This window comes from Vulpes lagopus, chromosome 23, assembly GCF_018345385.1.
Source record: "Vulpes lagopus strain Blue_001 chromosome 23, ASM1834538v1, whole genome shotgun sequence".
NCBI lineage: Eukaryota > Metazoa > Chordata > Mammalia > Carnivora > Canidae > Vulpes > Vulpes lagopus.
Genome location: NC_054846.1, coordinates 46370620 through 46440654, shown reverse-complemented (window position 1 = coordinate 46440654; position 70035 = coordinate 46370620). Strand labels below are relative to the sequence as shown.

The following is a 70035-nucleotide window of genomic DNA, read 5'->3' as shown; positions in this document are numbered from 1 at the left end:
AGCAGGGCAGGACACTGGCTCTGAACACTGCAAAGAAGCCATGGCTTATGGTCTCTCTGGAAGTCAACAAGAAAAGCCCAGAATTTATAAAGGTTAAGAAAGTTAGCCTTTGCTTCATACACCGCATCCCTGGGCAGCTCAAGATGGGTTCCAGAGTTACTATTCTTAAACCTATCCTTACCAACTCATCTTTAAAACACGCGCGCGCACGCACACACACATACACCCTGTTGTGCATGGTAGGCCTAGCCCAATCCAGCAAAGGATGGATCCGGTATGTAAAGTGAGTCCCGTGCCCTGGGATTAGAAGTCTGGAACAGGAATCCTTTATTACACGTATAGACAACCCTCAACTAATCCTGGCTTCCCCTCCGCACCTTTTAGTTGGTGCGGCCTCTCCTAACGTTACTTCCTATACCAGCTTTTCCTGTTTAGACCAATTTCCAATCTTCCACTAGAAGGAGATCAAGTCATGGAGCAACTGAGTTAAAATCTCATTTCCCATGGAACACTGAAGGTAGAGGGGTTTCAAGAGAACACTATGGCAGAAAAGCCAGCTCTAATTGGCAAAAATGAGGTAGTTCAATAGGCTATGCACTCCAAATAGTTGTTCTCCCTGGTGATAAAACAAAAAAGTATTCCTGCTGTGCAGACCTGGAGCTGCTGCTGACTTATCCCTGAGATTGCTCATGTACCTGAGAACACAGTGCAGGAACGAGGGCCTTAAGATTAAAATACACAAAAATACAAAAACCAGAATATTTATATTACGAAAAAAAAAAGTTAAAATGCACAAGATACGTCATTCGCACACAGCTAGTGCAGTTGGCATCCTGGAGAAAGTGGGGCCCAAGGTGCGGTTGTCCAAGGGAGCAAATAAATAAAATCCTATCAGCCCAGAATGGGGTGGGATTAAGCTTAGGAGCAGGAGGTCTGTAGCTCCAACACAACAATCCCTGTGGCTACTGTCACAACCCATTGCTTGGGACAGTCCTCAGCACCCTATCCCAAGAGTGGGTTATGGGACAAGATGTAGAAAAACCCTGCCTTACCCCTTAGAGATTCCCTCCCCATAGAATATAGTGGTCGTGGGTTGGGCCCATCAATCTGGTCTCATGCTTCATCTCTACACTCTGGCATGGGAAAAATTATTATTACATGTCCTTCTTTGAAAGGAAAACAACTTCCCTATCCACGCTACTTTCAAAAGCTGGAGATCTGAGGGTGGAGACTCAGGTAAAGCACACAGGGAGGGATTTTCTTCAGAACTCTCCACGAGCATTTGGATAGAGCACAGTTGTAATTCATTTGCCTCACCCCTTCCCCCCTACCCTGCCAAGAGGGAAGAGGGGGTGATGCTGTGGGACCCTGGCCTGAGATATATGGCAGAGCCAGCTGCCCCCTACCCACCTTGTCCCCACTTTCTCCACTCTGCCGATTGATGCCTGCTCCTCCAAACTTCCTGATCACAAAAAGAATTACCCCCACCCAGTGTAGCTCAATTCTGGGCCTCTGGGAGTAGGGCAGGGCTATGGATCTCTTCTTCTTCTTCCTCCCGAAAGTAGGCTGGCTTTCCATGTGAGCTGGGGGCCTGCTGGGCCTTCAGTGGACACGAGGCTACCATATGGCTGATGCTCTGGCAGAAATGGCACTTCTTGGGCTGGGGTGGCAGCTTGCATTCCTTGGCATGGTGGTCTAGACCTCCACAGTTGTAGCACCTGTCTCCCTTTGATCTGCGCTTCTGCATGTTCTTCCCTTTGGGTCGCCTCTCACTCCCAATACAAAATACTCCACCAGGTCCGGTGACCGGATAGATTCTAAGCCTTTAGCAGACTTCTTAAAGGTGAACTCCACCGCCTCACCCTCCTTCAGGCTCCGGAAGCCCTCCATGTGCAGCTTGCTCTGGTGCACAAAGACATCCACCGGGGGGTCAAGCGCGACCCCGGCGCGGGCGGTCATGGACAGGAAGCCGAACCCCATGCGCACGTTGAACCACTTACAGATGCCGGCACCGTGCAGCAGCTGCGGCTCCTCTGCCGCCCCTGCGGCGTCCTCCGGCGCCTCCTCCGGCGCCTTGGCGCAGAATAGTGGCCACTTTCAAAAGTTAATGGAGATTATAAGTTCACAAATCCAAAAAAAACCCTCAACAAACTCCTAGTACAAAAAAAGAAAGAAAGAAAGAAAGAAAGAAAGAAAGAAAGAAAGAAAGAAAGAAAGAAAGAAGAAAGAAAGAAAGAAAGAAAGAAAGAAAGAAAGAAAGAAAGAAAGAAATAGAAAAGGAAAAGAAAGAAAACCGTATCAAGGCACATCATAACCAAATTGGAAAGCAAAAAAAAAAAAAAAAAAATCTAATAATGAAAAGAAAAACCTTAGAAGCAACCTCAGAAAATAGACATGCTATGGCCAGAGAAACAAAGATAGGAATGTTAGGGGTGACATTAGATTTCTTATCTGAAACAATATAAGTAAGAGTAGGGTAGGAAAACATCAAAGTACTCAAAGTAAGAAAATTTCAATGCAGAAATTCTATATCTGGCAAAAATATCTTTAAAACCCTAAGGCAGAATAAAAACTTTTTCAGATTGCAGAGTTTAAAGAATGTATCACCAGCAAACTCTCACTACAAGAAAATTTAAAGGAAAGGCAAACAGGCGGAGAGAAAATTAATACCACTTGGAAATGTGAATTGACACAAAGAAATAAAGAAATTATAAATGGTAATTTCATGGCCAAATAAATATTATTCTTTTTCTTACTATTTAAATTTATTTAAGATAAAACAGACTACAAGTGCCTGGGTAGCTCAATGGGTTGAGCATCTGACTCTTGATTGCAGCTCAGGTCGTGATCTCAGGGTTGTGAGATTGAGCCCCGTGTCAGGCTCTGTGCTTGGCACAGAGTCTACTTGTCTGTCTCACTCTCCCTCCTCCTCTGGCCCTCTCTGCCCCTCCCTGTGCTTGCACACACACACACACACACACACTCTCACTCTCTCTCTCTCTCTCTCTCGCTCAAATACATAAATAAAATCTAATAAAATAAAATAAAATAAGACACACTAAACTAGTAGCAATATGTAATGGGATTTGTAACCTATTTCAAAATAAGATGCATGGTGAACAATAGCATAAAATCTGAGAGGAGAGGAATATAAGTATATTATCCTAAGGTTTTTATACTGTAAGTGAAACAGTACAATATCAGTTGAAAGTAGACTATGATAAGTCATAGACATACACGGTAAAGCCTCATGCAACCACTTAATTAAAACCAAGAGCTATAGCTAAAAGCTAAAAAGCCAACAAAGGAGATAGAAATGGAATCATTAAAAAAAATTGGTAAATCAAGTGCAGGAAAAGGAAGCAAAGGATAGAGGAGACAAAAAATAAATAGCAAGAGTTAGACTACAACTAACCTGTATCAATAATCTCATTAAATACAAATAATCTTAGCATACCAATTAAAAGCTAGTGATAGACTGGATTAAAAAACAAATTTCAATATACATCTTCTACAAGAAATACACTTTATAGGAAGACAAAAATAGGTCAACAGTAAAGGAAGTGGAAACATATACTGTACTAATGCTCATCAAAAGAAAGCTGGAGTGCTGAGCAATATCAGACCAAGATTTCAAAACAAAGAATATTACCAAAGCTAAAGGGGGTCAATTAACTAACAGGACATAACAGTCCTAAATTTTTATGGCCCTATAAATAGGGCTTCAAATTACACAAAGCAAACAGAACTATAAGGGGAAGTGAACAAATCCAGGATTATAGTTTGAGCTTTCGATATTCGCATCTCAATAACTGATAGATCAAGTAGGCAGGAAATCAGCAAGATTATCGAAGACTTGAGTGAAATCCACAATTTACCTCAACTGACATTTATAGGATACTCTACAACAAAAGCAAAATACACGCTTGTTCAAATGCCTGCAGAACACTTACCAGGATATACCAAATTTTCTGCCACAAAACAAGTCTTAATAAACTCAAAAGGATTCAAGTTAGACAAAATATATTCTCTGACACTGGAATGAAATTAGAAATGAGTAAGAGAAAGACCTCTCAAAAATATCAAAATATTTGGAAACTAAACCGACCAATTCTAAATAACTCATAGGGCAAACATGAAATCAAAACGGAAATCAGAAAATATTTTGATCTGAATATTGTTGAAAACAATCACATAGCACAGCAAAATTTGTGGGATGCTGTTAGAGCAGTATCGAAGAGAAAACTGCACTACACATCTGCATTAGATGCAATGCATATAGATGATAAAGGACTTGTATCCAGAACATGTAACAATGAAAATGCAAATAATCCTATAAAAAATTGGAAAGTGTTTTGACAATTGAGAAAAGAAGATATATATGGATGACATGACAAACACATGAACAGGATGTTTAATGACATTAAAATGCAATGTAAAACCACAATGACATGCCACCAGACACCTACTAGAATGGTTAAAATTAAAATGACTGACCTTACAAAGTGTGGGTGAGAATGTTGATGAACTGGGTCTCTCATATACTGCTGGCAAGAATGTAAAATGAGTTTTTGGAAGGTAAATAAACATCTCCCATATGATCCCGCCATTCCCCTACTAGGTTTTACTTGGGAGAAAAGGAAATGTACGTCCACTCAAAGACTTTTACATGAATGTTCATGGTAGCTTTATTTGTAATCGCCAAAATCTAGAAACAACCCAAATTTTTACCATGGGGTAAATAGATGAATGAATTGTGGTATATCCACGTAATGATATGCCACTCAGCAAGAAAAAGGAATGAGTTATCAATACACACAACAACATAGATGAGTCTCAAAATAATTGAGTTAAATAAGCCAAATACAAAATAGTACATAGTGTATGATTCCATCTCTATAAAACTCTAGAAAATGGAAATTAATCTATAGTGAAAAGAAAGCAGATCAATGGTTTCTTGGGGATTGAAAGTGGGGGCAGGTGAGAGGAAGGAATAGCTAAAGGACATGGAACTTGGTAAATGTTGGATATGATTTAATGGACACAGATGTATGTCAAAACTTAGGAAATTAGGCAATTTAAATATGTTCAGTTTATCATATGTCACTTCTATCTCAATAAAGCTGTTTTATTTTTTATTTTTTTTAAAGAATTTATTTATTTATTCATGAGAGACAGGAGAGAGAGAGGCAGAGACACGGGCAGAGGGAGAAGCAGGCTCCACGCAGGGGCCTGATGTGGGACTCAATTCCAGGACTCCGGGATCACGACCTGGGCTGAAGGAAGGTGCTCAACCGCTGAGCCACTCAGGTGTCCCAATAAAGCTGTTTTTTTTTTTTTTTCCAATAAAGCTGTTTTTAAAAAATTAAAATATGAAGTCACATAACGAGCCTTAGTGGTGGTTCGCTGATCATTTTCCACGCGCTTGGAGTTTTGTTACCAGGGAGAAGAAAACAAAGTCTTGGGCAGAGGCTGGAGCAGGGATCATCGTATAAAGATGAGAACTGCAGTGCGTTTGAGGAATTTGGGGGCTGATCGAAGAAAAAGAAATGGCCACCATGTCATTGCGCACACAACGCGCTTTCTGTGGGCGCTAATGGGCAGGTCTGCGTGTGGGTAAGTCCTGGACAGCAGGAGGCCTCCCAGAGACTAGATGTGATGGTGTGAGATGTAAAAGGTGGGGGTCAGCAGAACTGGGGGCCTCTGAGTCAGCAGCTCCAAAGGGCAGCAGCAGCTTGGGGGCGGCTTGCAGATGTTGGGGATGGTTTTATGGGGTATGCAAACCCTACGGGCTCTGACAGGCAACAGAATGTACTTAGCAAGGTTACTTACCCAAGACACCTGGATGGGTAAAAATTTGAGATTGACACTGGTGGCCTTTTGAGCCTATGGGTCCCACTTGCTATAAAGAAGTAAACATAGGGCCCATACGCAGGGACCATCTCTGATTCATTTAGATAACAAGAACCCGGGGCAGCCCGGGGGCGGGGGGGGGGGTGGGGTGGGGCGGGGAGGCCAGCGGTTTAGTCCCGCCTTCAGCCCAGAACATGATCCTGGAGACCCGGGTTCAAGTCCCACGTCGGGCTCCCTGCATGGAGCCTGCTTCTCCCTCTGCCTGTGTCTCTGCCTCTCTCTGTGTGTCTCTCATGAATAAATAAATAAAGTCTTTAAAAAAAAAAAAAACAAGAACCCTCCTTGGAACTCACTAGGAAAAAAATCTACAAGCCACCCCCGAACTTAGAATCAGCCCTCACATCTCCCCATTTGGGGGCTATATGAATACGGAGTCAGGAATTAGACTACCCACAAAGAACATTCTCCTTTCTTTCCACTTTCAGGGAAATGTATTTTCTTCTTTCGCTCCTGGCTATGGCTCTCTTCAATGGGCCTAATACTGAAATCTCTGGGAGACCAGCACATGTTTCACTACTGCTCACTACTGCTCACTATTGTTACCTGGCCTGAAATACAAAAGATGTAAACAACTCACATGGCATATGTACAGAAACTCACCGTATTTGGTGATGGAAGAGAGAAAAATGCATTATATATATTTTTTGTCTCTTAGAGAAGGACAAAAAAAAAAGCAACCAAATTAGTATCTTAATAAATGATCCTACCATGCACATAGCAGGAAAGGTGGTGATATCTGTAATATGTAAAGAAAATCACTTCCTACTGATAAAAAAGAAGCCATCGGCCAACAGAAAATAGTGTTTGTAAATGACCAGATATCATCTGAAAAGAATCTCACCTTGAGTAGACGTGAACAGATTCATATATATATATATATATATATATATATATATATATTTTTTTTTTTTTTTACAGATTCATATTTTGATCAGAAAATTGTGTTTGCCCAGTGGAGAATGGCTGGGCAGGCTTGAGGGTGTGTCGGAAGAAGTCAGGAAGTGATTGGGAAAATCTTAAATAAAAATTGGGCAGAAAAAAAAAGAAAATTGGGCAGAACAGAAAGGAGATAAATGATACACTTGAAAGTTATTTAAGGACATAAAAATCATAGGACCTGCTGTTAGGATGGATAAAGGAAATCAGGAAAATGTGTCAAGGATAAATTCCTTGGGTTTTTCCATAGCAGTTTTGTTGAAGTATAGTTTACATAACATAAAATTCACTCATTTAAAATGCACAATTCCGTGACATTTAGTAAATGTAGAGTCATACAATTGTCACCCAATCCAATTTTAGGACTGGATTTCCGTGGCCTCTAAAAGATCCCTCGTGTGCATCTGCCATCACTCCCCATTCTCCTGCAACCGCTCCTCTATTTTGTGTTTGTACTTACGATGGTTTGACTTTTTAATGATTTTTTTTACTGTATGATGATGTGACAGCGGTACACATTCAGCAAAAACTGTTCTTCGAACTTTGATTTGGACGTTTCCCAGGGGCTGGCTAGGGACATGCGATCCCACGCTCCATGATGCTGGGAGGCCACGGGTGATGAGGGCAAATGTGGGGGACACTCACAGCTATTCTTTTTTTTTTTTTTAAAGATTTATTTATTTATTTATTTATTTATTTATTTATTTATTTATGATAGACATAGAGAGAGAGAGAGAGAGAGAGGCAGAGACTTATTTATTTATTTATTTATGATAGACATAGAGAGAGAGAGAGAGAGGCAGAGACACAGGCATTGGGAGAAACAGTCTCCATGCAGGGAGCCCGACGTGGGACTCGATCCCAGGACTCCAGGACCACGCCCTGGGCCGAAGGCAGGTGTGCAACCGCTGAGCCACCCCGGGATCCCTACTTACAGCTATTCTGCACCCGTTCCAAGCTTTCTGTTTACATTTTCAGGACAGTATTCGAAAATCTCATGAGCTATCCAACCCCTTGTTATAAGGTGGGCTCTGTGTTAGACGATTTAGGCCCGCTGAAGCTAAGGCCAGGGCTCTGTGAGGACCCTGCTCCAGGCACGTGGCTTTCTTCTACTGAAGTCAACTGGCCACGTACCTCCTCTTACAGAGGAGGGTTGCACCTAGGCCACGTACCTCCTCTTACAGAGGGTTGCACCCAGGGCCGACCTGGATAATCCACCTCTCAAGATCACTAACTTAATCACATCTGCAGAGTCTCTTTTGCTATATAAAGTAACAGTCGCCAGTTCCAGGGATTAGGACCTGGACATCTTTGGGAGCCATTATTCAAGCGTTGCAAGCCTCTAGGGAAAGCTACAAACCTATTATTTATTCTAACACTCAAAGGATCCAGTACTCATTTGTCTACAGCAATCTTTCTACCTACTCCTACTTACGTCTTTGTTCCCGTTCCTAGTACCTTTTTCTTCTTCTCTTCAAATCTTAGCTGTTTGAATGGATCATTCATCAAGGTCAAGATTTTAGTTTTCATAGGTACCTACACTAATCCCTCCAGGCAAAAGAGACACATATGCCCCTCTTTCTCTCTTAGGATATTATTCTATTGTCCTGTATCCAATCTCCTGTGGAGTGAGGGTACATTTATTTATGCTTTTTCCTCACTGTAGCTGGCAAAATGCCTTACATATGGAAGTTTCTCAACTGCTTGTAAATATCTATAAATATCTATAAATATCTACTCATTAACTGCTCTAATTGCCCCCTTAATAGGCCACGTCCCCGTAATCTCATTACAGTTCTCTCCACCAGGTCTAAGGGCCCATTCAACCAGTCTGGACTTACACAAACATGCCTTTCAATTATTATTATTAGTATTTAGATTGATTTATTGATTTATTTATTTAGTGCATTTATTTTTTTTTATTTTTTTTTTTAATGGAAAAATAAAATCTCATACAGGCATACTGTATTAACAAACAAAAGGACAGTGTTAAACATGCTACACGGATAAACCTCAAAAACATGATGCCATGTAAAAGCAGCCAGATGCAAGAGGTTACAAATTGTAGGACTACATTTATACGAACTGTCCAGTAAAGGCAAATTATGGAAGAAAACAGAACAATGGTGGTTGGGGGCTGGGGCTCAGAATGAGGATTAATTATAAATCTGAGATCTTACTGGGGGAATGAATGTGTTCTAAAATGGATTCATAGTGATGAATACTAACAATCACTGAATGGCTTATTTGAAATGAGTGAATTGTACAATGTGTGCAATAAAGCTGTTTAAAAAAAATGTTTAGATTTTTAGGACCTATACAGGTTAAGAGCCAGCCCCCTTAGACTATTGGGTTATTTTAAAACACAGTACAGACACTAGTGGGAGTGGGGGGTGGGCAGGGAGAGAGGAAGAGAGAGTATCCCAAACAGACTCCACACTGAGCACAGAGCCCGACTCAGGGCTGGATCTCATGACCCTGAGATCCTGACCTGAACCAGACTCAAGAGGATGCTTAACCAACAGAGCCATCCAGGCACCCCACCTTTCAAGTTTTATAATTTATGATAGATGACTGCCTGACATGAGAAATGAAACTAAAAAAAAAAGATCATAAAAAATATAATCATATACATATTATATATGATTATATATATATATATGATTTTATTTATTCACTCGTGAGAGACACAGAGAGGTAGACAACAAGCAGGCTCCATGCAGGGAGCCTGACACGGGACTCGATCCCCAGACTCCAGGATCACGCCCTGGGCTGAAGGCAGGTGCTCAAGCGCTTGGGCCACCTGGGCGTCCCAGAACATATTTTTGAGCTGTAATATAATTTGCCCCTCACTGAGCCACATTCATCGCCATAATCGTACTGTCTGGTAATGAAGCACAAAACGAAGTAGTTCTTGTCCTTTTCCACCTGGGCGAAAGTCAGAGCTCCGTGTTCCAGGAGCCGTGGGCTAACAGGTGCTGAAACCATGACAGATTGAATAGTGGCCTCGAAGTGAGGTGGCCTGACTCCAGAAACTTGTACAGCTTGTCATGACGCCTGATCATTGTGTTTGAATGCAAGACGCACAAAGTCAAGTGATGCAAAGCCTGAAAAGAAAATAGAAAGCAGAAGCCACCATGGGGTGCAAAAGGGAGACGATGGTGTTGAGGGTGCAGTCTGGGCAAAAGAGAGTTGGAGTTGAGGGTGCGATCTGGGCAAAAGAAGAGCACACGGATGTTGGATGAGAAAGGGATATGAGCGGAAAGGTGTCAGAAGTGGAGAAATAAGAAATAAGTGTGGGCATCTCTCAAGAGCCCATCCTTCCGTCCCTGCTCCTGCGTCCCTACTCCTGCCAGATTCTTCCTCCAGGGGGACCCTGCCTCCTGTGGCCAGGAGGGGGGTTTAATGGAGTGGTCTGAGAGCTCAGCTCATGTTTCCATAAAAAAGAACATGGGGTTCTTAGAACAGCCTGAGCTGGGGTGAGCGAAGGGAGCAAGCTGAGTGGCACAGCCTGCAGCTTTCATGCCTCGGGCTCCGCCAGCCTAGGGCCTGTTCTTTGACCATTTGCAGGACAAGCCCCAGGGGCCTACTCAGGCCCCCAGTGAGATCCCAAACTCAAAGTCATAAGGGCCAGAATTAGTCAATTGAGTTGAGTCCCTTACCTATAGAGGAGGGAGGAGTGTCATCAGTGAAGTGAAGAAATCAAATGTGCAGAGAACCTGAAAACTAGGATGAGGTTTAGTCCAACCTGTTTTCCAGAGAGACAGCAAATGTAGTAATTTGTTCTCCCGGGAGTAATACACGAGAATGTCCCCCCTTCCTGTACCTTTACCACCACTATATGACCATTTTAAGTCTTATTTCTGCTGGTTGGACAGGTAAAAAATGATATCACACTGTTTTGATTCATATTATATATGTATATTTTTTGAGATTTTATTTATTTATTTATGAGAGACACAGAGAGAGCGAGAGGCAGAGACACAGGCAGAGGGAGAAGCAGGCTCCATGCCGGGAGCCCAACGTGGGACTCGATCCCCAGACCCCAGGGTCACGCCCTGGGCCAAAGGTGGCGATAAACCACTGAGCCACCCGGGCTGCCCTCATATTATCTTTAGTAGAAAGAGGGGAAAAATCTCCAAATGTTTATTGACTATTTATTTCTTCTTTTGTTAATTTTCTGTGTCCCTGACTTATTTTTCTGTAGGTGTATTCATCTGTATCTTATTAAACAGACAGCTCTCTTTATATATTAAAGACACCAGCCCTTTGTCAGCCATATATACTGCAAACGCTTTTCTCTAATTTTGTGTAACACAGTGCCCTGGTCTAATGGTAATGAAAATAGTAATGATAGCTGCCGTTTAATTCTCAGAACAATCTTGTGAGGTGGGGTTTTTATTCAGGAGCATTCCACCATTATTTTTTCTGTAAAGTTATGGGCGAGTTTGCTTTCTCCTAGAAAATAAAGATAAAGAAAACAAACAAAAAAGTGGAACCTTTTCTGTCATAACTACCCAAGGACTACTAAAAGGAAAAATTGTGTTACATTTTAAAATTTCCTGTTAAGTTCCCCTTCCATAATTTTTATGTTCTTGTGAGGGAAAAAAGTAACACCTGTTTAATCTTATTTGACTTTATGACATTGCTTTCAATAAGCAAATGTTAAATGTGTTAAGACTTGAATTGTGTACTATTGTTGTAATTTTTCAAGTTAAAAGTGTCCCTAAAGGCCACTTCCTATATCTGATTTTTCCCAGTAAATGAGGCAAAGCAATTCTAAGACCTTCCACAAACATCTAGCCTTCTAAAATGGAGAGGTGAATCCTTCTGCCTATACAAACAAGCTAGCTATTAGAGGGTGGTCGGGATATGCTACTCTTAGGATTTCAGAGTGTCTTCAAACTGAAATCTCAATGTTCTCAGTAATGAAAAACCTGAGATCAGATGCTTATGTAAGGAAAGTGCTAGTCACCCAGTAAATCCAAAAAAGCAAATGGATAATGCTGGCCATATTTTGCCTTTTTGACATTTCCTTGGGAATCTACAAGAACCTCCCCTATCCCCTTCTCCAATAAGACCATTTAAGTGTGTGTTAAGCAACTACAGAATACTAAATAAAAAGTTTGGCCAAAACCAACCATGAAGGTGCAAAAAATAAATAAATAAATAAATAAATAATAAATAAATAAAGATGAATGGCCGAAAGCTTGGGCTATGGAATCAGACCTCCTTGTCTGTTCCTGGGGGACCGCCTACTACCTGCATGACTTTGTACCTTACCTAAAGTCTTTGTACTTTAGTTTCCTCTTCACTGAAGTGGGATAATAATAATTTACCTCATGGACGTTGTTCTGAGAATAAAACCACAATACGTACATTTTGGACCGGTGCCTGGGCACAGTATAAGAGCTCAGTTGTTACTATTAATTTTGTTATCACCTGTTATTCATCCCTGTGGTAATGATCATATGTGACCTTGGAAAAGTCTAATATATCAATAAACATAAAGGTCTAGACATTTAAAACAGCTGCCTTGGCCGCAACCTGCCGGCTCTCCGGTCGCTGGAGGGAAAGGGTGGCTTTCGTACGTGTGGCACTAGTAGCACGGCTACTTTGTGCTTTTGGAAACATGAGTCCCCCCTAGCGGTGCAGCTGTATTTACTCGCAGGTGTGTCCCGCGGCCCGGGGGCTTCAGGGTAACAGGCTGTGTAGCCAGTCCTGGGACAGCGTGTATGAGACAGGTGCCTTTCGGTGAGACTGGCCTGTGTTGCCCGCCTGCTGTCCTCAGAAGCTCGGCTTGTGGAGGCAGCAACTTTCCGTCTCTCACTGGAACTAGCTGTAGGATGCTCTGTACCTAGAAAGGTCATCTAATCTAGGGGTGTTCAAACCTCGAACACATCGGCAAGCCTAACACTGGTACAAATCCCACGTGCCGTAGTCCTGTCTCTGATCTACAGAACTCACGGCTCCCGGACTAGGGCCCAAGGATTTGTATTTAATAATAGTTCCTAAAAAAAAATAAAAAAATAATAATAGTTCCTAAAGCTAGTAGATTTTTAGGGTAAGTCTTGGCTAACAGAATACAATCTCAAAATACAGCGCATTTAAAAATTTATTTATTTATTTATTTTAAAAGATTTTATTTATTTATCCATGAGAGACACACACAGAGAGAGAGAGAGGCAGAGACACAGGCAGAGGGAGAAGCAGGCTCCCTGCGGGGATCCCGACGTGGGACTTGATCCCGGATCCCCAGGATCACACCCTGAGCTGAAGGCGGACACCCAACTGCTGAGCCACCCAGGTGTCCCCCAAAATATGCATATTTATTTCTCTGTCATCTAATAGTCCCAAATTAAGCAGTCCAGATGGTCAAGATACATCTTCTTCACACAAGTGTTCAGGCACATGCCTTCTCTCCCTTTTGCTGCTTAGCCCGTTTGTAGAACACCATGAGTGACTACAGTTGAGTCACACTCATGTCCATTTTGGGATCTAGCTGTTGGGAAGAAAAAAAATGACGGAGGAGGCCAGTCCACTGTCACAAGACCTGGATGTTGTGAAGTGGGACACGTCCCTTCAGCTCAGAAAGCCTGGGAAAAAAGGCTTCGCAGGGAAGCCCCAGGCCTCACTGGACCTCTCTGACTTGAGACCGAGGAGCGTGGTTTGGGGTGGGCAACCCGAAAGTACCATTGCAATGGCTGTGCTGCATACCTGAGTCTAAGAAGCCAGGTGTACTCCAGCGTGTACATTGTGTAGATAAGGAAATTGACTCCTAGGGATGTGGCATGACTCGGGCTGGGGGGCACAATGGGTCAGGAAAGATGTGAGAACTTACCTGTGATGTCACGGAGGCTATCCTTATTTCAGCACCTCCCTGGGCCCTTGGAGCCAGGAACCTGTTTTACTTTAGAATTGTGGGTTAAAGGGAATTTAGTGCATTTTATGTTGGAAAAGCCAAGGGAATGGTTAGAATCAAGAAGGGCACTGCTCCTTGTGCTAAATAACCCTCTTACTATGCTTTGCTCAAGCCTGTCTATACTGCATGCTCTATCCAACTCTATCCAACTCTCTCTCCCATGGTCCTCATGATTGTGTCTGTCTCCTTTGTCCCCTCCTATCATCCCCTGTAATATCTCTGCCACCACAGGGAGATGATGTCTGCTCTCAGGTGTCTTTCTAGCAAGTGCAGGAGACACATGGGCTCTTCGTAGCCAGGCGGCCTTGTGTCATTGCGCTGACTGGGGTGATGCAATGAGAAAGGGAAGACTTCCTAGTGTATCAGGACCAGCCCGGCAACGGAGCGACGACAAGAACTGGGCTCTGGAGTTGGACTCCACTGTAGGAAGGACGTCACTAAAATCTGCACTAAGTTTGGACCAAGAGGAGAGCCTGGGACTGCTCTGCTAGCGAGAGGGCCTGACCCGAGTTTGGGGATTGGGCGGTGGCAGCAGCCTCGCTACCTGGAGCCACCCCTGGAGTGGAACCCACAGCCAGTACCTCCCCTCCGGGGCCCTGGGTTCTCTCCCTACGGGGAAGAAAACGGTGAGCCCAGGCATTTCCCTCTGTCACCCCCGCCTGGCTGCTGAGGGAAAAAATTGAGTGCTTGCTACACCCCTGCCTGGGCCAGGCCACGGCGAATATTCGAGCAGCCGCTGATGGAAACGCAGCCCGAAGACCCAGAGGATCTGCCCCAGTGCCGCGTGTCGGTTCATTGTCAGAGCTCTGCAGTTCTAATATGAGGATTCCGCACAAAATGTGAAAAATAGGGGATCCCCGGGTGGCTCAGTGGTTTAGCACTTGCCTTTGGCCCAGGGCATGATCCTGGGGTCCCGGGATCGCGTCCTGAGTTGAGCAAGGAGCCTGCTTCTCCCTCTGCCTGGGTCTCTGCCCCTCTCTCTGTGTGTCTCTCATGAATAAATAAATAAAATCTTTAAAAAATAAAAAATCTGAGAAACATTAGGCAAATTGATATATAAGGAGGAGTGACGCACAGTAAGAAAAGTGCTACAGCGATGTGATGTGTTCACGTGCCTGTATTTGAAATCAGAACCTTAAATAAGCATGGTCTCAGGAGGGGTGCGGGGAGGGGACAGGGAGTGAGGCGTGCCTGGCAGGACAGTCGCACGGACCTCGTGCAGGGAGCTGGGCCCCAACGCGCAGAAGTGAACCGCTGGGAGCAGAAAGGTCCAGGCACCTCCTAGACGAGCCTCAAGAACCCCCTGCACACTCAGCACAGGCTCACCACGTCTCCTGCTGCTTGGCGGCCACCCGGGGTGCCCACGCTGGGCCCAGCGAGCACGGTGATGACAGCCTTGCTCTGGCACCTGCTGTGCCTGTGACACCTGTGATGCTTGTGACGCCTGTGGCGCTGAGGATGAGGAGTGGAGGTCGCTCCCAGTCACTTGGATGGCAGCCCCGGTCGTGTGCACGGTGCTCACACTTATTTGAAAAGAAGCAGCGACAGTAACATCCCTGTGCTCGCCCTGCAGTTCTCTAGTGTCACAGCCAGAGCCACTGAGCGTCAAGTACCAACACCGGTTTGGGGCCTTTTCTCCTTGATTTTGTCCCGGGGGGTGGATGCCGCTTCTTGTGTCTACAGCTGAGCGATGATGGCACCTGGTTTGGCTCAGAGAAGCGGGGGGACCTGTGCTGGGGGAGCGGGTCTACACTTCCATGCAATTCTCCACAATTCCGGATTCTTTCGTTCCTCCGGTTTGTACAGGCGACCTAGAGGTCAGTGTAGGGCTGCGAGGGCAGGTGTGGAGGGCGGGTGGGCTGGCGACGGGCCTTCCTCAGCAGGACTTGGGGCTCGGGCTCGAGGCCGGGAGTCAGGACACGGGCCACTCGCTGCCTGGCCCGTCGGGGACCCGCTTGTGTGCGTGGCCAGGTCCTGCACTGGGGTTCCAGGGGCATCCGGGGGCACCGGGGGCACCGGGGGGCATGGTCGCTGGGGGACATGGGCGCCAGGGGGTCACTACTAGGGCGGCTCGCTGCCCAGCCTGCCGGGGACCCGCCTGTGTGCACGGCCAGGTCCTGCACCGGGCGCCACGGTGTGGGCACCGAGGGTCACCTGCAGAGGCTGAGCTGGCCGCGGGAGCTCCAGGTGCGGCTGTGCCAACCCCCACCCGCAGCCGGAGCCATGGGGCCTCGAGTCGCTAAGTCCCAGCTCAGCTCGCGTGACCACCGGCTCCCGGAGCTCGTCTGCGGCCACCGTGTCGTTGCGAGGGCCGCTGCCGCTACCTGGGCCGTGCCCCCGGGCAGCCACCGTGTCACCTCCCGAGAGCCCATGATGGGGAAGACGGGACGTCGTCGGTCCCCCCGAGGCTGGTACGTCTACATAAGAGTCACGTTCGTTAGTCACCCACGAGTCTGCACCCCGGCCACCGCTTGCCAAGTCACATCGCCCCTCTGCCCCTGAGAGTCCTTCCTTGACTATGTCGGTGAGGCACTCGCGGCCCCTGCAACACTGAGCCAGGCCGAGGGGCAGCAGGGCCCGGGTGTCCAGCCCAGGTCCCAGGGAGCCTCGTCTCCAGGAGGAAGCTCGAGAAGGAGAAGATGGACATAAGGACGTCTTGTCCTTTCCTTACGGCACCGGTCCCAGGGCTGTCCCTCCACGTGAGCTCGGGCGCTTTGGTGGGAATCCTAGCGCCCTGCTTGGAGCCCCCGGCTGCTAATCCACCCCTGCACAGTTTACTCTGCTCCTTTGACCTCAGTGTCTCCCATGTGAGAAAAAAAAAAAGAGGGACCCCCGGGGGGCTCAGCGGTGGAGCGTCTGCCTTCAGCTCGGGGTGTGACCCGAGGTCCTGGGAACGAGTCCCCGTCGGGCTCCCTGCATGGAGCCTGCTGCTCCCTCTGCCTGGGTCTCTGCCTCTCTCTCTGCATCTCTCTGGAATAAATAAATAAAATCTTTAAAGAAAGAAAGAAAGAAAGAAAGAAAGAAAGAAAGAAAGAAAGAAAGAAAGAAAGAAAGAAAGAAAGAAAGAAAGAAATGTGAGAATTATATAAGGGAATGTGTTTAAAGTGCCCCAAACCAAGTAGTTACCTCTCCCTTCCCCCTCGTCTCCTGTCCCACTGGGAGGGCCTGCGGTCTACACCGTGGTCATGGTACTCTCGCCCAACACGGCCTTACTACTATCCGGTCTCCCACAGCCTCACATAGTGCCTGGCACGTGACAGCCATTTCAAACCTGTGATCTCCCCCACTCTCACCCCCCACCCCCTTGTCATGGAGTTTCTAGTTACCAGCTCCTTGGGCACGTGGGGCTGCACACCGAGAACCCAGCCTGTCAGAAGCCGAAGCCGTTCTGTTTCCTGGAGTCTCTGTTGCTGGTGTCAGTGAGGGAAGGAGGGAGGGAGAGTGGCAAGAGACAGAGGAGGGGACGACAAGCACGGGTGCTCAGAGGACCTCATAAAGTGTGGGTCCGGCTGTCAGAAGCCCTGTGACGTGGGCAGCAGCACTGTTTCCTCTTTTGTGGAATCTTCCATTTTAGACTTTAACCCACTGATTTGTTTTTAGCTTTTTTGAAAACCTACAGCATAGGGGGTTCCCGGGTGGCTCAGCGGTTTAGCACTTGCCTTTGGCCCAGGGAGTGATCCTGGAGTCCTGGGATCGAGTCCTGTGTCAGGCTCCCAGCATAGAGCTGCCTCTCTCTCCTCCTGTCTCTGCCCCTCTCTCTCTATGTCTACCATAAATAAATTTTTTAAAAAAAGAGACCTACAGCATAGATGACATTGCACATCATTTTATATGTTCCTTTTTTTTTTTTTTCAAGTTCATTGATTATATAGAGTTCTTTTTTCCTCCTTTTTAGGGCTGCAAATTCCTTGAGCCTGGAACTTAGTTTCAGCTCCTTTTCATTCTGTGCAGAATCAGACACTGGACACAACACAACATGGCTTGACTAGTGTGGAGGATCCTTTACTTGAGATCAATGCTGGGAAACTCAGTGAAAATCTTAGAAAGATCGGTTGTAGAGGGTGATAATTCTTTTGCTTTAGAAAGAATTTCTTTGTCTCTCTCCTCTAAGGGCCTCATTCCATTATATCTCCTGCATTTTCACTCTTACCTCCTAACTGCTGCTTCTTGTCCCTCCAATCCTTGGATACACTATTTTTCTTTTTTTAAAAAATATTTTATTTATTTATTTATGATAGACATAGAGAGAGAGAAAGGCAGAGACACAGGCAGAGGAAGAAGCAGGCTTCACGCAGGGAGCTTGACGTGGGACTTGATCCCGGGACCCCAGGATCACGCCCTGGGCCCAAGGCAGGTGCTAAACCACTGAGCCACCTGGGGATCCCCTACACTACTTTTCTAAAAACATCACTTGCAATGACATTATTTCAAAAAACTTGAGATATTTCTATGGCCAGCTGGAGGTTATCCAGTCCCCTGGGACCACTTAGTCAAGGCCCTTCTTGATCTAATCTCAACCTGCCTCTCAAGGCTGTCTCTCATTATTTTGGTACACAAACCTGCTCTAGTCAAATCAGCGTGACCCACCCTTCTCTGAATACACCCTACTCTGGCTCTCCATTTTTGGCACTTTCTTGACGGTCTACCCTTTTCCACCTCTTCAAAGTCCAATTCAGATCATATTCTTTCTTTAACACATTTTTCACTACTTAAGCCCACCAGATCCATTGTTCACTTCCCCGATCTTCTTATCCCTCATTTCTTATTTTATTATTATTATAGTATCATTGACATGCAGTGTTAGTTTTAGGTGTGCAACATGTTGGTTCAATAATTCTATATAATCAGGGATCCCTGGGTGGCGCAGCAGTTTGGCGCCTCTCTTTGGCCCAGGGCATGATCCTGGAGACCCGGGATCGAATCCCACATCGGGCTCCTGGTGCATGGAGCCTGCTTCTGCCTCTGCCTGTGTCTCTGCCTCTCTCTCTCTGTGACTATCATAAAAATAATAATAATAATAATTCTACATAATCATTCGCTTCTTACACCACTTGACAAGAAGACATGTGGACTTATATTTTTATTATATTTAATTTTAAAATGTTCTGTGTGTGAAATTAGAGGAAAGACTGAGTACTAAGAATATATAAGCCTTGATAATTGGGTTGATTGAGGGACGCCTGGGTGGCTCCTCAGCGGTTGAGCATCTGCCTTCCGCTCAGGCCACTATCCTGGGTCTGGGGATCGAGTCCCACGTCAGGTTCCCTGTGAGGAGCCTGCTTCTCCTTCTGTCTATGTCTCTGCCTCTCTCTCTGAGTCTCTCATAAATGAATAAATAAAATCTATTAAAAAAATTGGGTTGATTGATTATTGATCGACGATTAGGAATTAAGTGGATGTGTTTATGTGTGTGTCTGGAGCATAGACGTGCTGCTGATTGAAGGGACAAGGGAAGGAGGATTTGGATTTTTTCCTAAATGTTCTCTACTGTCAACATCAGTAGTGAGGTGATAATAGGAAAACAGAAAGACAATGAGGAGAAAAATGAAAAGGAAGAAGAATGCAGTTTCCACACTGAAACTATTTTTCTGAAACATCTTTTTCAAGTGCACAGAATTCACAGCTACCTGGGCTTGGTTTGGGCTGCTAAGGTGCCCATCTAAAAAAAAAATACCCTCTCAGACTACAAATGCCTAATACATTGCAATTCATTTGAGTAGGGTTTTGATCCCATTGACTGAAAGCATTCTGCGAATAGATTTCACTGAGAGTCTCAGTTACTTACAGCTTAGTGGGAATGCATTTATCTGCAAGATTTTTGTTTCTCCTTAGAAGGAGGGAGGCTAAGGGAGGAAGGGATGAAAAAGCAGCTGGAAGGAAAAAAGAGCCAATACCGCCCAGGGAGAGGGGAAGGACAAGGAATCAGAATTCCGAACACAGAAACGGGGACTTACAAGACACATTTCTGCCACTTTAAAATTTTGCCCAAGAAATGATGCTGCTTCGGGCCCCAACAAGTCATCTGCTGGGGACCACTTGATCCTGCTCAGCATCTGAGGGCTCTGCTTCCTTGGTGACCTCCAAGCTTCCAGAAAGACAGCAGTGACAGCAGGACTCCCCCCACCCCCACCCCAGAGAGGTGGGTAAGGAGCAAGCTTGCCCATGCGCAGGCAGCTCACAGTGGTCAACGTCCTGCCTCTCTGAATTCACCCAGTTGGAGCTCGATGCTTGCAAATGACCGAGCTAATAACCAGCATAGGTGCCCCCCCTTTTCCATCTGACCTTCCGCTAAGTCCAGATGAATAATGCAATAGTCAGAGTCTCTCAACTGAAAAGATGAGAACAGAAAGGGCCTCTAAGGCTCGTGCACTGCCGGTGCCTGCTGCAGCTCCCCGTGTTTCTGGTTCTCCTGGGACGGCAATGTCATAGCTCAGAGTCAGTGACCCCATAATCTGGCGCTCAGCTGCCCTTCTTCCTCACTACTCTCTGTACTGACCCTGGCCTCCCACCAGGAGAACTGGAATTGTGGAGTAACAGGCCTGGAGACCTCAAAGACGGGCTGGGGCGAGCGCCTAGCTTGCTGGGTGTGGGGACCACTGCTCGGGAAAGAACAGAACTTCACAAGGTCCCCCCCCCCCCCCCCCCAGTAAGGAGGCCTCCTCCCTTCGCTCCAAGCGCTTGCCCCAGCCCCGAGGATGCCCTGCTCACGGCTGGATGTGGGTGAGCTGAAGAACCGGCTGTAGGGCCGCCAAGGGGACAGGAGTTAGGACCCTGGATGGCAAGGTGTCTATTGCCTCCAGGATGCCCGAGAGGGACACCGAGCTCTGAGAGTCTCAATCCCTTCCTGGGAAACCCTTGGTCACTCCTCTCACCGGCTCCGAGGGATGCGGTTTCTGACCAGGCAGGCAGTCCTTGCCATCTCCCTTTCCCTTTCTTTCAAGGCTCAGAGGCAGCTGCTGAGTGGGAACAGGTGCAGCTGGAACTATAGGTACCCTTCAGAGGAGACCCTAAACTACTCCAAGTGCCTCTCCACCGAGGAACAAGCCCGGGGGTGCGGTGTGACCAAAGCAGAAGCTCGGTCCAGTCACAAGACTTAAGGGAGGGTGCCCAAGAGCCCAGTAATCAAGAGTCCTAATATATCAATGCAACACTTAAGAATCTTAATTTAATGCAAAATAATCTATGATCATGAAATATCAAAACGCTGTATAATAGGATCTGACCGTATACTGGCAAAACTCACTAACTCATGTCACCCTAGATCCAATCCTGTCAGATTAGGTCTTTATTTAAAACGGGGGTATTTTATTCTTCAGACATTTCTGCATTAAAATTGATTTTTAAAACTCTGTTTATCTAGATTACTGGGATTTTGGGTGCCCCTTAAATTTTGAACGTGAAGTGAGTGCCTCCCTCACTTTACCCTAATCCCAGCTCTGCCTCGGATTCACTTTTGGCTCTCGACAAATGACTGCAAGAAGAGGGACAAGAAATTAAAACACATGCAGAGTTTATGATTTATTTATTTATTTATTTATTTATTTTTGAGTTTATGATTTAATTCAGTTTTTTTTTGTTTTGTTTTGTTTTTTTTTTTTTTTAGATTAAAGCAGAATAAAAAGATTCCAGCTCAGCAATACTGGGAGGATAAATGGATTCCTCCCCAGTGGCTACGGAGTTTACTCAAGGCACTACCCAGGCCCATGGTTCAGGTGCGCCTCGGCAAGGGCTAGCATCCCTGAGAGAGGGAAGAGACGGTCTCAGGCACTGGTCTCCACTTACTCAACATACCTCTGCAGAGTCACTGGCCCCAAGTGATCACAAGTGACAACAGCGAACCCCACTATGGGGGAAATGTGGTACCTGCAGGCAGGATATCTGGTGCCTTCGATGAGCTGACAGGCTGTCATTTTGAACTTTGTCACACTCTGGAAACATAAGATGGAAGAATGGTTCTGACAAACCCTCTTCTTGGGAGAGGTGCACACCCTGTTGATCTCTCGAGGCCTCTCGTGGATGAAAACGTGCTCCTTCTTGCAGGCGTTGTCAGGTCCCCTGATGACTCTTTGTAAGACCATCTGGTTGCAGTACCTTACAGGAATGTCGCTCTGAGGGTAGTCCACGTGCAAGTGCTCCAGGGTTGGCACCTCTCTTTCCTCATGCAGCTCGTTCTCCCAGAACAGAAGCAGCAGGAAAATGATCACCATTAGGATCATCAGGGGTAAGAGTCCCTTCACATCTTCTGCCCTAATTCCTGTAGAGTGAGAAGCGACAGGACCTAGCGGAGGGCAATCAGATTCCTCCAGCCGCAGCCCCTGACTGTGCTCCCCAACCCCTGGGATAGTTGACTTCCTTCTCTCTGCTAATTAAACTCTCGTGGGACCCTGCAAGCTCCAGCTAGAGGTGCGGCTCTTCAAGAAAGCCCGAAAGTGATAGTAATGTGGTTTTCTATGGCAAAACAGTTTTGTTTATTTATTAAAGATTTTATTTATTTATTCATGATAGACATAGACAGAGAGAGAGAGAGAGAGAAGCAGGCTCCATGCAGGGAGCCCAACGTGGGACTCCATCCTGGGACTCCAGGATCGCGCCCTGGGCCAAAGACAGGCGCCAAACTGCTGAGCCACCCGGGCTGCCCATAAATGCATAATTAGTTGTTTCTAGTGAATAGATTTTGATTTGCACATTATCTGCAGAAACATTTCCACTGGATAAAGAGAAATAAATACACATATTGTAACATGTTCATTATATCCCGCTGGGACTTCCAAGTAGCTGAACTACAAATGGTATATTAAGGTTATAAAACCAGAGGCAACGTTTATTACAAAATTCATCCTCAACTGAGGCAGGTAGCCTTGTCCCTGCTTTTCAGAGTGTCACTCTGCAGAAATTGAGCTGAGCCTGGGTTCACATGTTAGACGGTGCTGGCAGCCCAGGAGGAAACACCTGTGATGCCTAAAACTAACCAGGAGTTGCCTTCTAGATGTAAGGGCCTTGCTCGCGTCAGCAGGAGACAGACAGGACACTTCACGGGAGAGAAACCTGTCAAAAACAATGAAAAGTCAATCTGAGAAGAGAAAGCCAAAATGAGTGGTGAACGACGCTCAACTTTATTAGTAATCAAATAAATGGAAATTAAGGTAATCAAGAGATATCAGTTTATGACTATCAGGTTATAACAAATTAGAACATCTAGGATGCCTGGGCGACTCCCTTGGTCAAGGGCTGCCTTCGGCTCTGGTCATGGCCCAGGGTCCTGGGGTGGAGCCCCACGTCGGGCTCCCAGCACAGCCGGCCTCGGCTTCTCCATCTCCTCCTTGCTCGTGCTCTAATAAATAAAGAAAAATAGAAAAATCTTAAAAAAAGAAAGAGACAATCTTACATCAAGTGCTGGCAAAGATGATAGTGGGCATGAAGGTTGGTGTGGGGACACTGGAAGACAATCTGGAAGCATTTGGTGAAATTACCGAGGGGTGGTCCCTGAGTCCTTGTCATCCTGTCCCAGGTCCAGACCCTGACAGTTCTTCCGAGGGGAGCGCACGTAGGGGTGTCCATGGAGCCACGACCGGAGGCAGAGCAAGGCTGGAGGCCACCTCGGTGTCCCCGTGAAGGGAGCGGATGAAGAAGGCAGCGTGGGGGGCAGCCCGGGTGGCTCAGCTGTTTAGCTCCTGCTTTCAGGCCAGGGCGTGATCCTGGAGACCAGAGATCGAGTCCCACGTTGGGCTCCCTGCATGGAGCCTGCCTCTCCCTCTGCCTGTGTCTCTGCCTCTCTCTCTCTCTGTGTATCTCTCATGAATAAATAAATAAAATCTTAAAAAAAAAAGGCAGCATCAGACACGTGAGATAAAATCATGTTAAGTGGTCTCATAATGCACTAGACTTACAGAGAGCAAAACGTCTAGAACTCGAAGAAAACATGGTGCTGTGTGATGAGCAGTAAGAGTCCGAAGGAAGATTCTCCCTTTAAATACTTAAATTTGGGATCCCTGGGTGGCGCAGCGGTTTGGCGCCTGTCTTTGGCCCAGGGCGCGATCCTGGAGACCCGGGATCAAATCCCACATCGGGCTCCCGGTGCATGGAGCCTGTGTCTCTGCCTCTCTCTCTCTCTCTGTGACTATCATAAATAAAAAAAAAAAAATTAAAAATAAATAAATACTTAAATTTAAAACATCCATGCTCCAGGGTAAGACACCGTACTTTCCAAGGGGGCCCAATAGCTGAACAGGAGGGAAGAACATGGATCAAAAGGTGCCGTGAGGGCGAGAGAAATAGAAGCAGCAGAAGGAATAAAGGGGGAGTAATAAAATTGAATAAAACAAAAGAGAGGCCTAGCATGGGCTGCAAAGGGACTCGGTCCAAGTCTGTCCCATGTGCCTGAAAAGGGAAAGGATGGAAAGATGGAGGGAGGGTGGCAGGAGGAGGGAAAAGAGGAAAGGGAGGAGTTGAAGGATGGGGAGGAGGAGGGAGAGGACCAAGGAAAGGAAGAAGGAGAGGAGGAGGGGGAGGAGGAGGAGGAGGGAGAGGAGGAGGAGGGAAAAGGGAAAAGATAGGAGTTGAAGGACGTGGAGGAGAAGAGGAAGAAGGGGAGGGGAGGAGGTGGAGGGAGAGAACCAGGAGGAGGGGGAGGTAGGGGGAGCCAGGAGAGGATGACTGCACAGGGGGAGAAGGAAATGGAGGGAGAGGCGGGGGGGGGTGGTGCTGAGAGGCGCGGTGTCCTAAAGGCGCCCCCACAGCCGCCCCGCTGGCCCTGGAGCAGGGCGCCACAGGATACCGTCTAGCGCACCTGCCCTCTGAGGGCGCCGAGTCCCCGTCCTTTCCTTGGCCCCCGTCCCACTCCTGTCGCCGGCACGGGTGGTCCTCCAGGACTTCGGGGATGAGGCCGCAGGGTCCCTGCCTGGCTCCGGGGCCTGCAGCACCCACGGCACCCCAGGGTGTGGGCCAGCGGGAGGGCTGCCCTGCGGAGGTGCCCCAGGTGCTGGACCTCACTCCCCGCCCGTGGCTGCTGTAGCTCAAGCCATCATGTCTGCCTTCCAGCCACCAGGGAGAAGGAAGGCACATAAGGGGCATGGCACTGCCCTCTAAGGGCACACCCCAGAGTTTCATGTGCCATCTCCCTTCATGTCTCCTTGGCAATCACCTGGTTGCACAGGCACAGTCAATTGCAAGGGACGGGGGTAAATGCTGGGCTTATTCTGAGTGAGCATGTGCCTGGCTAAAATGCTGGTTTCTTCTTCTTCTTCTTCTTCTTTCTTCTCCTTCTCCTTCTTCTCCTTCTTCTTCTCCTTCTTCTTCTTCAATTTTATGTATTTATTTGAGAGAGAGCGAGAGACAGAAAGAGACAGAGAAGCAGACTCCCTGCAGAGCCCGATGTGGGGCTCAATCCCATGACCCCTAAACCCCAAAACCATGATCCAAGCTGAAGGCAGTCACTTAACCAACTGAGCCACCCACGTGCCCCAAAATTCTGGTTTCTTACGACTCAGGAAGAGGGGGAGAACAAACACAGGAGACCACTCACACTCACGCTTCTCCTACTTGCCTTCGGGGAAACTGTTCTAGAAAAGGCTGCTGAGCATATGCTTCAAGAAAAAAGCGCCGGGATCAAAAGTTTCAGAAACCTTATTTATGATATTCCTTCCCCTGGAGAGTCACGAGATTCACAAAGCGTGAGATTCTGAGAAGTTTGACCAATTTCATCGAATTCAGAGTTTTACAAACGGATTTGAGCCTGGAGCTTCATTTGAGGGGCCCCACTCTTTTTTTTTTTTTTTTAAGATTTTATTTATCCATTCATGAGAGACAGAGAGAGAGAGAAGCACAGGCAGAGGGAGAAGCAGGCTCCATACAGGGAACCTGACATGGGACTCCATCCTGGGTCTCCAAGATCCCACCCTGGGCTGAAGGCGGCAGTAAATCGCTGAGCCACCGGGGCTGCCCGAGGGGCCCCACTCTTAACATCCCAGGGGACAGGGTTCCAGGAAGCATCCATCTGGGAAACGACGCGGGGGACCAGGCCCCTAGACGGCTCTGGGTGGGAACGGGAGACAATACATGAAGGGAGTGTAACTTAAATAATCCCAGGTCATTAGATTTGGGGGATTGTTCCTCCTTTAATGTTCATATGAAAATAACCCGGGGGCACCTATGTGGCTCAGTGGTTAGGCGTCCAAGGGTTGGTTTCCCCTCGGGTCATGATCTCAGGGTCATGACATTGAGCCCCGCCTGGGGCTCCTCGCTGGGCATGTGGCAGGCCTGACGTTCCCTCTCCCTCTCCCCCTCTCCCTTTCTTAAAAAAAAAAAAAAAAATCCAAACTGCAGCCCTCCCTGCTGCTAGAATTTTAGTTCCCTTCCCAAAAGGTTTCTGAGGAGGATTTTTAAAAATACCTTGCCCCAAACTGATCTTCCTGGGGCAGCTGGGGGGCTCAGTCTGGTTAAGCGCCTGCCTTCAGCTCAGGTCATGATCCCGGGGTCCTGGGGGTCCCGGGGGGTCTGAGGTCGAGCCCCACCTCAGGCTCTGTGCTCAGTAAGCCTGAGGCTCGCCCCACCCACGCGGAACCTGGACTTCGGGCCTGTGCAAACCGTATCCCGGAAGGATCCGGAGGGCCAGAAAAACTCCTTGGCAACCACTGCCTGTGACCCTCCGGGTGCTTCTGGCAGCTCAGCATCATCCTGGCGACGGCACCAGCCGCATTTCATGCAGAACAGCTCCTGCGAGTTCTCTCCTCTTTAAACACCCTGACCCCCTCTGTGTCGGCAGAGCACGTGTCGGGTCCTCCCTGTGCCCCCAGACTGCAACCCCTATTGAGCCCAAAGAAACGCATTTATTCTGCAGCTTGCCGTCTTGTCTGCTGTTGCTCAACAGATGGAAAAGTAAAAGGTGTCGGGTCTTGTGTGTCACTTCTGAGTCCGAGTCCCATCGTTCCTAAAATGGAGGTGGGAGAAAAGAAGAAGGAAGAATCCGAGTCCGTAAGGTCCCTTTCTGCGGTCACAAACTGTTTCTGAGCTTCGCTACGTGACTCCGATGGCTAGCGTCTAACGAGGACGGTGTCCTGGCTACCACTCTATCCCCCCAGGCACGGAGGGAGTGGAGGTGTGGCCCCCGCCCCCCGGGCTGGAGTCAGGGTGGGCAATGGGGACGCGGGGAGCTGCCTCCCGGTCACCAGGCCCAGAGGTGGGGAAGGTGGAGCTGATTCCAGACCGCGGTGGGCGTGGAGCAGCCCTGTGAAATGGGGTCGGAAGGCGGCATCCTGGCTGAAGGATCACGTACCTCCCCAAATCAAGAACACTTACTACTACCCGGGGGTGGGTGCACGAGGCACTCCTATTTCTCCTACTTTGGGGGTTCGTTGGCTACCTTTGGCAACTGCCGAGCATTTCCCCAGACAAGCTGTTACCTGCAGCATTCAGGGGACACCCTTGGAAGCCTTGGGCTGGCTGCCGACTGCCCTCCCGCTACCTCACCGTGGCTTTCTGTGGCTGGGACCTCAGACTCGAGCTTGTGTGTGTCCGAGGACGAGCCGCGCCTGCCTCGGGCGTTCGGATCGGGGCCTATCGTCTGTGCCTTGCGTGAAAACCCCCAGGTTGTGAGCGGGGCCGATCCCGCTCTCCCTTGCGGCAAAGCAGGCCTTTCTGGTTTTGTTTCGTGACTTCCCGTGAGTCCCTGGAAGTTCTGCCACCAGGCCATGGCTGGGAGGCTGCCTGAGCGCGGCTTTCTACCCCGGGGCCACCGTCCCTTTGGACTTCCCCTTCTGAGAGTGCTCTGACCCGAGCACGGCCCAGCCCCCCGCAGCTTCCTTTGAACCTCGGGAGGAAGGACCTTAGCCCAGCCTTCCCCGCACACGGCCAGGGCAGGGCGCTGGGATCCCTCCCGGGCTCCCGGGCTCTGCCCCCCCGCTGGGGCCAGTGCCGGGCCCGAAAAACCGACAAGATTCCTGAAAGACAACGAATGACCGCCCCGACCCCGCACAATCACTGAGGCCAAGGGGTCACATCCATCTGAGAAAACAAACCAATAAGTGAACAAGCCAGCTCCGGCCCGCAGCACCTGGGAGCCCCGAAGGCCAGGTTCCTGCCTTGACGGCTCCGGCTTGGCGGGCTCCGTGGCCCTGAGTCTGAGCGGGCCTCTGCGGGCCTCACCAGCCTCCTTAGGCGGGGCAGGGGTTCGGCCGTGGGGTGTCCGCCTTGGGCCCAGGCCGTGACCCCAGGTCCCGGGATCCAGTCCCCGTCGGGTTCCCTGCGGGGAGCCTGCGCCCCCCTCTGCCTGCGTCTCTGCCTCTGTGTCTCTCAGGAATAAATCAAATCTTTAAAAATAGATAAACCATCCAGCTTAACTGCCTGCCCCTCTGTGAACAACAGCACAGCTGCCTCCCTGCAAGCTCCACCGTCTTACCACGCGCACGGCAGGGTCCGCAGGAGACCCGGGGGGACCCAGAATGAGCTCCTGTCCTCGTGTGTCCCCTAAGAGCCCGAGGGCAGAGCCATGGCAGCTCCCAAGGGCGACGCCTCAGCGCGACACCAGCACAGGGGCTACTCCCTCCCTAACCTTAGCCTTCCTCCTCCTCTCTGGCATCCCTACTGTGGACTTTTGTGCTTCATCTTATCAAATGAGTCATTTTAGGGCCCTGCTCCATGGGACCCCTGACAGTGCGACCCCAGACACCACGTGGGTCAGGATCTCGGGAGCAGCCCTGCCTTCCAGCAGCCGGCAGCCAGGTGTGCAAGGGGCCGGGGGCTGGGGGCGCCGTCCCACCTCCGACAGCCTGCTCGCGCCTGCTGTCCGTCCAGCTGGAAGAGCCTCTCCGGGCTCCCTGGAGACACGGCCGCGCCCCGCTGCGGCCCCACAGGACGGCTGCCGCAGTGTCATCTCCCAGGCGCGCCGCCCGGCTCAGCCTCTCCCCAGGTGGCACGTGCCCCATGCCCAGGAGCCCGCCTCCTGTGCAACAGGCCCGGTACCCCTGCGACAGGCCTGGGGCTCCTTGGCAGCCTCTGGGACTCTGGTCCCCGTGACTCCTACCGCGCACCAACAACATACCTACCAAGGGTCCACTGGGTGCTAAGCACTGCGGCGGCCCTGACACGGCAGCAGTGCCACATCCTGTCCCCAGGGAGCTTCCATCCTGGTGGCCGGTGAGGGGCATTAAGAAAAGCCACAGTTGGGCAGCCCTGGTGGCCCAGTGGTTTATTTAGCACCACCTTCGGCCCGGGGTGTGATCCTGGAGACCCGGGATCGAGTCCCGCATCGGGCTCCCTGCATGGAGCCTGCTTCTCCCTCGGCTTCTCTCTCTCTCTCTCTCTCTGTCATGAATAAATAAATAAAATATTAAAAAAAAAAAAAAGAAAGAAAAGAAAAGTCACAGTGGCAGGAGCCAAAGTCAGGCGTGGTTTGTGCAAAGAGGAAACTCAGAGGAAGGGGGACAGAGAACAAGGAGGGTGGGAGCTATTCCATGTGGGGGTCAGACGAGCCCCTCCAGCAGGCGGCAGCATCTAGGTGGGGGGCTTAAAAGCAGTGAGGCACTGAACCATGCAGGCGACAGGGAGAGAAGATGCAAGACAGAGTGAAGGGCATGTGCCAAGGCCCTGGGGTGGGAACCCGAGAGGCGTACTCACGGCTAACGTCGTGGGAACGCAGCCAGCGGAAGGAGCGGGTGCCCGGAGAGGTCGGGAGCCGGGAGGGGGCGGGGAGGGGCAGGAAGCAGCAAAACCCCTGGAGATTTTTAAAGCCAGGACAAGGAGCTGTGATGCTGCGCTGAGTGACATGGAGACACAGGGGCTTGTAAGCTGAGCAGTGAGCAGCTCCGGCCTAGGTTACAAGGCTGCTCCGCTCTGTGGGCACAGCCTGGAGGGGCACAAGGACCAACCGGAGACCCTGCCAGGGGCCCAGAGGGGCAGGAGGGCCAGCCAGAGACCCCGCCAGGGCCCGGAGGGGCACGAGGCCGACTGGAGACCCCGTCAGGACTGCCGCAGCAGCACAGGTTCCGGCGGGGCTGCTGCAGGCCGTGAGAAGGCCATGGGCACTGAAGAGATTCTCAGTGTCCGGCCAGCGTCACCTGGTGAAGGGCTGAGGGCAGTGTGGAGGGCTACTGGGGGTCCCAGGATTATTTAGGACTTCTCGCAAATCTTGACGAGGTGCCAGAAGTTCGATCTCAGCCCCAGAGCTGAGAGACACGTGGAACAGCCCGGGAGGTCCCAGGTCTCCTTCATCAGGTGAGTCGGGCACCTCCAGCAGCTGTGAGCACCGAGTGCCCAGCAGGTAGGGAGTGTGTGGGGGCATCCTGTGGGGTCTAGTCCTTTCCGTGAGGACTGAGAGGCACGCACATTTTCACCTGGCCCCCCGAAATCAAGCTGATCCACTGGGCCGCCCCTTTTCTTCCGGAGCTCCCCACTCTTAGCAGGGCCTGTTCTGGGGCCTGGGCCGCAGGGAGGTTCACAGAGAGGCTACGTTTGGCTCCGGTTTGCACCCAGAACAGACCATATCCAGTATCCAGGGAAGATGAAGCTCTGGATGGAGGGAGGATTGTAAGGGGGGCGGATGGGATACAGGATGCCCTGGGTGACTGGGGTACGGGGCACAGTCTCCCGCCGTGACCCGGAGAGCCATGGGTAGCATCTGTAGCTCCCAACGCCCATTAGAGCTGGGAGCTTTTAATAAATAACCAATAAATAAAGGCCAAAGGCCTCTCCTCCCAGAGTCCCATTGAATTGGTGTGGGGTAGGATCGCACGCCAGCGAATGGGGACAAAGCTCAGCAGGTGAGCCTGGCGTGCGCAGGCCTGGGCACCCTGTTTCAGTGTGTCCCTGGGGGGTGGCAGCCCCACATGCACACGGTCCCCGGAAGGCCCGGCTGCAAAGACTGAGGGGGCCCTGGCTTGCGTGCTGAGACGCCTCCCTGTGTTTGCCACCCTCGGGGGTCCCAGCACCCAAGAGAGGGCCCCCGTGATGGCAGTGGACGGAAATCGAGGGTTACGCAAGACGATTGATAGAAAATACCCCGTGCCCCATCCCGAATGCACGACTTTGGGTCATCACGAGAAGCCGCAGAAGAGAACTCATGGTCGATCTTACAAACAGTGGCTTCGTAGAAGAAACGCTGTGTGAATTACACGTGATGGCATCTGGTCCGAGTCCGAGTCCCTCACGCCAAGTGCACCCATCTGAAGAGTAATGGTACACACCCGGGGCGCTGGTCCTGCATCGACAGGTGCCTGCATCGAGGTGCTCCCCGGCGCACAGGTGCTCCCGCTGGTCCTGCATCGCTAGGTGCACAGGCTCCCGACAGAAAAACAGGGCTCGTCCGGGATTTGAACCCGGGACCTCTCGCACCCTAAGCGAGAATCATACCCCTAGACCAACGAGCCTTGCACGCCCAGCCGCTCATTTCTTCCGTTTAGTAAAGGCAGTTCTGGCGGCGCCCGCGGCCTCCTGCAAGGCCCATCTCCCCGCCGCGGGCGTGGGGTGGGGCCTGGCGGGGGGGCCTGCACCGCGGCGCCCGCGCGCAGATTCCCGAAGGCGGCGCTCCTTGGGCTACGGGTCTTTTGTAGGAACCCGCGGGCCCGAAGGGGACGATCCCCGCACGCTTCCGCTGCAGAGGGAGCCAGGGATGCCGCGGCGGTGCCGGGAGGCCCCAGCGTAGGGGCGCGCGGGGGGACGAGAGGGCGGGGGGCTCCGGGGGCTCCGCGCGCGGCGGACCGGGCCCCGCCTTCGGCTCAGGGAACGCGCCCCCCGCGCCCCCACCCCCGCGCTTCTCCCCCCCCGCGGAGCCACGGGTCCCGGCGCTGCCCGGCGGGGCGGGCGGCCCAGTCTGTGGCTCCGGGAGCGCGGGGCTCCCTCCGCCGGCCTCAAGCCCTGCGGCCCCGAAGAAGCAGGCGCGGGAAACCAGCGAAGGGGCGGCCAGGGAAGAACCCGGAGAGCCGCGGACAGACCGACCGGGCCGGGGGCGGGGCCTGGGCACCGGGGGCGGGGCCGGGGCGGGCCGGGGCGGGGCCGGGCGGGGAAGACAAGGCTAGGGAGTGCGCCTCCGCCGGCGGGGCCGGCAGGTAGCGTGGCCGAGCGGTCTAAGGCGCTGGATTAAGGCTCCAGTCTCTCCGGGGGCGTGGGTTCGAATCCCACCGCTGCCATCCGCTTTTTTCTGACCCACCCGTGACGCACGGCGATGGTCGCTGCGGCGCGGCCATGTCGGGGCGCGAACTCCGCGGCTTTCTTTAGTTGCTGGGCAGCGGGGTCCGCGCTGCTCTGCGGGTTCCCCGGGTTCCCTCCCTCCGCACGCCGTTGTTCCTGGAAAGGCGGTGATCCCGCCGCGGGTTCCTAACGACGCCGCGGGGCCCTGGTCCCCGGGGTCAGGCGCCGGCCCCGCACACCGTCCGCCCGCAACCCGCGCGTCGCCGCCCTCCACTCGACCGGAGAGCGGGTGTGGCCCGCTTGGCCTGTTAGTGACACCGCCGGGCTGTCGAGGATGGAGGAACGCCGCCGCCGGGAAGCCCGCCGGCCGCACGACCGCAGAGCGGCCTGGGGACCCTGTAAGACGTCACCGGGCAGAGGACGGTGCCCTCCGCGGAAGGCCGTGCGCTGCTGTGCCGGGGGGGGGGGGGGGGGGGGGGGGGGGGCTGTGGGGGCTGCTGGGGGGACGGCTGCGGGGGCATCTGCGGGGGCACCTGCGGGGACACCTGCGGGGACGGCTGCGGGGACGGCTGCGGGACGGCTGTGGGGACACTTGCGGGGACGGCTGTGGGGACACTTGCGGGGACACCTGCGGGGACGGCTGCGGGACGGCTGCGGGGACGGCTGCGGGACGGCTGTGGGGACACTTGCGGGAGATGCTGCGGGGGCGGCTGTGGGACGGCTGTGGGGACACTTGCGGGGACGGCTGCGTGGACACCTGCGGGGACACCTGCGGGGACAGCTCCGGCCCAGGGCCCCGGGGCTCCGCTTCCCGCCACAGTGCGGCCCAGGCCGGTGGCTCGTGTTGCGTGCCTCGACCTCCTCGCGCGACTCCCGGGAGCCTCGGTGCAGGTTCAGCGACGTGCGAGGTGCTCGGCGCACAGCCCGGCGCTCCACCGCCTGCGTGTTCCCGTGCCTTAAGCACGTACCCAACACATTTCAGAGCACAGGCCTAGCCTTGTTTTCGCCCATCGGGGTTGAAATTCCACCGCAGGCTGGACGAGCAAGGACGCACACTGTACAGGAAACCTCAGAGAGCAAAGAAGCCTTCGTGGGAGTCTGGCTAAAAAATTAAAAAGTCTCGTTATCACCGCTACCGATCCTGGTAAGTGGCGTCCGCAGGTGCGGGGAGGCTCACCCCGGGGCTTGGACGCTCGAGGAAGCCTGTGTCCCTGGAAGCCCGCAGCCCGGCTCGCAGGGTGCGCCCAGAGGCCCCAACGCCACGTTATGGGGTCGTGGCTTCCGGAGGCCGGCAGGTGTGTCCGGGAATGCCTTCATTCATTCATTCACTCATTCATTCACGCATTCACTCACTCATTCATTCATTCATTCATTCACGCATTGATCACCCACCACATCCCATACACGGTGGTGAGTGCTTAGGGCACAGACGCAAGCATAATGAAACCTTTGGCCTTCTGGGCTTCATATCCTAATAGCGGCAAAGAGAAGGAAAAAAACGAATGTACGTAATCCTGTCAAATGATTAAGTGCTGCGAAGAAAAAATAACGTAGGGAGTAGTGACGGTGGAGGGCTGTTCTGGAAAAGGTGATCAAGCACGTTGTCTCAAGAGGTGACGTTTGAGCACAGATGGAATTGAAGAGGAAGTTATAGGAATATCTGCGGAAATAATATCCCAAGAAGAGGAAATAGCAAGGGAAAGGTCTAGAACAGGAAACAGGGCCTTGTGTTTGAGAGACAGAAGGCCAGTGGGGACGAGTAGAATGAGGACGGAGCGGGGGAAGAGGAAGGGGGAAGAGGAGGAGGGAAAGAGGAGGGAGGAGGAGGAGGGAGGGCAAGGGAGAAAGTAAAGCCACTGTGATGTGGCCTCAGGTCAGCCACAGGTCACCCTCGCTGGAAGGCTGGCGCCTCACACGCTGACCCGCGCCCGCGCCCAGGGCAGGCCCCGTCCCCTGCGCATCCCTTCCCCACCCCGCGCCGCAGAGACGGAGAGGGCGTGCGCGGGCTGGCGCCGCCAAACGGGGCTCGTCCGGGATTTAAACCCGGGACCTCTCGCGCCCTAAGCGAGAATCACACCCCCAGACCAACGAGCCGCCCTGCGGCCCGGGCTCGCCCCCGCCTCAAGGCCGGCCCCGCTGCCGGAGCCCGGGCGTCCCCGTGGGCGGGGCTGGGGGAGGGCGGTGGAGCCCCGGAGGCGCGGCCCGGAACCCCGCGGTAAAAAGGACCGCAGGCCCCAGCGAGATTTGAACTCGCGACCCCTGGTTTACAAGACCAGTGCTCTAACCCCTGAGCTATGGAGCCACCTCCCGCGTGGCTGCTCGTCCTCGCCCCTTGTAGCCGCGGCGGGGAGCCCGGCCCGGCCGACCCGAGGCCCGGCCTCCAGCTCGGGGCCCTCCTCCGTCCCGTGTACTCTTCGGGAAGACTCCGTTTTGAGAAGAGCCGCCACCAGGCCGCCCTGTGGTCTCTCGCCCGGAAACACGCGCGTCTGGGCCCAGAAAGGACCGATGGAGGAGGGCCCGGCCCTGGGGCTCCTCCCGCCCAGTTCTGCGCAGGGTGAACAGGAGTCCAGGGCGGGGCTGTCCTTGCTGGATCCGGAGCCCCGCACCCCAAGTGTGTCCTTTGGAGCTACTGCTTCCCCGCCCCCCCCCCCCGAGGATTTAGGGGGACAAGGCAGTGGGGGGAACGGGTATTGGGGAGGAAGAGTGTGACCCTGCCTTAAACACATGCGCAGATTCACGTGCAGGTTGGGGATGAAAATAATATAACTTCTTAAAAAGGATTTTCACTCTTTGAAAATCTTCTTTATATAAGCTACTGAGCAGAAACTGAAAATTAAAATCTTATACTTATTTCTTACTGCAAATATCATCATCACGGATGAGGAAAAAGGCCCCGATTCATGCAACCCCCCAAAAAGCGAAGCAAATCTGTTCAGTAAGCTTCAGGCTTTCTGCCCACACACCTGCTCCAGCACCGTTTGTTAATGTTTTGCTTTGTCGGAGGCCTAGAAATGCGCAAGGCTTCTGTGGCCTATGACCCATTGTGTCCGAGGGCGGGGCCCAACACAACATCTGGGAGGTCAGCAAGCAGGGCCCCATGCCAGCCTCCAGGAAGGCCAGAGGCCTGGGCCCGCCGCGCTCTCCAAGAAGCGGGACCAGACCAGACGTGCGCCCAGGATGGCGAGGCCAAGACAGGAAACCCCTGACTCAGGAAGAAAAAGTGGGAAACCTGCTGCTCGCCCCAACTAATGAACTTCCACCCCCTAGTTAACAGCTGCAGGTAAAAGAGAGAAACCCAACTCCCTGGACACAGCGCTCGCTCGCCTGCTCTCGCCCCCATATCCCAGGAGGATATCTTGTGCCTTAAAAAACTTCCCTGCTGGCCCTGCTCACCCGCTGTGCCGTATGTCTGTCTGTCCTTCAATTGTTTCTCATGACAAGCCCAGGAACCTTCCATGACTCCTTTGGGTTTGGCTGCGTGGAGGCACCAGGGCCCTGGGTCTCCAGTGTCAAGGCCACCCTCAGGCGATAGGCTTGAGCAATGGAGACTTGACCAAGACCCAAGGACCCGCGGTACCCACACAGGCCCATCGGGTGACCCACGTCGGAGTATCCATGGGCCCTACTGACCATGGGCTACCCACAGCCAGGCACAGTCACAGAAATGGAACATTCCCTCCGTTCCCCGGTCCATCCGTTGACCTTGGGCCTTGAAGGCAGCCTGTCCTTTGCTCTCCTGCACGCGGCTCCCCTGAGGTGTATTCGATGAGCTTCCACCTCCTTTGTTCTGCTTCAGGCGAGTTCTCTCACTTCAGGCCCCACTGGCTTCCCCTAGATCGTCACCCCACATTTGAGAGCTCATATCCCACAGGAAGACACCACCTGCAGTTCTCCTGGCAGCTGTGCTGAGGTCAAACATGATGCCACTGACCTTACGCATTTTTAAGGAAGAGAAATCTCTAGATCGGCAAAATCAGGCATTCGTGGCAGATATTCTTGGTTCAGGGATAAGTCAGGGAGAAGCCTCCCGATGTTGTCCTCAGATGGGATGACATATGCACCTGTTCAGGGCAGAGGGGGTGATAGCATCTTCTGTGGGTTGGCAACAGCTGCTCCTCCCAACGCTATTTTGGTGCTCAAACCTCAGTCTTTCTCTGTCAGACGATATCACCCCCCCCCCCTCGTGTGCAAGGGAACTGCAAGGCTTTGAACTGACTCCTCTGTGTTGGGGAATGACTACGTGGGGAAGCTTCCAGAAGGAACCGTCCGTACAGAAAACTCTGCAAACAGCGACTAGAGCCTACTTGGAGGGCCAAGGGCCATGCAGTGCTGGTCCAGGTGGAAACCCCATCTGACGCCAGGTCAGGCTGCAGGCAGCTCCGGGTCCTCCTGTCCCATGAGTCCTCGCCGCGTGGCCTCAGTTAGAACATGGACAAGCCCCAAGATACACGGAGGTGAACACCTGCGGGCGCTGGGCCTGCTCTGTGGGAGGCCTGAGTCGGTGCAGCCTGCGAGGGCAAGAGCTTGCTCCTGGTCCTTGGGGCTTTGAGGCCCCACCGGGGCCTTCGCCGTGGGGACCCATTGCCAGCAGTTCTGCTCTGGGGAATCCAGGCTCGGTCGCCGTACCCCACTGACCTATGGGGGGCATTTTACTGGTGGAAACCTCGGAGGCCACGGCATGGGCATCCCTCTGCACCTAGCGACAGGTGCAGCTCAGCAAGCTCTCTTCCCTGCGTGCACGGGCATCCCCCCCCCACCCCCCCGTGACTGTACCCTGCTGGCCACACACCTGAAAGGAATTTAAAAGGCTCAAAGGAGCTTTCCAAGAGGAGAAGCCAGGTCCACGCCCACGACCGGCATCAGGGACATGCCAGGATAAATAGACGTCTGCCCAGCAGGCTCGGTCTGCACGCGGCCTATCCCCTCCCCCTGGAGCTTGTCCCGGGACCTTACATCAAGGGCTCTCCTGTTTCCAGCCACGCGATGCGATGCCCTCGGCTCACTTGGGTTGGCCTGACTCGAGGGTCTCAGAACCCATTCCTCTAGCCCATTCCAGGGGAGAACATGAAAAAGGCATGTTCCTGGTGCTCTGGCCAATTAGAAGTTCTCTAGAATCACCTGACTCCTGCTAGGCGTCTTAGGATTGGGTTTCATTACTTTTTTCCTTATTTGTCTGTATTTCTTCCATCTTCCCTTAACTTTTTTGATTTGGCAAAATTTTAACTCTAGTGTGGAAATAAATGAAGACCAACTAAACGACAGCAAGCAAAGGCTGTTTATTCAGAGCTTGCTGTCACAAGGAAGTCAGTCATCATCACTTGAGTTTGGGCAGAAACTCCGAGGCAGACAGAAAAGTGGAAAAGCTTTATAGGGGAAAACAAGAAGGCGGCTTCGGGGAGTGCTGAGTGAAGACTCTTGGCGCAGGGAAGCTGTAGACAGCCCATCTGTAAGCAGGTGTCCTATGTGATTGGTTAGGGGCCATGGTTGGTTTTCTTTGGTTGCTCTGGGAACAAATGTTAGGAAAGCCGTCAGTTACTAATCAAGTCTTGGCCACTTGGGACTGATTGTTACAGGATTCCTGCTCAGCCCCCTGGACTGTTATTAGAGATAGTGGCCGGACTTCTGGTAAGTCTGACTTAATAGTAGGTTGGTTTCCTGAGCTGATGAACATTGTAAGGAAAAAATATAAATTAAAAATAAGAGGCTTGATTCTCCCTGTTGAAAATGAGGAAAGTGATTACCCTCCTCTCCTTTCCTTTGAACGTTTACTTTAGAAAACTTGCAAGTAAAAGCACGTCGCCATACTCTGCACTACTGTGACGGATGATGTAATTAGCATGTAGACCACGTAGGAGCTAAATATAAAGTAGGGACTCAATAAATGCTGAAAGGACTATCTGCTACATTCATCAAAAGGAACCTATTATTTACTAGTGTTTAATTTTCAGCAAGATTTTTACAGCATGTGCAGAAAGGGCCAGACACTTCAGCCAGGTACGGGAAAGTGTGGTACTTTCTCTCCTGATAAGAACGTGCTTTCGCATCGGTCAGTTTGGATGCGGAACATGCGGCATCTCAGCATCAAAGGGAGCTCTGCTGTAACGATCAGGTTCTTTCCAGTCGACTGCTTCTTTTTAGGGCCTGATGAAGAAGGGCTCAGGTCACTACCATCTTATGAGAATCTCTGTTGTTGTTGTTGTCTTAGGTTAAAACATAGTTACAGAAACTGTGGTTTATTCAAATGTGTATGTGCCCTAACACAGACACAGGTGTGCCTATATAATCACATCTGGGAGCTCATCAAAAGTGTCAATGAGGCCTTCCCAAGACCTATTAATGGGTCCAAGTTCCTTGTCTGGCTCAGTAGGAGGCATAATAGTTCAACCAATATTTTGTTTATTTTTTAAATTTTAAGTAGGCTCCACACCCAATCTGGGGCTTGAACCCACCACCCTGTGATCAAGGGCCACATGCTCCACCCACTAAGCCAGCCAGGCCCCTCCACTGACCTTTCCCCTTTCCATTTCCTCCCCACTTCTTTGAAGTAATAAAAAACCCCTGTTTTATCCCTTTGTGACTGATGCTTCCTTATCATACTGAGGTGGTTACACAAAACCTAGTCTTTCCTAAGCGGCAAAAACTTTGGTGTGCTGCTGAAGGCGGGCTGCTCACACTCACTTTTCTCTGAGGATTCTGAAACACAAAGTGACATTCTTTGGAAGTCCTACCCTTCACCCCAAAGGGCTGGCTACAGGGGTTTGAATCCCTCTGCCTCCAGGGTGTAGGGCGCAGAAGCCACACCTTTGACCCTCCTGTGAGACTGGATGGTGCCCACTGGCCTTCCCTGCTGACGGCCTCCAAGCCTGTGCCTGGCTCCTGATTCCGGGAGCTTCTGGAGGGAAAGGGACTTGCCTGGAGCAGAGGGTGGACACCCGTCTGTGCCCAGGGAGCTCTAGAACTAGAGAGAGGAAAGCAGAAGGCAAAAAGGAGGGACTTAATACCTTGTCTGCAAGGAGGGGTGAGGGGAGGCTGGAGAGGCCGTGGCCCAGCAGGTAGCCGTCCTGGCGCCCAAGAGCCCACCTGTGACCTGGGTCCATCCAGGCCCTTTCCTTTGGGGCCCAACCTTCTGGCTCGACTTCCCCACGACCCTCTACGTCCACCTGATGCTCTCTGCGCCCCATTTCCAAGCAGCTCTTCTAGAACTTCGCTTCTGTTTGTTGTCCCCCCCCACCCTGCCCCGCCCCGGGCAGCGAGGACAGAAGCTCACAGGACCCAACCGCAGGCCCCCAGGCCTTGGGGAACCACCTCGGAGAGGCCTCAGGCCAGGAGAGGCGGGCGGCGTGGGGGGGGGCGCGGGAGGGGGGCGCCCACGAGGTCCCGGGGCTCGCAGGGGGGGCGCCCCCCGAGGTCCTGGAGCAGCGGGAGGGGGGGCGCCCCCCGAGGTCCCGGGCTCACGATATTGCTCCCGCGGTGTCCGAGCTGCGGCCTCGCTCCCCGCCGCCCGAGGGCTCAGCTCCGGGCTCCTCACCGGTCCTCCACCTGCACTAAGCTGCCGGGCGGACGACCCCTGCGTCCTATCGTCCAAGTCAAAGAAAAGGCACAGCCTTCCTGGGACAGGCACACGGGTAACCGGCGACTATACTGTGGCCCCTCTCCAGGTGCGCGACTACGGCGGACCCTGCCTCCCTGCGTTTGCACATGTTCGCAGGGGTGCACGAGGACGGCGGGGGGCGCGGGTCCGCGGGGGTGCACGAGGACGGCGGGGGGGGCGCGGGTCCGCGGGGGTGCAAGAGGATGGCGGGGAGAGCGGGTCCGCGGGGGTGCACGAGGACGGCGGGGGGGGCGCGGGTCCGCGGGGGTGCAAGAGGATGGCGGGGAGAGCGGGTCCGCGGGGGTGCACGAGGACGGCGGGGGAAGCGGGTCCGCGGGGGTGCACGAGGACGGCGGGGGAAGCGGGTCCGCGGGGGTGCACGAGGACGGCGGGGGAAGCGGGTCCGCGGGGGTGCACGAGGACGGCGGGGGGGGCGCGGGTCCGCGGGGGTGCACGAGGACGGCGGGGAGAGCGGGTCCGCGGGGGGTGCACGAGGACGGCGGGGGGGGGCGGGTCCGCGTGGGTGCACGAGGACGGCGGGGGGCGCGGGTCCGCGGGGGTGCACGAGGACGGCGGGGGGAGAGCGGGTCCGCGGGGGTGCACGAGGACGGCGGGGGGGCGCGGGTCCGCGGGGGTGCACGAGGACGGCGGGGAGAGCGGGTCCGCGGGGGTGCACGAGGACGGCGGGGGGGGCGGGTCCGCGGGGGTGCACGAGGACGGCGGGGGGCGCGGGTCCGCGGGGGTGCACGAGGACGGCGGGGGGGCGCGGGTCCGCGGGGGTGCACGAGGACGGCGGGGGGGGCGCGGGTCCGCGGGGGTGCACGAGGACGGCGGGGGGCGGGGTCCGCGGGGGTGCACGAGGACGGCGGGGGGCGGCGGGTCCGCGGGGGTGCACGAGGACGGCGGGGGGGCGCGGGTCCGCGGGGGTGCACGAGGACGGCGGGGGAGAGCGGGTCCGCGGGGGTGCACGAGGACGGCGGGGGGGGGCGGTCCGCGGGGTCACGAGGCGACGCGGGACGGGCCGGGGTGCCGAGGACGCGGGGTCCGCCGGGGGGTGCACGAGGACGGCGGGGAGAGGCGGTCCGCGGGGGTGCACGAGGACGCGGGGGGGCGCGGGTCCGCGGGGGTGCACGAGGACGGCGGGGAGAGCGGGTCCGCGGGGGGTGCACGAGGACGGCGGGGGGGGCGGGCCGCGGGGGTGCACGAGGACGGCGGGGGGGGCGCGGGTCCGCGGGGGTGCACGAGGACGGCCGGGGGGGCGCGGGTCCGCGGGGGTGCACGAGGACGGGGCGGGAGAGGGCGGGTCCGCGGGGGTGCACGAGGACGGCGGGGGGAGCGGGTCCGCGGGGGTGCACGAGGACGGCGGGGGGGCGCGGGTCCGCGGGGGTGCACGAGGACGGCGGGGAGAGCGGGTCCGCGGGGGTGCACGAGGACGGCGGGGGGGGCGGGTCCGCGGGGGTGCACGAGGACGGCGGGGGGCGCGGGTCCGCGGGGGTGCACGAGGACGGCGGGGGAGAGCGGGTCCGCGGGGGTGCACGAGGACGGCGGGGGGGCGGGTCCGCGGGGGTGCACGAGGACGGCGGGGAGAGCGGGTCCGCGGGGGTGCACGAGGACGGCGGGGGGAGCGGGTCCGCGGGGGTGCACGAGGACGGCGGGGGAGCGGGTCCGCGGGGGTGCACGAGGACGGCGGGGGGGAGCGGGTCCGCGGGGGTGCACGAGGACGGCGGGGGAGAGCGGGTCCGCGGGGGTGCACGAGGACGGCGGGGGAGAGCGGGTCCGCGGGGGTGCACGAGGACGGCGGGGGGCGCGGGTCCGCGGGGTGCACGAGGAGGCGGGGGGGGCGGGTCCGCGGGGGTGCACGGGACGGCGGGGGGAGGCGGGTCCGCGGGGGTGCACGAGGACGGCGGGGGGGGCGGGTCCGCGGGGGTGCACGAGGACGGCGGGGGGGCGCGGGTCCGCGGGGGTGCACGAGGACGGCGGGGAGAGCGGGTCGCGGGGGTGCACGAGGACGGCGGGGGGGGCGGGTCCGCGGGGGTGCAAGGGATGGCGGGGGGAGGGGTCCGCGGGGGTGCACGAGGACGGCGGGGGCGCGGGTCGCGGGGGTGCACGAGGACGGCGGGGGAGGGATCCGCGGGGGTGCACGGGACGGCGGGGGAAGCGGGTCCGCGGGGGTGCACGAGGACGGCGGGGGAGCGGGTCCGCGGGGGTGCACGAGGAGGCGGGGAAGCGGTCGCGGGTGCCAGGACGCGGGGGGCGCGGGTCGCGGGGTGCACGAGGACGGCGGGGGAGGCGGGTCCGCGGGGGTGCACGAGGACGGCGGGGGGCGCGGGTCCGCGGGGGTGCACGAGGACGGCGGGGGAGCGCGGGTCCGCGGGGGTGCACGAGGACGGCGGGGGAGGCGGGTCCGCGGGGGTGCACGAGGACGGCGGGGGGCGGCGGGTCCCGCGGGGGTGCACGAGGACGGCGGGGGAGAGCGGGTCCGCGGGGGGTGCACGAGGACGGCGGGGGGGCGGGTCCGCGGGGGTGCAAGAGGAGGCGGGGGGGAGAGCGGGGGTCCGCCGGGGGAGGGGTGTCCGCGGGGGGGGTGCACGAGGACGGCGGGGGGCGCGGGTCCGCGGGGGTGCACGAGGACGGCGGGGGAGAGCGGATCCGCGGGGGTGCACGAGGACGGCGGGGGAAGCGGGTCCCGCGGGGGTGCACGAGGACGGCGGGGGAAGCGGGTCCGCGGGGGTGCACGAGGACGGCGGGGGAAGCGGGTCCGCGGGGGTGCACGAGGACGGCGGGGGGGGGCGCGGTCCGCGGGGGTGCACGAGGACGGCGGGGGGAGAGCGGGTCTCGCGGGGGTGGTGGGGCACGAGGACGGCGTGTTGGGGGGGCGGGTCCGCGGTGGGGTGCACGAGGACGGCGGGGGGGGCGCGGGTCCGCGGGGGTGCACGAGGACGGCGGGGGGGGGGGGCGCGGGTCAGCGGGGTGCACGGGGACCGGCGGGGGCGGGTGTTCCCGCGGGGGTGCACGAGGAGGGCGGGGGGGGGCGCGGGTTCGGGTGGTGCACGGGCGGGGGGTGAGCGGATCCGCGGGGGGTGCACGAGGGACGGCGGGGGAAGCGGGTCCGCGGGGGTCACGAGGACGGCGGGGGGGCGCGGGTCCGCGGGGGTGCACGAGGACGGCGGGGGGCGCGGGTCCGCGGGGGTGCACGAGGACGGCGGGGAGAGCGGGTCCGCGGGGGTGCACGAGGACGGCGGGGGGGCGCGGGGTCCGCGGGGGTGCACGAGGACGGCGGGGGGAGAGCGGTTCCGCGGGGGTGCACGAGACGCGGGGGGGCGCGGGTCCGCGGGGGTGCACGAGGACGGCGGGGAGAGCGGGTCCGCGGGGGTGCACGAGGACGGCGGGGGGGGCGGGTCCGCGGGGGTGCGCGAGGACGGCGGGGGGCGCGGGTCCGCGGGGGTGCACGAGGACGGCGGGGAGAGCGGGTCCGCGGGGGTGCACGAGGACGGCGGGGGGGGCGGGTCCGCGGGGGTGCACGAGGACGGCGGGGGGGGCGGGTCCGCGGGGGTGCACGAGGACGGCGGGGAGAGCGGGTCCGCGGGGGTGCACGAGGACGGCGGGGGGAGCGGGTCCGCGGGGTGCACGAGGACGGCGCGGGGAGCCCTTCTAACCACGGAAGAAGAAAAAAATCCGAATTTTGAGCCTGCACGCTGCGATGGGTAAGTAACTCAGAGATGGAAAAAAGCCCCCGAGGCTGTGGTAGTGTGGCCGAGCGGTCTAAGGCGCTGGATTTAGGCTCCAGTCTCTTCGGAGGCGTGGGTTCGAATCCCATCACTGCCAGGAGAGCGTTTTAATCTTGCTAGAAATCCCCAACACTGTTCTTTGTTAAAAGGGGAGCTGGTAAAAGACTAGGTACCAAAAGCTATGTTAAATTCCTCTTCCCCATCACAAAGTTCCTACGGGACACGGATTTCTCTATTTGCAAATCAAATCAGCGCTGTTTCCTTCGGGAGATCCTCCCTCTCCTGATCCTCCCTCCCGGGCTTAGTACTGGCGGCGCACCTTCTTCTCCGCTAGGCTTTGGCCCTGCTTTTGGGTCTCCTCAATCGGGAAGTTTTTCGGTCTCCCTCTTCTAAAATCCACACTCACACGGATTCATTCTTACGGCGACGCGTGGACATCAGCTGCTCAGAAAGACTTCCCGGAAATTCCCTGCCCGCCCGCCCCCCCTCCCCCATCAGCCCGCTGCTGGCACTGGTTATGGGAGTCGCAGCTCTATACTTCGAGAAATAACCTGCACACACCCGATTGGGGTTTTAATTACATTACTTTTCTAACTGAATATGATGAATGAATGCGAAAGCCCACGCTTCCCAGGCTTCCCACTTTCACTCAGGCATCATTGCACCCCGGGTGGCAGGGCAGGTACACAGTTATTCTGAATTTCACCTTGCAGGTGGGTTTGCGATTCCAAAACTCTTCCAGGCTGATTCTTGGCTGACTCCTTGCATGGGGCCCAGGGGGCTGTGCTGTGAGTGGTGTTGGCTTAACCACTGACCTGCTCCTTTCAAGTGGATCTACTCCTCGCGGAGGCCTTCCCAGTGTCTACCCCACTCAACTATAATTCCCGCGCAGGGCCTGATTGAGTGTGGGAGAGAGCAGACCATACATTCCAGGACTCTTGGCGGTTCCTCTGAGAGGGCCTGTTCCATTGCACTTTTCAGCCACTTAGGGCCCCTCTTACCTACATTCGCACACCTGCACTCGAGCAAGCAGCTCCCCTGAAGGTAGAGGATTCCCAACAGTGTCATGAGGAGTGAATGAAATAAATGGAGGAGGGAACCAGGACTCTGCAAGAACCTAAAACTCTTGGGCGTTTTTCATGCCTCCCTTTGTGTCTTCCTTTTTATGACTCGCCCCCTCCTCATTCAAAATCCTCTTCCACCTTCTCCCCGGCCCGGTTCATTTCACTTTGATGACTTCTCTTCGGCATTCCTTTCCTTTTCACCCACCTCTCACCAAGAAATATCTCTGGCACCTATGGCACAAAAGGGACCATGTTTTTTTTTTTTCAGAAATTGAGAGATTTCTCTCTTAGCCATGTGCACTGGATACGGAGACAAGGCAGCTGTCTACAAAGCCAGTAAGAAGGGCTTGTCCAACACCAAAGCTGTTGGCACCTGGACCTTCCACTTCCCAGTCTCCAGAGCCGTGAGCAACACATTATTGGCTTACGCCACAATGGTATTTTTGTTACAGCAGCCTGACCCAAGACTAGCAGTTACAGGTTTCCAGCAAAACTGGATAAGGAAACACAGATTCCTATCTACGTGCATCTTCCCCACCACAAGCCTCCTTGTCATCAATATCCTGCGCTAGTGAGATACGTTTGTACATCATTGTCAACTCAAGTCCATAGCTAACATTAGGGCTTACTCTTTGTATTATGCACTTTATGTATAACATGTATAAGTTATGTGCATGGTATAATGCACAACTGTATAATGACTTCGATATTCACCACTACACTCTAGAGCTATACATAATAGTCTCACTGCTCTACAAATTCAGTTTTGCCAGTGCATCTCTCCCTCCCTTTAACCACTGGCAACCACTGATCATTTTACTGTCTCCATCATTTTGCGTTTTCCAGAATATCATAGAGTTGTAATCGTACAGCATGTAGCCTTTTCAGACGGGCTTTCTTCACTTCGTAATACACATTAAAAGTCTTTCCATATCATTTCATTGCTTGATGTCTCATTTCATCTTAATGCGGAATAAATATTCCATTTGCATCAATGTACACAGTTTATTGTGGTTTTTGTGTGGACATACTTTTCACAGAATATGTTTAGACTTCATTTTGTAAGGTTAAAACCCTTTTTTATTAATGTATACACATGATATATTTGGAAAAAATACATAAAAATATGAATACAAAACATCCACAAATAACTACATTTTGCCGTATTTCCTTTTTTCATGTGTAAATGATAAATTTATAGCAGTAGAATAGCATACTTGATCCAAGACTATCTTCTTTTTAAGGTTTCCGATTTATAATGCCCAGAGCCCTCCAGAAAATAGTGACATTCAACAAGAATGTCCTTCTCACGACATCCTGGTTAATATTAAATATTAATCAACATTTTCTAATTTGGTGATGAAGCAATACACTCTTGTTTAAATTAGTATTTATCTCTTATTAATGAAGGAGCAGCTCCATGTGCATATTTAGCCTTTTTGCATTGCTCATCCTCTGTTGTGTATTTATCCTTGCCAAAGTCAGCTTTTCGAATGTATTTCTCCTTAAGCCCTGATTTTTCTAATATACAGTATTCGGGCTTATGAAAAAGTGCAGGTATCTCGTGTTGAGGGGTTGAGGGATGTTACAGCAATGTTTAATCCACGTAAACTGGACCCAAAGAGGAGGAGGTAACAGATTGAAATCTAATAGGAAAGCCCATTAGGTCACATTTCCGAGTAAACTGAACCACGTCTACCGCGTGATCACAAAGAAGGTAAGTGAAATTTAGTTTCTTGGTGGGGGGAAAGCTGCTCTCTGGTTGCCTGAAAATAGAATCCAGGTCATCCGGGTGGGAGGAGAAAGCTTTCTGGAAGTCCGGTAGGGGACTAGTTAGTGGGGAGGAGAAAACCATCGGGACTGGGACAAAACGCAAGGCAGCTCCTTCGAGCCGGAATCGAACCAGCGACCTAAGGATGACAGTAGCCACCTGCCTCTACAGTCCTCCGCTCTACCAGCTGAGCTATCGAAGGGCGCGACACCAGCGTCTCGGGGGACAGGCCTTTTTGGACGCGGTAACAGCCAGGGAAGGTCCGGCCTCCTCGTGCTCGGGGCTCGGACCAGGACGGAAGCTCCCCGAGTCCCCAGTCTGGTCGATAACAAAGCGAATCCCAGGAGCAGCCGGGGGCCGGGACGCGGGCTGGGAGTCGGAGAAAGTGAGCATGCAGGCGGAGCGGAAGCCGGATCGGGCCGCATGGGCCTGGCTTCTGCCCCACTCGGCCTGGATTCACCCCAAAACCTGCTCCAGGGGCGCAGCAGAACCCCGGGGCCGGCTGGCCGCAGCTGGCAGGTTCAGGGACCCCACGCCGCCGGGGGCAAGGCGATCAGTCTGCAAACGCCAGGTGTAGGCCCCGCCAGTCCATCCCGTCTGTCCCCCAGCAAGGACTTGCCTAATCTGGCCCCTCTCTCACTTACTGGAAGTTACCAACACCTCACTTTTTCCTCGGGTTCCCCGGGGCCCAGATTCTGTGCGTTTCTGTCCTAGGATATCTAGGATCTCCAGGATCTGATGTTCCCAGAAAGATCACACAGCGCTTTTTCTTTTCTTTTCTTTTCTTTTCTTTTCTTTTCTTTTCTTTTCTTTTCTTTTCTTTTCTTTTCTTTTCTTTTCTTTTCTTTTCTTCTTTCTTTTTTTTAAATCCTCCAAGTCCGTAGCAGTAAGTGGGCAAAAACGGAGACTAACGTGGCAGGAAAACAAGCATCCCACCTCAGGCTCCAGCGAGATTTGAACTCGCGACCCCTGGTTTACAAGACCAGTGCTCTAACCCCTGAGCTATGGAGCCGGGCCACAGCCACATTTTTGCCGTTCAATCCCTTGTTTTAAAGCCTGCAGCCCCGCGGCTTCTGCACCTAGAGGAGCCTTAGACCACGAAGGGGCGGGAGGTGGTTGGGAAGGAAGCACCTTCCGGCAGGGGCGCGTCCACCCGCACGGCCCGCACGGGGGAGCCCGGCGACCGCGGGGAGCGGCCGGGGGCTTCACGGGGCCCGGGGGGCACGAGAGGGCACGGGGGGCACGCGCGTTCACCTCCCCGCCCGCCTGCGGCTCCTGGACGGCGGCGGGGTCGCCCCGGGTCCGGGGTGTGCGGCGGGCGCGGCGGGAGCGCAGCGCAGCCCCGCGGCTGTCGGCCCCGCCCGGCCGCACCCAGGCCTCCGCCTCCCGAGCCCGACCGCGCCCTCGGGGCGCCCGACGCCCAGGGGAGGAGAGAGACGGCGGAGCGCGGGCCGGGCCGCGATGGGGCGAGACCGGGCGAGAGGGGGCGTGACCGGGGCTGAGACCGGGCGAGAGGGGGCGGGGCGGGACGGGGGGGGGGGGGGGGGGGCGAGACCGGGCGAGAGGGGGCGTGACCGGGGCTGAGACGGGGCGAGAGGGGGCGGGGCGGGACGGGGGGGGGGGGGGGCGAGACGGGGCGAGAGGGGGCGTGACCGGGGCTGAGACGGGGCGAGAGGGGGCGGGGCGGGACGGGGGGGGGGGGGAGGGGCGAGACGGGGCGAGAGGGGGCGTGACCGGGGCTGAGACGGGGCGAGAGGGGGCGGGGCGGGACGGGGGGGGGGGGGGGGGGCGAGACGGGGCGAGAGGGGGCGTGACCGGGGCTGAGAGGGGGCGGGGCGGGACGGGGGGGGGGGGGCGAGACAGGGCGAGAGGGGGCGTGACCGGGGCTGAGACGGGGCGAGAGGGGGCGGGGCGGGACGGGGGGGGGGGCGAGACGGGGCGAGAGGGGGCGTGACCGGGGCTGAGACGGGGCGAGAGGGGGCGGGGCGGGACGGGGGCGAGAGGGGGGGCGAGACAGGGCGAGACCGGGGCCGACCGACCGTGATCGGGGCGTGACTGGCCGTGACCGGGCGAGACGGGGCGTGACCGTGGCGTGACCGGGACGAGCCGAGGCAAGACGGGGCGTGACCGGGGCGTGACCACGGCGTGACCGGGGCTGAGACGGGCCGTGACCGGCCGTGACCCGGGCCGATCGGCCGTGGCCTCCGTGGGGCGTGCGTTGCCGCGGCGCTGAGCCCGTGAGCGCCCCCCCCCGCCCCGGAGGCCACGCACACGCCCGCCGCGGGGCCGGCTCCGTGTGCTTCCGACGCCGGCGCGCGCGGGAGGCCGCGGGGTCTGCAGGCGACGGCTGGGCTCGCCCCGGAGCGGCCGCGGCTCCTGGAAGGCTGAGCATCTGAGCATCACGGGCGAGGGACACCCACCCGCAGGGCTGGCTCGTTGGTCTAGTGGTATGATTCTCGCTTTGGGTGCGAGAGGTCCCGGGTTCAAATCCCGGACGAGCCCGGCTGCGGCTTCGGTTTTTTTCTCCCCCCTTCCCCTCCCTCCCCCCTTGGAGCCAAAGGACTGCAGCACCGCCCAAGCCCTTGAGCAACCCAAGGACAAGGAGGACGCAGCCGCGAGCGGGGGGCGTGGTGAGGCCGGGCAGCCCCCTTCGGCTCCCGCAGGCCCCTCCGTCAGGACCACCTTGCTCCGGCCGCTCCGGCTGTTCATAGCAGGCCCTCCGCGGGGAGGATGGGGGGGACGAGTGCCCCCCTCGCCAGGGCGCGTCCCACGGGCCACAGCGACGCCCGGAGGCGCGCCAGGGTCGCAGGGCCGAGCCCTTGTCCTCCGCTGGGGCCAGCTCCAGCCCGCGCCAGAGCCCCAGGCCTTGCTCCCGGACACTCCCCCACCCCCCCGCCCTGCAGTCGCAGGTGGCGGCCTGGGGACCCTGGGACTCAAAGGGCACAGACACCCGTCCCAGCCGAAGGGCCTTCAGTGCAGCTTTCCCCAGACCCGGTACAACGCGGGGAGAGTCGTCTTGGCCCTTCAGCGAGGATGCAGCGGACCCTCCAGGCTCTGGGCTCGCTCACCTGGAGCCCCGCGAGCTGCAGAGGGGGCGCCCCAAACCTGCGGCCCGGCCACTGCGCTCTGGAGAGGGGTCCAAACCTGGAGCCGCTGGGACCACTTGCCGGCCTTGGCGCTCTCTCCCCTTCCAAAGCCGCTGGCCCAGGGGAGCCCTGGACTGGATTTCCGACACACTCGGTCATATTTGTCTGCCCCGAGGTCCCCTTCTTGGAGGGGCATGTGGCCAGGCAAGAATAAAGAGTCTTGTGATCCGTGGTGGGAGGTTGGGGAAAGAGAGAGTGCAGTGGGCACTGACTTGCAGTTCCATGTCCTCAGAAACACGGGGGACCTAGCCTGCACTGGGAGGTGGACCGTAGGAAGCTGGGTGCAAAGTCCTGGGGTTAAGCAGAAAGATTGAAATGGAAGAAAGGAATTTTAAGAATTGAAAACCTAGCAATTGTAGATTTGGTGGCAGGTGGTAGCTACACGTGCGGTGAACATAAGGTGTGGAGTTCCATAACCGCCAGTTGTATACCTGAAACTAATGGCACATTGTGCGTCGACTGCAGTTTAAAAATAAATAAATAAATAAATAAATAAATAAATAAATAAATAAATAAATAAATAAATAAAACAAAGCCACAAGGTGTCGGTTAACATTAGTTTGGATAAGAATGCACAGGGAAGAGCAATTGCAAAGCATTTAAGGACGGGCCCTGGTGATGACCCGGGTAAAAAGCTGAGAATGGCATCCGGTGACCGGGACCTGGAGGAAGCCCCGGCAGGCCCTCGCTCCCACAGCCAATTGGCTCCCCTGGGGCTGTGCACGGCTTTACCAGCATTTACAGCAGAAAGGTGGGGGAGACAGACGGGGAGCTGGGTGGGTTGAAGAAGGAGGGAAAGTGTGAGCATGCGGACAAAGAGTTCTTTGCAGGGCCTTGGCTGGGAAGACAAGACCGAGAGCTTTCGCACCCGTGGCCCAAAGGCCTTGGGGAGTAGTTCACGATTGTTTAGTGGGTCCTTTCTTTCCCTGCTCTCAACCCTGGGCAAAGGTTCCTAGGGTTGTCAGGGACTCTTAGGGGTTTTTAGAGCAGATGAAGGGGGCACCATTGCTCCTCCTATTACCACAGCGAGGACAGGAATCCTGGCTGGGCTTCCAAGCAAGACAGGAGGAACCTGAACAAAGGCCCGGAGGCACAGATTAGAGGAGACTAGCTCGCAGCCTGAGGAGGGAGGTGAAAGAAGGGAAGTCGGTTCTGAAAAGCAGAAAGAGATTTAAGATGATCTTGGGTGGGAGACAGATGTAGGTTTCAGAACCCAAATAATAGTTATATTATCTGAAGTTCTTAAGGGTCTAAGCCCGCTTTTTATTGTCTATCTGTTGACCCTCAACAGTCCTAGTCGTGAGACGCCTGGGTGGCTCAGTGGTTGGGTGAGCCTGGGTTTGGCTCAGGGTGTGGGCCTGGAGACCCGGGATCCAGTCCCACATCAGGCTCCCCTGCAGGGAGCTTGCTTCTCCCTCTGCCTGTGTCTCTCATAAATAAATGAAATATTCTTTAAAAAAAAGAGTCCTGGTTGCTTTTTTGTAGTATAACAGCTTTTTAAGTAATGTTGATTGTGCGAGCTGATGTGGGCCTCTAGTACTCTACACTGTTATCAACATGACACCCCCTGCCTTGAATCCTGCAAAAGAGTCCCCCGCAAATCACCAGTGAACATGGCTATTTGATATTTATTCAGCCTTTATGTCACTTGTCCCTTCAAAAAACAATGTGATGAGATTTTGCTGTATTCTGAATTACCAAGTACTCTTCTTATCGGCAAGAAAACAAACTCAGGTAGGACCCAGTCTCTGTCTTCAAGGCACTTTTTCAAAATAATGGGGAAACAGAGAAAACGGTGCCAGTTGCCAGAGAAAGTATATCATTTAGGATTCATAGTGGAACCAGTATAAGTGGATGAAGACTAACATGCAGTATAGGAATTACTGATACAATTCACCCACTTACAATGTACAGGCAAGTGGTGGGTTTTTTTTGAAGATTTTATTTATTTATTCATGAGAGACACACACACAGAGGCAGAAACATAGGCAGAGGGAGAAGCAGGCTCCCTGCAGGCTCCCTCTCTCCCTGCAGAGAGCCCAAAGCAAGACTTGATCCCAGGACCCCGGGGATCACCACCTGGGCCAAAGGCAGATGCTCAACCAGTGAGCCACCCAGATGCTCCCAGGTAAATGTTTTTTTTTTTTTTTTAAGAATATTTGCAGTTGAACCACCACCACAATCAATTTTACAGCATTTTTATCACTCCAAAAATAGTTCTTGTACCCCAATAAAAGTCACTCCTCATTTTCTCCCATTCCTCTCCTGCAGCCCTGGGCAATTACTAATCTACTTTCTCTGTATATAGATTTTCCTATTCTGGATATTTCGTGTACGTGGGATCATACTATACATCATCTTTTGTGACTGGCTTTTTTCACTTAGTATTATGTTTTTAAGGTTCATCCATGTTGTAGCATTCATCAGCACTTCATTCCTTTTTGTCAAGTAATATTCTGTTGTATGGATATTTGTCCATTCACCAGTTGATGGCACTTGAGTTGTTTCTACTTTTTGGCCTTCTAATGCTGCATGAATATGTATACAAGTTTTTGTGTGGACACAAATGTTTTCGTTTCTCTTGGATCTATAACTAGAAGTTGAATTGATGAGTTATGTGTAATACTGTGTTTAAGCTTTTGAGGAACCCCCAGCTTGTCTTCTGGCTTATACACCAGGGGTGTATAAGTGTTCCATTTCTTCACATTTTCATCAATACTTATTAATGTCTTTCCCGTTATAGCCATCTTAGTGAGTATGTGGTTTCATTTGATTTCTCTGATGACTAATGATGTCGAGTCTCATGTGTTTGCTGACTTTGTGTAATTTTGTATGTCTCTTCAGACCCTTTGCCCATTTTTAATTGACTCATGTTCTTTGTGTTTTTGAGAATAGAAGTCTATATATTCTAGATAGAAGTCTTTTTTCAGATATATAATTTGCAAATACCTCCTGCCATTCTGTGACATCTTTTCCATGGTCTTTGAAGCACAAAATCTTAAATTTTTATGAAATTCCCTGGATGTGCTTTTATTTTGGAATTGTGCACTTGTGTTCAAGATAGCTTTATCTAAGGGAGTCTTGTACTATTTCTTGTGACTCTCTTGAGAGAAGTTATATTCATTCTGCCCTGAGAATATTAATGGAGAATAATGCTTATATTAATGTATTACCTTGCAGTTTCCCAGATGACATAAATGTTTTAATGTTTTTTCATAATATTTGTTTTTTATTGTTTCTTTTTTAATCTTAATATAGTTGTATTATATCAGTTTCATGTGTACAATATGTCGATTCAACAATTCTGTACATCACCTGGTGCTCATCAAGGTGCCCTCCTTAATCCCCATCACCTATTTCACCTATACCCACCACCTCCTCTCTGGTAACCCCAGATGGCACAACTTTTTAGTATGATGGCAGAGCTTCAGTTTAGAATTCTCAAAGATGACTCTTTCCTAGAAGCAGACAAATTCGTTGATTGCTGCAAGGGAAATTGTTTTTCACTGTTTCACTGCAAATAAGCGCTCTAGCTGTATGTGAGAGGTTCAGTTTCACATAGTCCCTAGAGTAGGCCTATCGTGGGAATGAGGACTAACACTCCAGCTGCTGGCTGCTTGAGTTTAGCATCTGTCTCAGGGCAGTGGCTATCATCTGCTCATGAGTCTGTAATTCATTCAACAAATAATTCCTGGGCAGAGTCTGTGGACCGGGCTCTGTTATAAGTGTTAGAAATACATCCTTATTTTCAGCTTCCTCTTAATTTGTGAGTTCTAGGAATAGCTTTACAATTAGCTAATATTTAACAGCTTTATTGAAGAGGGTGCACCAGCAAAACAAAATAAAGTAGCTGGAAATGTGGAGAGAAAACCAGGCAAGTGCAGTCCCAGAGGAACCAAAGAACAAAACTATTTTAAGTAAGAGCCTAAGATCGGTTGTGCGAAGTGCTTCTGACATTAAGATGAAGAAAAAATTCCTGATGGAATAGATGGTTTAATGTGCTTTATTGTTAAAACTTGGGGGTTATTACAAATTGTTATAGGAATTCCTCTCCTTCTGTTAAAACTTGGGGGTTATTACAAATTGTTATAGGAATTCCTCTCCTAGGCCAGCATCTGGGATTGGCTTCAGATTTTTAGGTTCTGTGAAAGTAGGGAGTTTGTAAGGCAATCATAGTTCATCTGCTCTCGGGGCAGCACGCCTAGATCACTCCAGAAGAGTTCTTTTTCCCTTTCAAACTGCTGGTCATTCCTTTCATTCCTTTAGTTTCCATTCAGAAATACTTTGGGGATTGAAATGTTTAGTGTGTGTTTGTGTGTATTATTAATAGAATTAGATGAAAGCATTACTATTTCCAGTGCCCACTGAAGCTTTATGGCTGTCTCTTTGCATGCTAATCGCTCGGCTTGCCAATTTTGCAACCTTATGTTGAGGTTGATGTGCTGTCCATACTTGTGTACATGATAGAAATCCTCACTTCCTTTCAAATATCTGGTGAGGAACATAAAATGTACCACAAAGTCTGGTTCCTGGTAGGTACAACAAGAGTTGGCATTCAGAATTCTTTGATATTAAAGGTTTTAGTCCCAGTCCAATTTTACTAAAAACAAAATGAAATTGAACACAACAGATATGAGAATGTAAAAAAGTGGGCAAATGAAAGGGACACAACCCAGTGAAAAATGACTGATGTCTTTAGTTCATCTTTGTAATACAGTGCAAATTAGAAAATCACATTAAATGCTACTATTCATGAACTTTCTCTTGGGTCTGCTTTTGCAAAGACACCTGGGGTTACTGTGGAGATGTGAGTAAGTCACTTATTCAATTTGCTTTACCTCATTTCCACCTGACAGTAAATGCAATTTTTTTTTTGTGAAGTGTATACAAAAATACACAATCTATCTCTTTTACTTTTATTTATTTTTAAGATTATAAGGACAATTTTCTTAAGATTTTGATTCTGGACTCGATCCTGGGATTGATCCTGGGACTCGATCCTGGGATTGATCCTGGGACTCGATCCTGGACTCGATCCTGGGATTGATCCTGGGACTCGATCCTGGACTCGATCCTGGGATTGATCCTGGGACTCGATCCTGGACTCGATCCTGGGACTCGATCCTGGGATTGATCCTGGGACTCGATCCTGGGACTCGATCCTGGACTCGATCCTGGGATTGATCCTGGGACTCGATCCTGGACTCGATCCTGGGATTGATCCTGGGACTCGATCCTGGGATTGATCCTGGGACTCGATCCTGGGATTGATCCTGGGACTCGATCCTGGACTCGATCCTGGGACTCGATCCTGGACTCGATCCTGGGACTCGATCCTGGGATTGATCCTGGGACTCGATCCTGGACTCGATCCTGGGACTCGATCCTGGACTCGATCCTGGGATTGATCCTGGGACTCGATCCTGGGATTGATCCTGGGACTCGATCCTGGACTCGATCCTGGGATTGATCCTGGGACTCGATCCTGGGACTCGATCCTGGGATTGATCCTGGGACTCGATCCTGGGATTGATCCTGGGACTCGATCCTGGGATTGATCCTGGGACTCGATCCTGGACTCGATCCTGGGATTGATCCTGGGACTCGATCCTGGGATTGATCCTGGGACTCGATCCTGGGACTCGATCCTGGACTCGATCCTGGGACTCGATCCTGGGACTCGATCCTGGACTCGATCCTGGGATTGATCCTGGGACTCGATCCTGGGACTCGATCCTGGACTCGATCCTGGGACTCGATCCTGGGACTCGATCCTGGACTCGATCCTGGGACTCGATCCTGGGACTCGATCCTGGGATTGATCCTGGGACTCGATCCTGGGATTGATCCTGGGACTCGATCCTGGGATTGATCCTGGGACTCGATCCTGGGACTCGATCCTGGACTCGATCCTGGGACTCGATCCTGGGATTGATCCTGGGACTCGATCCTGGACTCGATCCTGGGACTCGATCCTGGGATTGATCCTGGGACTCGATCCTGGGACTCGATCCTGGACTCGATCCTGGGATTGATCCTGGGACTCGATCCTGGACTCGATCCTGGGATTGATCCTGGGACTCGATCCTGGGACTCGATCCTGGGATTGATCCTGGGACTCGATCCTGGGATTGATCCTGGGACTCGATCCTGGGACTCGATCCTGGACTCGATCCTGGGATTGATCCTGGGACTCGATCCTGGGATTGATCCTGGGACTCGATCCTGGACTCGATCCTGGGACTCGATCCTGGGATTGATCCTGGGACTCGATCCTGGGACTCGATCCTGGACTCGATCCTGGGACTCGATCCTGGGACTCGATCCTGGGATTGATCCTGGGACTCGATCCTGGGATTGATCCTGGGACTCGATCCTGGGATTGATCCTGGGACTCGATCCTGGACTCGATCCTGGGATTGATCCTGGGACTCGATCCTGGGATTGATCCTGGGACTCGATCCAAATTACACAATCTATCTCTTTTACTTTTATTTTATTTTAAGATTATAAGGACAATTTTCTTAAGATTATTGATTTCCATAAACAACTGAAAGACTCTAATGAGAACTTTAATCAGTTTTTAACTTTTGGCAAAGGTCACAAATAGATCTCTCTAAGAATTGGATTAAAATTGTGGATCCTCTTCCCAGACAAATGCATTTAAGTCAAACACATAAAATTTGCATACTAGTGGGGCTTATACATTTTCTTTTTTTCCTTCTAATTTATTTAAATTCTAGTTAGGCAACAGATTTTTAAAAAAGATTTTATTTATTTATTCATGAGAGACACAGAGAGAGGCAGAGACACAGACAGAGGAAGAAGCAGGCTCCAGACGGGGAGCCCGACATGGGACTCAATCCTGGGACTCGATCCTGGGACTCGATCCTGATCCTGGGACTCGATCCTGGGACTCGATCCTGGGACTCCAGTACCACATCCTGGGCCAAAGGCAGGTGCTAAATCGCTGAGCCACCCAGGGATCCCCAGCAACAGATTTTCTGAAGCCCATCCTTAGATTCCCTGGTAACCATGGACCCTTAGGTTAAGATCTCACAGGTTGGAGGATTTTATGATGTAATTGATTATGTATATCAATAATAAATGGATTTATTTATAAGATAGAATCAAGGAATTTTGTTTGAAAAAGAATGGCAGGCTTGATGACTTTGGGGTTCTGTCATGGTTCCAGAATTTGGTCATTTGGTGATGTCCGTGACAAGCATAGGAAAGAGAGTGACAACAGAGAAGACTTGGACTCACAACTGGTTATTACACTCCCTTCACTTTCACTTCACTGTCTTCTTACTGAAACTCTTAGCGAGAAGAAGATTCCCCCAAAAGCCTACTCCCACCTTCCTGAACATATCCTTCAAAGCTTCCTTGACTCGCTCATTGCGTAAGGCATAGATGAATGGATTCAGCAGCGGTGTCACAAACGTTGTTACCACTGTCACTGCCCAGTTGGTATTCACAGAGCCACTCTGTGATGGTCGCACATAGAGAAAAATGGCACTTCCATAGAAGAGGGTCACCACCATCAAGTGGGAGGTACAGGTAGAGAAGGCCTTCTGACGGCCAGAAACAGAAGGAATGCGCAGGACAGCCAGAGCTATGTGGCCATAGGACACAGCAGTAATCATCAGCGAGGATATGATGACCAGAGAGGCCAGCACGAAGTCTGTTTCCTCCAGCTTCTTGGTGTTGGTGCATGCCAGGCGGAGCAGGGGGCCACTGTCACAGAAGAAATGCTGCACCACAGTGTGCTGTTCACAGAAGGGAAGTAAGGCCACAGCCACCGTGGGGCCAAGCACAGGGACAAGTCCCCCCATCCAGCAGGCCAAGGCCACTCGAGAGCACACAGCACCATTCATGAGCAAGGGGTAGTGCAGAGGGTGACAGATGGCCAGGTAGCGATCCACAGACATGACAGCCAACAGCAGGAACTCAGAAGCCCCAAGAAAGAAGTAGAAATAGAATTGAGTAATGCATGCAGCAAAGGAGATGGTGTGTTGCCTGGAGAGGAAATTGCTCAGCATCTTGGGAATGATGACGGAAGTGAGCAAGATCTCGAGGCAGGACAGGTTGCCCAGGAAGAAGTACATGGGGGTCTGCAGGCGAGCATCCGCTCCCACCACCCCAACAATCAGCACATTGCCTGTTAGAGTCAGCAGGTAGACAAGAAGGAAGACAGAGAACACTTCTGCTTTTGTGTTGTTGAGATTTGGGAAGCCTGCCAAGATGAACTCGGTCACACCGCTGCTCTGGTTCTCGCCAGGAGCCATTCTCTTTCTCACCTGCGCGACAGCACCAACATGTGCTGGGGGAGATGCATCTTCTCCAGAACAATGCTGAAACTTATTGTGATATGGCACACGTATCCCCGCTTCTCCAGTCGCTGTAGAGATCTGAAGAACCTGAGGCCTTCACCTAATGACTTCTAAAGCTGCAGAAGATTTTCCAGCAAGGGTATCTAACACTTAGGTGGGGAAAGGCCAGGAGCCTCCATCCTCAGATCTTAAATGGCAATGCCTCACATTTATAATAATGATATCATTGACCATCTGAGCTGGACAAAAAGATAAAAAAAAAGATTTCGTGAAGAATATGATTCCCATTCCACCAGGATCAGGACTTGAGCCAGACTGCATAACTTTGAATTCCAGCATCTCCATTTTCTAGCCAAGTAGCCTTGGGAAAATTATTTAAGAACCACTCCTGTGCTCCTCAGTTGTGAAATGCCGTGAGAAACAAGTGAAATAAGAGTGTAAAGCATTCAAGAGTTTCTAGCACTTAGGTGACAAATGCTGTGGAGAGAAAGCCCTGTAAGTTTGGGCACCAGACTCTAGACTTGGCTTGCCATTTCCTTGGAAGATGATCAATGCATCCAGCTCATTTGTCCTTCACCTGCTCAGCTGTGGATTGAGTCATAGGAATCTAGGTCATTAGTACATCTATTTTATAAAATTACCTTTTTCATGGAGAATTTCCCCCAGCAACCTAAGAGACTAACTGAACTCAGCTTGTCATAAAATGCTTGCCTATCTAAAGCAAGTCATGGCATATTCAAAAGGTAGAACAGGGCTAAACTACACTGAATCATCAGTCAGGGATCCACATTTATTTATTTAGTGTCAACTTTAATCAAAGTAATCAGGGGAATATTAGGATGAGTTTCTTTTCTTTTCTTTTTTTTTAAGATTTATTTATTTAGAGACAGAGAGTGTGCACACTTCTGGGCAGGGGGAGGGGCAGAAGGTGAGGGAGAGAAGCAGACTCCCTGCTGAGCACAGAGCCAGACTTGGGGATCTATCTCAGGACCCTGAGATCATGACCTGTGATCATGATCTGAGCCGGAATCAAGAGTCAGATCTTTAACCCACTGAGTCATGCAGGCGTGCCTAGGATGAGTCTCTTATGCTCTTTCAGTCCATAACATGGATCCAAAGCCCTTTCACAAACTTGGGTTCCATTAGGTGACTTGCCAAAGACAGAATTAGGAATTCCAGGTAATGACTCATGAAATCAGAAATGAAGTCCTTCCCATTTGATTCAAATCCTTTCAGTTTTGAAGATCACCACCAGTTATAAGAATCAAATCAATGATAGTCTGAAACCTGGTTTTAAAAATGCCTCAGTTACTAGAATACGATCACCTTTAGCCATGCAAAGCATGAGATTAGACTTAGGCTCCAGTTCTCAGCCCTGAGTTCTCTGGCACACTCCAACAGTCTTTGTTCCCAGCAAACAGTACCCCTTTACTTACAATGTCTGTAGGAGACATTTTTGGACCTTTGTCTAGGATAAAGGTCTTTCTCCCTAGGGATTCCATTCAGAGGCTCGTCTCCCTCCAGCTTCTATAGAAATTACCTTACTGTCAATAAAATCATCCAATTCTTCTGTATTGGTTATGTATTGGGCTCCAGGGATACTTGGCGATTCAGAATTAGAGGAGACGTTGTCACTACCTCATGTAGCTCACTGCCTAATGAGAAGGACAGAGAAGGTGATATGGGTCACAGATGGAATGTCACAGGTAAGAATAGGGCCTAAGGAGGATGTGGGAAAAGAGCCAAACTGAGATTTAGAGAGATGAGGGGCATTCTGGAGAAGGGTGAGGCCTAAAATAGATGCTAAAAAAATGAGTATGGATTCCATAGGAGAGAAAAGAGGTTTTGTGATGAAAAAGAGTAGCATGTAACACGGTACATTTGGGCTGAAGCATGAAATACAAGGTGTGGAGTGGAGTGAGATAGAACTAGTCACCTCGAAGGGGGCTCTTCTGGCTCTCTGTGAAAGTATTTCCACTGAACTGAACCTAACTATATCTTAAGTGAGAAGAAGATGAATCCCAACCTCAAATATGGAAGGAATCCCTCCTACCTACCCTTGAACGTCCTTGTTGTTCCACGAGGGTGGGGATCGCCTTCTAAGAATTTTCTTTCCCTTTTTATGACTCAACCGTCTGCTCCACCCTGGTCCTTTTCATGCCCTGTAGTGTGAGGCTAACAAGAGCCTGGAGTTCCTAAGGGTGGCAAAGCACTTGGGAAAGCAGGCAGCAATTGGGTAATCTGCTTCTTCTCTTGTGCTTTTCTCGTGGGTAGAATTGTTCCTCTACCTTGTGAACAAAGGGGCTTTCTGATCCTGAGGTGACTGCATCCCACTGCCCCTCTTAGGGCCGCGTGAAGCTCAGCCATCGCACCCACCTTTCCCTTCCTGTAGAAAGAGCATCTTGTGCAATGTGATCACGGCCTTAGGCTTGACTAGCGACACTCCAAGCGAAGGACAATGGCCTGAAAATAACATGGGGTTGGAGTGCAAAGGGTGAATATGGAGAGGTTAAACCATTTATCTATGAAAGGACTTAATGCACTTACCTACAGTTGCTTTCACCTCTAATAGTTGAGAAATGTTCCATTTAAAGCCAGGTCTTCACGGCTTTGCTGATGAGTGTACCTACAAACTGTCAGTTTTCCTCCCTAAATCCAAGCATTAGCCCAAGTGCAGAGAAGGAAGAGGCTGAAGAAGTTATTGGTTTCTAACCAATCCCTCCATCGTTGGGTAGGATCCTTCATGCAGAACTTCAGTTTCCAATGGAGATTCCCCCAAATGCGGATTGATTAATCTAGACATCAGGAGCCTGGCTGGTGGCAGTGCCTGCTAGAGAAGAGAGACACAAGACTGAGGTAAAATCATGAGAGAGAAAGAGAAAATAATTCCTGAAAGACTCAAGGGAGATTTGCAATTCAATGGAAATTTCCCAGACTCCATCTCTGATAAATCTGAAAGAGGCTGACCCTTCATTCAACAAGGATGCCTGGGAATGTTTCTGCCTCCATCTGCTAACCCCCCCACCCCAAGCCCAGCAGCCCCAAAAGTCCTGGGGGCAATACAGTAGGAATGAGAAAAAGGATGGAGTTTGACCAACCGCGGAGGGCCATAGTCATCATCCAACACTCTTCGGCATGGCACTCAAGGGAAATGTTTATTCCCCAGGTAACACAGACATTGTGTCTTCTCCCTGTGGACCTAAAATGATACTGGGAATCCCTAACCTGGCTTCTGGGTTGGCAAGTGATAGGAGCCCCCAAGGTATGATAAGATAGGGAAAGACTCCCTGAGTCACCTCTAGCTTCTGCTTCTTCCAGCTTGGACTTTATCCTCCAGTTGTAGCATATACTGTATTACAAACCCAAATATTGCTTAGAATTCTGGACCATTGTTCACATTTTTTCATCTGTGTCTACTCTATGCCCCTGACTAACTCCTATTCATACTCTAGTGCATATCACGTCTTCTGAGAATCTTCCCCTACCAACCCCCCTCAATCCCACCACTCTGCCCACACTCCAACCTGAACTGGGGCACCTTCGGCTGACCTCAATCTCAATACTTAACCCGTTGTATTATACCTCTGCTTTCCCATCCATGTCCGCTCCAGGCTCTGAACTTCTAGGGCAAGAATTGTATTTTGATATCTGTATTTCCAGCACCAAGCATAGTGCCTGGCACACATTAGGTGCTTAATAAATGGTATATAAACTAAACTCCTCTGAACCCCCAACTCGAGAAGCAGCTGCTTTTGTGAGGTGAATACCAGTTAAAAGATGGGAGGAAGAGTACATAGATCTCCCTGGGACTTAGTATGGCTAAGTCCATCCTTCTGTACCTACTCCTTTTTAGAGAAAACAAAATACCTGAATGGAAGCACAGATGAGGCATAAGGAGTGTCATCACTTTGCATTTTGAGGGAAGAGTAGGAACAGACAATAGAAGAATTGGCTGAGCTAAGCCAAACAAAACCAAACTAGAAACTGAAGCTCTTGTTTGTTATCTATAGGAGGGAGAGGTCTCAGCAAAAAGAGAGACCCATGAAGTCTGAGAGCTAGTAAAGCACACTTAAACTATATGTGTTTTAAAATTCTGTTTAGGGGCACGCGGGTAGCTAGTCAGTTAAGTGTCCCACTCTTGATTCCTACTCAGATCATGATCTCAGGGCTGTGAAATCAAGGCTCGTGTCAGGCTCCTCACTGGGCATTGATTCTCTCCCTCCCACTGCCTCTCCCCGCTTCTCTCTCTCTCTCAAATAAATAAACAAATAAATTCTGATTGACTTGTAACAATTAAAAGTACAGCAGAAAGAAACGAGATCAAAGTCAGGTAATTTTTAAGCATTACATAGCTATTGATCCAGCTGACAACAGTGTTGGTATTCAGCTTGCAATACTTTCAAATTGGGTGGCTCAGTTGGTTGAGTGTCTGCCTTCAGCTCAGGTTGTGATCCTGGGGTCTTGGGATGGAGCCCTGAGCTGGGATCCCTGCTGAGCAGAGAGCCTGCATCTCCCTCTCCCTCTGCTGCTCCCCCTACTTGTATACTCTCTCTGTCAAATAAATAAATAAATAGAGTCTTAAAACAATACTTTTGAACTGACTTGATCATAAGAATATCTTAGTTTTTGCATGAAATAGAGCATTTGAGAAGAAATTTTTTAAGAATAAAACATGCTCGTATGACTCAAAAAATATAAAAATGCATAGATTAAAAAGTCCTTGGTGTGCCCCTCTCCATCCACCTTACATCTCTTCCCTTATTACTTTCATTATTTTATTGTGCATCCTTTCAGTGTGTTTGTGTATATAAGCAAATATCTTAATGCTTATTTACCTGTGACTTTCTTATGCTGTTCTGCACCTTGTTTCTTGTTTTAAGATACCCTGGAGAACTTTCCTTGTCTGTACATAGAAGGCAGAAAGAAAATGCTTAAACTAAGGAGACTATTAGCTCGACAAACATGTTAAATGAATGCATTGCAACATTCCTGAGTTATATTTCTGCTTTAATCATTGTTTGATATCCTTGATTAGTTTTCCTCATCAGTAGAAGTCCTACTATAGTAGAAATTGTATCAAAAAATTTAATTATCTTTTATAAATAAAAATAAGTTATAGCAAACTTCCAGTTATAAAATAATTAAGACATGGGTATATGATGTTAGCAAGGTGTCTATAGTTAATAACACTGTATTGCATATTTGAAAGTTTCTAAAAGAATAGATCTTGAGGGTGCCTGGGTGCTCAGTTAGTTACGCATCTACCTTTGGCTCAGGTTATGATCCCAATGTCCTGGCATGAAGCCTAATATTGGGCTCCTTGCTCAGCATGGAGTCTGCTTGTTCCTCTCCCTCTGCCCCTTCCCCTGCTCATGCTCTCTCTCTCTCAAATAAATAAATAAAATCTTAAAAAAAAAAAAAAGAATAGTTCTTGAAAGTCTGCATCACAAGAAAATATTTTTGTAATATGTGTGGTGACATGTTAACTAGACTTATTGTAGTGATCTTTTAGAAATACATACTAATATCAAATCATTATTGATTTGACTGAAACTAATATAATGTTACATGTCAAAAATAATAAGTTATAACAAAATGATATATCTGGGATTTGCTTCAAAATAAAGTGATTGGGGGACACCTGGGTGGCTCTGTGGTTGAGCATCTGCCTTCCGCTCAAGGCATGATCCCAGGTTTCAGGATAGAGTCCTGCATCAGGCTCCCTGAGAGGGGCCTGCTTCTCCTTCTGCCTATGTCTCTACCTCTGTTTGTGTGTCTCTCATGAATAAACAAATAAAATCTTTTTTAAAAAATAAAGCTATTGGGAGTATAGATATAATTAGCTTGGCCATGAGTTGGTAATTCATGGAACTGTGCACTGGTTTACAATGTGCATGAATTACACTGTGGTTCATTATATTATTCTATTTTTAGTATGTTTGAAATTTTTCATAATAAAAAAGCTTCAGAAATATGACAATTAAGTCCCTATTTTAAGAAAATTCTATTTTTTTTTAGAAATTAGTTAAAAATTAATGAATGTCAGAAATACTTCATCTTAAAGATAGCAACTCTAATTCCGTAGAATTAGCCAACTAGCCACTGGGGAATGTTAAATACCTTATGGGCTACTCAGAGCCAGAAAATGTAAAACTATAATGAACTACCAATTCCAAGAGGAATTCAAGTCTCTCCTCTCTCAGCAACACCCTGTTTTCTGATCCAAAAATAATGCAGAAACACACACACATTCACACAGAATCACACAGTTCAGAATGGAGAGATTGGATTAGAATAGTACACTGACTACAGAAACCTTTTTCACTATGACAAATTCTTTAAAATGAAATAAAACTTATATTTTCTCTTCCTCCTTTTCTTGCCTTTTCATTTTTTAAAAGGATAACTACATGACAACACAGAAAAACAAGGCAGAGGGCCATTACCAAATCTTTACATAAAAAAAATTTCCAGGAGAAAAAAAGTCAGATAATTGAATTTAAAAGAACAGAGAAATACAATGTAAATCTAAATACAAACGGGAGATATCTATAGTCCTTAATCAATACATTTTAAATGATACCCAAATATCACCTGGCTTTGAATATAGCCACAGTGGAAAGAGAAGGATAAAACAGGACAAGTGACCTTAGAGGAAACACGTACTTAAAAACAGAAAAGAAAATAATCTTTAATTTTTCAAATTTGTATTAATATTGTAATTTAAATTTTCATAACTCAAGAACAAGTTGTTATAAAAATTAGATTCTAAGAAGCAAGGGTTTCTTGGGTGGCTCAGTGGTTGAGCATCTAGTTTTGGCTCAGATCATGATCCCGGAGTCCTGGGATCCAGTCCTACAGTAGGGCTCCTTGAGGGGAGCTTCTCCCTCTGCCTGTGTCTCTGCCTCTCTCTCTGTGTCTCTCATGGATAAATAAATTAAATTTTTAAAAAAAAGAAGCAAAGGTTTCTTTCACTAATAAAGAAATTATCCTAATTCACATAATGTAGACATATATCAATTATAAAAGGGATTTGGCTGAAGACCATTTTCTAGAATATAGAACTAGGATAAAATATGAGAGAAATGTTAAGTGACATAAAGGTAGATAAATATCTATTAAATAAGAATACAGGGCACAGGGACACCTAGGTGGGTCAGTCAGTTAAGCATCCAATTCTTGATCTTGGGATTGTAATGCCCAGTGCTCAGCCAGAAGTCAGCTTGAGATTCTCTCCCTCTCCCTCTTTCTTTTCCTCTGTCCTTCCTCCTACTTGCAAGTGTGCTCACTGTCTCTCTCTGGAATAAATAAATAAGTCTTTAAAAAAAAGAATAGAGGGTGCAGAAGTAGACTCACATATACAGGGCCACTTGATTTTCAATAAGAGAAAAGGATTCAGTGCAAAAAGTATAGTCTTTTCAACAAATGTTGCAGAAATATTTATCCATATATATATGTGTGTAAATGGACTTTGGTCTACACCTTAAACCATATACAAAAGTTAAGCAAAATGGATCACAGACTTAAATGTAAAACTCAAAAATTTTAAACTTCTAAAAATAGAGTAGAAGAATCTGTGACTTTGATTTATTCAGATTTCTTAGAAACGATCAATGCTTAGCCCATAAAAGAAAAAATGATAAACTGAACTATATCAAAATTTGAAGTTTTCTTTCTTAAAAGGAGCTTCTAATATGATGAATAAATAAGCCATGGGCTGAGGAAAATATATTGAAATCATATACTAATAAAGGACATGTATCTAGACTCTACTTTAAGAGCTCTTAAAACTCATTAATAAGAAAACCAACAACTAATTTTTTAAATGGAAAAAATATTTGAGCAGTTCTACAATAATAGTCAAGGATTTCAACACCCCACTCTCAAAAATGGACAAATCGCCAGGTTAAAGATAAACAAGGAAATAGATGTTGGCCTTGTAAACCAACTGGACTTAGCAGACATATATAGAAAACTCCGCCCAACAAGTACACATGGAACATTCCCCAAAATAGACCATACGTTGGTCTATAAAACTCATCACCATAAATCAAAGTCTTTAAATCATATAGAGTGTCTTTGTTTTTTACTTCAATGAGTAAACTACAAATTAGTAACAGAAGGAAATATGAGAAATTCACAAATATGTGGAAATTAAACAACACACTCTTAAGCAACCACTTGGTCAAATTAGCTACCACAAGGGAAATTAGGAAATACTTTGAGATAAATGAAAACAACATCACAACATACCAAAACTCATGGGATGCAGCAAAAACAATGCGCAGAAGGAAATTTAGAATTGTAAATGCCTACGTGAAAAAAGATCTTTTTAAAAAAGATTTTATTTATTCATGAAAGACACGGAGAGAGGCAGAGACACAGGCAGAGAGACAAGCAGGTTCCCTATGGAGGACCCTGTTGTGGGACTCAATCCTAGGACCCCAGGGTCACGCCCTGAGCTGAAGGAAGATGCTCAACCACTGAGCCACCCAAGTATCACTTAAAAAGATCTTAAATCAGGGCAGCCTCGGTGGCTTAGCAGTTTAACACTGCCTTCAGCCCAGGGCCTGATCCTGGAGACCTGGGATCGAGTCCCACATTGGGCTCCCTGCATGGAGTCTGCTTCTCCCTCTGCTTCTCTCTCTCTCTCTCTCTCTGTGTGTGTGTCTCTGATAAATAAATAAATAAATCTTTAAAAAAATGATCTTAAATTAATAACATAACCTTCAACCTTTAGATAGAAGAAAAAAGTTCAAGAAGAAAAGGTTTAAGAAAAAAAGAGCAAACTAAACACAAAGCAAGCAGATAAAGGGAAATAATAAAGATTAGTGTGGAGACAAGTGAAGACAATAAAAACAAGAACAGAAAAATAATAGAATCAACAAAATCAAAAGTTGGTTTTTGAAAAGATGAACAAAATTGGCAAATCTTTAGCTTTCTGGCAAAGAAAAAAGAAAGAAAACTCAAAACTACTAAAATCAGGAATTAAGGTGGACACAGTGCTACCAATCTTATAGAAATAAAAAGATTATAAGAGAATAAAATGAACAATCCTATGCCAACAAACTAACCTAGATAATCTAGATTAGATAGCCTAAAATGGACAAATTTCTAGAGACACATGACCTATCAAAACTTACTCAAAACTTTCCCAAAAAGAAATAGAAAATCTGGGGGTACCTGGGAAGCCCAGTGGTTGAGCATCTGCCTTTGGCTCAAGTTGTGATCCCGAGGTCCTTGGAACAAGTCCTGCTTCAGGCTCTCTGCAGGGAGCCTGCTTCTCCCTCTCTGTGTCTCTGCCTCTGTGTGTGTCTCTCATGAATAAATAAAATCTTAAAAAAAAAAAAAACTAAAAAAAAAAAAAAAAACTAGAAAACCTGAACAGATCCATAGCAAAGAAAAAGATGGAATCAGTAATCAAAACCTAACAAAAAAGATCCAGGACCAGTTTCATTGGTAACTTTACCACACATTTGAAGAATTACACCTATCCTTCTCAAACTCTTCTAAAAAGATGGAGGAGGAGGGAACACTTCCTAATTCATTTTATAAGGTCAGTATTATTTTTCATATTAAATCCAGACAAAGATATCACAAGAAAAGAAAGTAGCAACCAATATTCCAAAGAATATAAATGCAAAAATCCAGGGGTACCTGGGTGGCTCAGTGGGTTAAACATCTGACTCTTGATTTTTGGCTCAGATCATGATCTCAGGGTCATGAGATTAAGTCCTGCTTCGGTTCTGCACTGGGTCTGGAGCCTGCTTAAGATTCTCTCTCTCCCTCTCCCTTTGCCCTTCTCTGATTTTCTAAAAATAAATTAAGTAATAAATAAATAAATGCAAAAATTCTCAACAAAATACTGGCAAACCAAATCCAGCAGCACAGTAAAAGGATTATACACCAAGACCAACCACAATGTATCTAAGGAATATAAGATGGTTCAACATATGAAAATCAGTAAGATATACCATATTAATAGAATGGGGAAACACAATATCTCAATTAATAAAGAAAAAGCATTGGACAAATATAACATCCCCTTATGATAAAAGCACAAAACAAACTAGGAATAGAAGGGAATGCCTTCAAAATGACAAAACTCTCAACATTTTTTAAAAAATGAAATTATCAGGGCACCTGGCTGGCTAGTTGGTAGAACAAGTTGGGAGGGGGTTAGAGACAGCACAAGCCTAAAAGGTATTTTGGAAATAAGGTTTCCAGGACCCTGGGGGAGATAACTATTGTTACAAAAATGTCATTTACTACTGTTTAGTAAACCTTCAGTTGTGAGACCCTTCAGATGTATGTCGAGGGGCCATGTGCTTGGAGGATGATTACTGATATGTATCTCGGGGATAGAAATTAAGGAAGTTCCCGAAGAAATTTTTGTATGTTAAAGAAGACTTACAGGATCCTGGAGGTCAGGCTCAGACTGCCTTCTGCCCTTAGAAAAGTGTCAGCATTGAGGCAGCTGAGTTCCCAGAGGAAGGTCACTCTACCTGTTTCAAGGACTTGTCAATGGGCTGTGGACAGTAAGGAAATGTAATTTTTTTTGCCTTTTGCCTTTGTTTCCGACATCACATGCACTCAGAGCTTCCAAACAGCCTCTTAGTTTACCTCTCTTAAATGCAAACATTTAACCAAGGCTCACCCAGTTGGTGGGGGAAAAAAATCATCTAATGGGATTTTATTTGTCTGAAACTAGCAGGAGAAGGTAACTTGGAGGAGAGAGTGAGCATTATAGGGAGAAGATAATTTCACTTAAAAAATTTTTTTAAAGGTTTTATTTTAAGTAATCTCTACATCCAACATGGGGCTCAAACTTACAACCCCAAGATCAGTAGTCACATGTTCTACCAACTAGCCAGCCAGGTGCCCTGATAATTTCATTTTTAAAAAAATGTCGTTAATGTTCTCAGTGATAATATGTTGCAATCATAAGACAAAAAGGGATATTGAAAAACCAAATCAAACAAACCAACCCACTCAGAACAAAAAAGAACTCTTATGAATTAAAAAATATGATAGATTTTTAATATGTGCCATAATGTAAGGGCATGGAAAGCACATGATTACTAATAGAAAATAGGATAGAAAAGATAAGAACATTTGAGGATTAATAAAGGAAGTTGTATTTCCAATCAACAAAAGGGAGAAAGGAAAAAGTGGAGGCAGAGAAATTGCCAAATAATCCCTGAAAATTTATCATAATTAAAGGGCATTAGTTCCTTGATGGCATTGATACTTAAAACTCTATTTTGTTTGAGGGCGCCTGGCTGTTTCAGTTGGTGGAGCATGCGACTCATAATCTCGGAGTTGTGAATTTGAGACCCATGTTGGGTGTAGAGATTACTTAAAAATAAAATCTTTTCTGCCCACGGGTCCTGTCCCTGTGCTTTAATAAAACCACCTTTTTGCACTGAAGACATCTCAAGAATTATTTCTTGGCCATTGCCTCTGAGCCCCAACCTTCAAAACGCATCACATGGATAGTACTTGATGGTTCTGGGCCTCACTCTGTGGTGATATGGGTGATCTGTATTTTAGGAAGCACCAATGCCAATTTCTTAAAATCTTTCCTTTTGGACTTCTCAGATAATGCAAAGAAAATTCTTCAGTTTCCTACCTAGCTGCCAAATATGTGGTGTCTAAGTAGGCATCACAGTAACCAGTATGCTTAATTTATTTAATCCCCTAGTTTCAAAGGTAAAAGAACCTCTGGTTTATCAGTTCCAGAGACAAATCATCCAGTGTCTTGCTGGGAGTGAGAAGGGCTACAAGAAGGTATGGAGAATCAAACTGCTTCTTAAACATCTTTCAACCAGTTCTTAATTTAGCCTTCCATTTACTTCCAAAAACGTAGAGGGACTCTGGAGGAAATTGAACTGATTCTTGTTTTTTCTCACTGTTTGACTAGAATTCATCTTTTTCAGCCAATCTTTCCAAGTCATCTACTGCTAAATTATCTGCTTGTCATCTTCTGAAATCTTGTTGCTATTGTTTCTTTTTCCATGCTATAGTTTTAGTGGGTCTTCAGGAGGGAGTGACTATAGATGCATGATTCAATCTACCAGATTTATGCCCATTTAAGAAAAAACATTTACCAATTTCTTTGTTGACCTTTCCTTTCTGTATCCGTCTCTCTTTCAAGGCTCATTTTCATTTTTTTTTTCATTTTCATTTTTAAGGCGCATTTTTTGGATGTTCTTTTAATAAAGATCTGTTGATCATTAAACCTCTCAGTTTTTACTTATCAGAAAATTCTAACTTACCCTTGTTCTTGTTCATTTTTCTGCATACATTATTTTTTAAAATGTTTTCATTTATTTGAAAGGGAAAGAGAGACAGAGAGAGCATGAGCAGAGAGGGGGGGCAGAAGGAAAGGGAGAAGCAAACTCCCCACTGAGTAGGGAGCCCAACGATGATGAGGCAGCACAGAGCCTAAGGTAGACGCTCAACTGACTGAGCCACCCAGGTGCCCCACTGCACACGTGATTTAATTTTTTTT

At 50.6% G+C, this 70035-nt stretch overlaps 3 protein-coding genes, 7 non-coding genes and 1 pseudogene across 10 annotated transcripts; 3 read left to right on the top strand and 8 right to left on the bottom strand.

Moving 5' to 3' along the window:
- Positions 1–643: 643 nt before the first annotated feature.
- Positions 644–9837, bottom strand: LOC121481022 (annotated as a pseudogene).
- An 11516-nt stretch (positions 9838–21353) lies between these two features.
- RNASE12 (ribonuclease A family member 12 (inactive)) lies at positions 21354–21987 on the bottom strand. Its single transcript, XM_041738066.1, has one exon. The coding sequence runs from the start codon at positions 21985–21987 to the stop codon at positions 21550–21552; it is 438 nt and encodes a 145-aa protein (XP_041594000.1). The 3' UTR covers positions 21354–21549.
- A 9069-nt stretch (positions 21988–31056) lies between these two features.
- On the bottom strand, positions 31057–31128 carry TRNAP-AGG. Its single transcript has one exon. It is a non-coding gene; the product is annotated as a tRNA-Pro (tRNA).
- A 29-nt stretch (positions 31129–31157) lies between these two features.
- LOC121481021 (collagen alpha-1(I) chain-like) lies at positions 31158–49324 on the bottom strand. Its single transcript, XM_041737991.1, has 11 exons — positions 49148–49324; positions 48814–48968; positions 48129–48434; positions 47174–47540; positions 46511–46600; positions 46274–46411; positions 34193–34374; positions 32579–32843; positions 32126–32338; positions 31908–32044; positions 31158–31713 (listed from the first exon to the last, which is right to left on the bottom strand). Exons 1-11 carry the CDS (start codon positions 49322–49324, stop codon positions 31158–31160), a joined length of 2586 nt encoding a protein of 861 aa, XP_041593925.1.
- On the top strand, positions 31806–31887 carry TRNAL-AAG. Its single transcript has one exon. It is a non-coding gene; the product is annotated as a tRNA-Leu (tRNA).
- On the bottom strand, positions 34118–34190 carry TRNAT-UGU. The gene has a single exon. It is a non-coding gene; the product is annotated as a tRNA-Thr (tRNA).
- Positions 43223–43304, top strand: TRNAL-UAG. The gene has a single exon. It is a non-coding gene; the product is annotated as a tRNA-Leu (tRNA).
- On the bottom strand, positions 46154–46244 carry TRNAY-GUA. Its single transcript is given in 2 exon segments — positions 46154–46189; positions 46208–46244. It is a non-coding gene; the product is annotated as a tRNA-Tyr (tRNA).
- Positions 46982–47054, bottom strand: TRNAT-UGU. The gene has a single exon. It is a non-coding gene; the product is annotated as a tRNA-Thr (tRNA).
- On the top strand, positions 48473–48544 carry TRNAP-UGG. The gene has a single exon. It is a non-coding gene; the product is annotated as a tRNA-Pro (tRNA).
- A 7156-nt stretch (positions 49325–56480) lies between the features above and the next one.
- LOC121481090 (olfactory receptor 6S1) lies at positions 56481–57476 on the bottom strand. Its single transcript, XM_041738081.1, has one exon. The coding sequence runs from the start codon at positions 57474–57476 to the stop codon at positions 56481–56483; it is 996 nt and encodes a 331-aa protein (XP_041594015.1).
- Positions 57477–70035: the final 12559 nt, after the last annotated feature.

Coding starts and splice junctions, on each gene's coding strand:
- LOC121481090 (XM_041738081.1), bottom strand. CDS start 57,476: ATGGCTCCTGGCGAGAACCAGAGCAGCGGTGTGACCGAGTTCATCTTG.
- LOC121481021 (XM_041737991.1), bottom strand. CDS start 49,324: ATGCCCCTCCAAGAAGGGGACCTCGGGGCAGACAAATATGACCGAGTG. Junction 32,045..32,125: donor GCGGGTTGCGGGCGGACGGT/GTGCGGGGCCGG, acceptor CCGCCTTTCCAG/GAACAACGGCGTGCGGAGGG. Junction 31,714..31,907: donor ACCATCGCCGTGCGTCACGG/GTGGGTCAGAAA, acceptor CCCGGTGCCCAG/GCCCCGCCCCCGGCCCGGTC.
- RNASE12 (XM_041738066.1), bottom strand. CDS start 21,987: ATGATCCTAATGGTGATCATTTTCCTGCTGCTTCTGTTCTGGGAGAAC.